This window comes from Rhinolophus sinicus, chromosome 16 (assembly GCF_057876585.1).
Source record: "Rhinolophus sinicus isolate RSI-liver-muscle chromosome 16, RSI-T2T, whole genome shotgun sequence".
NCBI classification, from domain to species: domain Eukaryota; kingdom Metazoa; phylum Chordata; class Mammalia; order Chiroptera; family Rhinolophidae; genus Rhinolophus; species Rhinolophus sinicus.
Window position 1 is genome coordinate 44,697,916 of NC_142516.1, and position 72,089 is coordinate 44,770,004.

The 72,089-nt window shown below is 34.7% G+C and overlaps 1 protein-coding gene across 1 annotated transcript; it reads right to left on the reverse strand.

Moving 5' to 3' along the window:
- Positions 1 to 30,716: 30,716 nt before the first annotated feature.
- On the reverse strand, positions 30,717 to 49,066 carry ANXA1 (annexin A1). The gene is made up of 13 exons (XM_019736714.3): positions 48,928 to 49,066; positions 42,431 to 42,510; positions 42,228 to 42,336; positions 41,621 to 41,715; positions 39,853 to 39,966; positions 39,337 to 39,427; positions 37,673 to 37,752; positions 37,418 to 37,474; positions 35,757 to 35,850; positions 34,791 to 34,886; positions 33,590 to 33,648; positions 31,975 to 32,097; positions 30,717 to 31,067 (listed from the first exon to the last, which is right to left on the reverse strand). Exons 2-13 carry the CDS (start codon positions 42,494 to 42,496, stop codon positions 31,011 to 31,013), a joined length of 1,041 nt encoding a protein of 346 aa, XP_019592273.1. The 5' UTR covers positions 42,497 to 42,510; positions 48,928 to 49,066; the 3' UTR covers positions 30,717 to 31,010.
- Between the last annotated feature and the right edge of the window lie 23,023 nt (positions 49,067 to 72,089).

The following is a 72,089-nucleotide window of genomic DNA, read 5'->3' on the forward strand; positions in this document are numbered from 1 at the left end:
TTAATTTGTTCTTTGAGGAACAGTCTGCTTTCATCAAGAGACACGCTTTCGTTGATCAAGCAATTCTGCAGTGACATTAAAGAAAAAGAATCAGGATAATGGTTAGCCAGGAAGTTTCTTTCTACCCATGAAAACGTAGCAGTTCTTATTTTCCAATTAAACACATTTATTAATTTTTAAATGAAGTTTCCAGAATATGCCTACATCCAGCATAACAGCAATCTCCAGAGCAAAGAAAAACTGAAACAAAAGCAATGGGGAAAAAAAAAAAAAAAAGATCAGTGAATTTGTAGAGTGTAGAGTAATATAAGTGTCAAGGAGTATATAACTCATTTAAAATATGATTTTGGTAAAACATTACTGTCTGCTTAAGAATCTATTACCATTTTCATAAATCCATTTTAAATATGTCTTGGGGTGAGAAAAATATATTTACAATAGATATTGCTTTTCTAGTTGGTATTAGAACTCCTCTTAGGGAATACATAGATGTAACCATTCATCAAGTAATGATATATTTATTATGTAATCAAACAATGATATATTTATGATTTATCCCCTACATGTTTGCCACCCACCGTGCAACTCTACCCCCTTCAGACATGATATACAAAGATGAAATGACAGACATTTTCCTTCCCCATGTGGAGCTTTCCTTCCCCATTGTAGTTTAAGCTCATCTTAACCAGCCACTGTGTGTGAAGGTGAGGCTCTGGGGGGCATGGATGAGGGGAAACAACAGATTTACAATGTGCTCAGGGTAGGAAAGGAGCAGTAATTTAGGGATGGGATAGGCACAAAATCAAGTAGGAGGTAAGGGTTTAGGAGAGAAGAGAGAAGCAAGGAATAAGGTAAAAAGCTTAAGCCTGAGGTAGTGAAAATAATTGGGAAACACTGAAAAACCAGATTGTTTAATATCTAATTTAAAAATATCTGTCGAGCAATAGTATGTGTAAAGACCTTTGTCATTACATGTGACTAACCAGAACTATCCACTACACACAGGGAGCAACCACCCGGCATAGAGTAGAAAAGTGGAATTCAGAAGCAGCTCGAAACTGGAGCAGAGATGTCAGAGAAACTTTAGCCACAGGGTAACTCAGGGAAATCTTAGGAAGCTCAGAATTTGAGATGAAAATCTGAGCTGATACTTAAAAGCACAGTGGGATCACAAAAGAAATCTCTCCTCTTCTCTTGCCTTCTTCTTCTTCTTCTTCTTCTTCTTCTTCTTCTTCTTCTTCTTCTTCTTCTTCTTCTTCTTCTTCTTCTTCTTCTTCTTCTCCTCCTCCTCCTCCTCCTTCTCCTCTTCCTCCTCCTCCTCTTCCTCCTCCTCTCTCCCTCTCTCCTTTTCTCTCTTCCCCACCCTCTCATGTGTATATACATGTGTGTATGTATTTGTCAAATAATTAACTTTAAATGAGAATTTAAATTTGGATCCCAAATTCAGCAGCCAGCCATTTCTATTCAATTTCTTGAGTTGTAAAATTGATCATACCTGGCACGACCTGAATCACAGAGCCTCAGTGTTCTCATCTGTACTATAAGGGGTTCTCTTTCTAGTCTACAGGACATTTCTGAAAACAAATTCAACAGTACACATTACAGCAATTTGCAAATTGATGCCTGCTAAACATGTAATGATAGTAATAACTTTGTATCTGTACAACTCTGAGCTGTTTATAAAGCTCTCTACCATACATCATCTTATTTTCTAGTCACAACCCCTCTGCAAAATATAACTTATTGATCCCACTGAAAGACAATAAAAACAGAGTTCTGAGAGGCTAATTGAGTACCTCAGAGTCATACAGCTAGGCAAGTAAATGGCAGAGAGGCCACTTCCTACTCCGAGAGCAGCACTTTTCCATTTCCTTTTAGCCATTTAATAAGACATCAGATGATCTGCAGTAACTGCAGCTTCACCTAACCCATCATGTCTTCTGATCACAGTGGAGCCAGCTCTGTACAAATAATTCAGTCAGAGATGTTGAACTATCCAATCTTTCTTTTTAGTTAAAAGCAAATATCCAGAGATATGGAGAAGGTAAACTAAAAAGAAGGAAACTAGAAAAGATGTTGTAGTTTAAAACAGAGCCCTTATCATGCTCGGTAATTGCGTTTCATAGTTTTTGTTTTTTTTTTTGTTGTTTTTAAGAACAGATCCATAATATGCTAATAAACAGTCACGTTCACAGCATGTGCTGGTGGGGAAGCCCAGCTTCCATTCAGTTCTGAACTGACTGCCAAATGATAAATACCTGTTTTCAAGCAATCATAGATTAAATAATATCCATAGCTTACTTTGAAACACACACACACCACCACCACAACCACCACCATAAAATAATATTTTAAATTACAATAAAATAGAAATGTTATCAGAGAGGAAAAAAGTTCTTTGGAGCAAATTGTGAAAGTGACCAAAATATTAAACATTTCTTAAAGGCTAAACAAAACAAAATGAGTTAGGACTCTGGTGGAAATCTCATTCTTATCCACGGTTACTGTGAATAACAATTCTTAGAAATGCCAGTACCTGGGAGGAATAACATCAATTTTTTTTAAAAATGTTGTACAAGTGCTGGCGAGGATGTGGAGAAAAGGGAACCCTCGTGCACTGTTGGCAGGATTGCAGATTGGTGCAGCCATTATGGAAAACAGTATGGAGGTATCTCAAAAAATTGAAAATGGGACTACCTTATGACCCAGCAATTCCACTCTTGGGTATATATCCAGAGAATTCCAAAATGCTAATTCGAAAAAAATCTATGCACCCCTCTGTTTATTGCAGCACTATTCACAATAGCCAAAACATGGAAACAACCGAAATGCCCATCAGTAGACGACTGGGTTAAGAAACTGTGGTACATTTATACAATGGAGTATTATGCAGCCATAAAGAAGAACGAAATCTTTCCATTTGCAACGATATGGATGGAGCTAGAGAGCATTGTGCTAAGTGAAATAAGTCAGACAGAGAAAGACAAATACCATATGATCTCACTTATATGTGGAATTGAAAGAATAGAATAAATGAGCGAACTAATCAGAAACAGTTTCAGAGACAGAGGAAAACAGGGTTGCTAGATTGGAGGCAGATTGGGGATAAGGGGGAAGGTGAGGGGATTAGAAAGCACAATTGGTAACCACAAGATTATGGTGATATGAACCACAAGCCATGGGAATATGAAAGTCAGTTTGGGAAATATAATCAAAACATTGTAAAGATTTTGTAGAGTATCCGATGGACACTTGTCTCATTAGGGAGACCACCTCAGGGATGGTGTAGGATGCCTGATCACTGCACTGTACACCTGAAGCTGCAGCTGAATAATAATGAATGTCAACTATAATTATATATATATATATATATATACATACATATATATATAGTCACAAGAAGTGAAGTACAGCATATGAAATAGAGACAGTGGAAATGTAACGGCTGTATGCGATGTCAGAGGGGTAGTAGATTGGGGGAGGGGGATTATCACTTTGTCAGGAGTATAAATGATAAATGTCTAACTATTAACAGTGTTTTATACACATGAAACTAATTAAAAAACAAAATAAATAAATAAATAAAGTAAAATAATAATAATAATAATGACAAACTAGAAAATAAAGAGACCCGGAGACAAAGCAGATGTTGGAATTCGCATAAAAAAAATGTTGTAATAATATTTAGCACAGAACAATCATCTTAACACTTTCCCTAAACTAATACAGCTCCTCTCTGCCTCAATAGGAATGGTTTGGAGTGTGGGTGTGTTTTACAAACGTGTGAATTGAGTACCTAGTTCCATGTCTGGCCCTCACCTCCCCACATAATATAGCTGCCAATATTTCAGATCTAAGCACATCAGACTTAAATAATTTAGTAATTGTCTCCCTACATCATCCTGCCAACTGATGGGAGAAAAGTCCGAGCCACTAAATAGCTGATTATTTTATCACTCCTCTCTCTCTGGTTCAGCCATGATTTTGTGCAATGTGGTCATCTCTTCCTTCCTCTGCTTTCTCTACTTAGGACTAAAATGGATTTGACTACCTGTCATTATTTGAGTCTATATTGTTAGTGCCCTACCTGAAGATCAAATCCATTGTACTCTCTTATCCCTCATTCCAATGAACGTCTATTATGCAAGGCTGAGACACACTTTCTCAGTCCCAGAGATATGCATTTCATATGAATTTCAAATGCATTTCCCCAGTTTAAGGCAGTCTTGTATTTATGTGTGCCTGGGTGTGCAGGTGAATGTGCCGATGTGTCTTAGTTGATGGCCTTCAGAAGCCCACCCAGAAATAAGGATTTGAGTAAAAAATAGTGTATTTGAAATGTTATCTCAGGAAACAGTGGATGGAGATAATAATAGGTTGTGCTAATTCTCTTGTACTTGCAGACTGCTGTGCAAGTGGGCACACCTGACTCCAGCTATCGAAACAGTCAGGAGGCAAAGAGAAGCAGAACTCCATGCGTTATATGGTAAGGCTCTAAGGAATATAATGGGACACCAGAAGCCCCTGCTACAGGATGAATGCCACCCAAATGAGGCAAGACTAAAACCTGCATCATAGGGTGCTATTAGGATGATATGGGTACATACATATACTCCACATAAGGTCTATATGTGATAACTATTTGAGAGGCATTATTATGTTACGTCTATGATGATGATTAAGATATATATTATCAGTTTGTTATACATTCATTTTTATTCACTTAGAAATCATTCATCTCTGTGCCTTTAAATATATTCTTTGCCTATTACAGAAGTTATTTTAATGACTTGTAATAGTATATAAAATGTAAACAATTGAAACTGTTGAAAATAGAGACACAGTTGTAATTATAGAATTGAGTAATAAATGAGACTAGTAACAAATACCACAAGGACCTGCACAGTTGTCATGACAAGCTAGGTATTTGTCTATAAGCTGTTTAAAAGACAGTGTGAAACTAGCAAGATTTCAAGCCAGAACTAGCTTCTTGTTTATTCTGAGCAAAGATGCCAAGGGAAGAATGGGAACCTCTTCTGAAGGTAAGGGCCTTGGTTGTTTCAAGGTCAATATAAGAAATAAGACAATATAAGAAAAATTTTGGCCACATTTTCCATAAAAATTATATTCTGTTCCGATGAAAACATATTGATATTGATATGTGTTTGCCATTTATAAAAAAAATGCAGTGTGTGCAGACAGTCATGTGAGATTTCTTCTGCTTCTGAAATCCCAAGTAAATTTAGTCTGCAGAAGGTAGGTCTGTTCTTATAAACGTATACAATCCATAGACATCACCCATGAAAAAGCTGCTTTCATCAGTTATTTTTAAAAAAGAGGTAGGTTAGTGGGTCTCAAAATTTCTTGATTCAAGGCACCCTTAATGTTTAATAATACTTTTATGGCAACTAGACCAAAATTAACACCTCACTGTTCCATTTATTAAGCAGTTAGTTCCAAGATATTGAAAAAAGTGCTTATGTTCTAACAGCATAGAAAACATGTAAAAAAATAATGCGCTCAAATTTAAAGAAAAAATATTTTATTTCTTTCCTAAATTATACTTATACTGAGAATGTGCTTCCTGTTGGACTCTGCATGCTAACCCTACTTCTAACTTCCAATACTTGCTACTCTTCAATTGACAATTATCTCTTGCCTTGGGGCTCATGTTTTCCCCTGCAATGGCAGATGAGAAGTACCAGGAGACCTCCCAACTGATCAGTAGTAAGAGTTAGTGTATAAATACTCCAGCACCTTTACCCATTAAGGGACATAACTCTGAGGTGTTTGTTCTAGTCTGTCTCCCAGAGTTCCCCATATGATTAAACTCCAGTTACCCACAGTGGGAGTTTAATAGTATACCCTTTTATGCACTTTCTTCCCTTTCTTTCTAACTTTCCTACTTTCCTTCTAATGTTTCCTAGAATGACCTCTTAATCAATATACTACTTTACTTGAACCCCTGTCTCAGGATATTCTCCTAAAGGAAATCAAACTAAGGCAAACGAATTAATGGTTCATTAGCTTTATACCATGTGGTAGAAATTCTTTCTTTATAAAGTTTTTCACTTATTTCCTTTGCTTTTTATTTAGATGCTAACCTGAAGTGTTATTTACATAACAGGCACTGAGATAATCATTACATTCTGACAGTGCCTAACCACACTAGTGTTCATTCAACTGAAATGTATCAATCCCCCATGGTTTACACACTGTACTCAGTGATGGAAATACCGATATAAATAAATATAAATAAGACATGCAATTGCTACATTCAAAAGTTCCTAATCTCCAGAGGAGAAAGACTTATAAACTGAGAACTTCTAATACACAGTAAATGCTTAAGAGCTGTCAATAAATAGTTCCTGAATACCTGTATAAATAGACATCCTCCTTGTCCCCATAATCTTCTTTACTTTTTTTGTTGTGGTCTTTTTTATCTATTTTACAACATTGTCAGACAAAGAGCAAAAGCAGAGGATTCAGGTCATAAGTCGCATGTTAGGACAATTCCCCTTTCTCATCGATGCGGTGAAAATAGGGTCTGGTTGGTCCATTTGATTACAATAACGTATTGTAAGACTAAGATTATAAACGTCACCTGGGAAAACATGGAAGAGAAATTATGAAAGAATTAACACAAAGCTATCACCACTGCTAAGGCAACAGCTTAAAATGATCACTCGTAGTGGGTTAATAGCATCATGCTTATTAGTAAAAGAGGTTGATTCATGAAAGGAGTCTGCCCTTCCCAAATTCTCTCTATTAGCAATAAAGGTCCCCGGGGAAACCCCTCTTCAGTGATCAGAGATCAGGAAAGCGCTACCTATGTCCAGATGAATTAAAGTGAATAGTCCCTTACCAGATTAGCCACAATCCCTCATGTGGAATTAAGTAAAATAATTAGTAGATAGAGAGATACATAGAGAGATACATTGAAAGATATAACAAATTCATAATTCCTTGCCCACTCTCAACAACAAAAATAAAATAAGAATTACATTATATATCATTAGTAGTTATTTCCAATTTTACTATATTTTTTACCAAAGTTCTATGGTAGGTCTTCTTAAGGGGGTAAAAGAAAAATAATTCTACTATTATATACAATGTCATGAGGCAATTTATAATGTGACCATATTACAGCTGGTGATCACGGTTTGAAGGCATCAATTATTGGGACCTACGTGAAAAGTAGCGGACAAAGTGGCTTCCACTATGACAGATTAAAACGAATGCCATATTTCCCTTGAACAATGTAGTGCTCCACTGCTCAGAATATATGCCTACATTTTGTGCCCCTGGGGTTAAACATTGAAGGAAAAGAGGTTTAAAATTCAACTAGGGGGTTCCTCAAATGAGTCATTGATAAGGACATGTTCTGTTTATATTGGTTATGGTTGCCATGTTGTTATGACAGCATTCTCTAAATGAGTAACATGGAAAACAGGAAACTCGTCCTTGCCTTCCCATCTCATTCAGCTTCAGACAGCACGAACATTGAGTTATGTACACCCATGCTCACATTTTCACATGCCCCATACACACACACACATATACATACACACACACACACACACACACACACACACACACACACACACAGGCAAGAACATTTTAAACCTGTGTACAAAGCTAGCTATGGTACCTATGTCTCTGACAATTTTCAAAGCCAGCCACTTATTAAATACAGGCAATTGGGAGTGAAGATGAAATGTGTATTACAATATATTCAACTCATATGCACCATTACCAGGGGCAAAAATGACAGGAATTATTCTAGAAATGTACACTTTAATTTTTTTATTATTAATATTAATGGTGACCTTTTAGAAAAGAGTAATAAAGTAACTTTTATAGACTCAATATACCAAACTCATGAACATTATATATTTTCTATTTTATAGTATCTTCTGGTAGTATTTCTAAAAGGAAAGAGTCTTGGGGTTTTATATGTTTGTATCATTTGGGGGATTTTAAATATGTTTGTTGAAGCAGGAGAAAATAAATAATAGGTTTAGCAAAACTCCCCTGTTTTATACTGACTAAAAGGGAAACAGCCTGAATTAATGATTATGTTGAAGTCAATGTTACCTTTTTCTCTCCTGAGTATGTTCAGTACCTCACACTAGGCTAATAAAATGTTGCCTAGAAGCAATCATTAGAGAAATTGCTTTACTAAATAAGAATGTAAATAAGAATGAGTCACAATTTGTAGTGTATCGATTGTTTTAAAGGAAAATTCCTAAGTACAATTTACATAAATTAATTAAAGACAACCCAAACAAATTTATTTCATGATAAAATCAACCAGTGGATTACTATAACTACAGAACTAATAGTCCAGAAGTTTGTAGGCATTTACATAGCAAGCCTAATACAAATATTTCATTGCAATAAGCATACATCCGTGATTCCGATACTACCCCCATTTTACCTATATTGGACAAAGAAAAGAAGCATTGGCAATTCGCCACACACAAATACTCCCACATACCCATCCTTTGTTGATATTTAGGAAAGAAGAAGTGAAAACCTCATACTTTTGCTTCTGCTATCTAGGGCTTATAAGGTTATCATAAAGGGTAAAAAATAGCACATCTGGAAAAAAATCAACATACTGATCACACATAAATGGCCCCTCTGGAAATACAACAAAGCAAAATGTAAACAATAAAAATAGCCTTTTTATCTCCCATGGATTAATTTTAAATACATTTTTGTTTCTAAGATGTAAAAATTATGATATTAGAGACCAAGCAAGTAAACAAAAATGGTTGCAATGATAGTTATGATCAAATGCCAATAAATCAATTTAAAGTAAGGTAGAAATGAGAAAAGAAATAAGACAGCACTTTTAAAAACATGGTTCAGCTAATCAAACTAGGAGACCAGACAGCAGGCAAATGCCAACAAATGAGGGTGGGATGTCTGACCTTTCCAGGATATTTGTGTTAAAAAGCAACATAATTTTTTTTAAAAAAACATGGGAGATAACAGTGTCTAGTCAAAGAAAACAGTGTATCTAAGGTATGTGATGAAGAATTTTCCTTGGCAGTCAAGCTCAGCAAACACAGTCACTGGCCCAATTGATGACCACAACTTCTATAAAACGATAATTTTCAAAATCATACAAAAATAAAGTGTTTTTTTTTTGTTTTAGTTTCAGTTAACCTCTATTCATCAGTTATCTATAAAGAAAACATATGAATTATTTTTGTTATTTAAAAACTTAAATTTCCTCCTGTTTGGTCCCTTTACCATTTTAATTTGAAATTCAGAGGCTTGTATACAGTTTCCAAGCCAACATCAAAGATGCAAGAGATGAAATGATTTGTTCAGTCTCATAAATATTTGGAAACCCGACTTCAACTAGAATGGGCTATCTCGATTGCATCTCTAAGAGAACTTACAAGAGTGAATGTTTCTTTGTTGGAGACATAGGACAATAGCTGACAGTCACACTAGCAGTTCACAATCCCTTTATCTTCTCATCAGTGTCACAGATTCATCAACAATTAAGTGTCCTACTATAAACTGCATTGCAATAATCAGCAAGCCAAAAAAAAAAAAAAAGAAGAAGAATCTTTTCTAAAATGGAGAAAGTCTGAAAAGTGTACTTTGAGCCTTCCAGTGTGGTTAGTCCTTGGTTTCCCTGCTAGGATGGTAAAGGAGGGAGTCAGACTGCATTAATGTCAATGCTGATAAAATTGCCAGGGACATGGGGACTTCAATTGTTGAGAGACGGACTGAGTCTACCAATTCTTTTTAAAGTAACTTTTAGCAAAGCTTTCTGAAAATATTACATGTGGCATGTATCAATTTATGACATGTGACCAATAACAACAGATATAAATTTAACTCGGGAAATTAGATATGAAAAGCATACTAACCCATTAATAATTTGTTATTCAACTCTCAAGACAATACACAAATAATGAGGCATGACACAGTCCTTGGACAATTTTGACCACCAGTTCTGTCACTATCAGTGGTGCAATGCAAGAATTTATAGTGGAAGAGATGGAAATATACCTTTTTGAGTTGTTGGGGAAGGATTTTCCAGGAAACTTGGTATTGAAAGGAGCCTTCTTACACACATGTCAAGACTGAGGAATGAAGATAATGGTAGAAAGGGAGAAATAGAGCTGTATTACTACTGAGAGATGATTTTCATTGCAAAAGCAAGTCAATAGCAGATGAATGACATTGTTAGAGTGATAATATTGTCATCTTCTCGAAGGAGTACCCATCAGTGAGCAACAACCCAGCAGTGAATAATAACAGAGGGAATGCTGGGAAGTAACAATTATTGTCCTTTCATCAAGAAACTTATATTCAGTTTGAGATATCAACAAACAAAAGAGTCCATAAGAATGCAGACCAGTATACATAGATATAGTTACCAAAAAAAAGTACCGAAAATAATTATCATTATTGTTTAGAGAAAAAGTTTAACACAAGTAAGTCAAGAAAAGCTATCAGAGGAGTTATAATAAAAGCTGGCCAATTGAATTTCAGAGTGAAAATGGAGAGAGGTGCATCCAAGTTGTGAGTAAAAGTAGGTGTAGGTGGAATGATCACACTTAGAGGGATTTTGAGTAAATACATTGGACTGAAGCATTGGGTTTTAGACTGTAAGCGTCTTTATTGCCATGCTGAAACTGGCATTATGTTCTAAAACAGTGCTGCCAAAAGAACTTCCTATAATGAGGGAAATGCTTTATATTTGTGCTGTGCTATCTTGTAGGCACATGTGACTACGGAACACTTGAAATGTGGCTAGTGGCTCTTAGAAACTGAATTTTAATTTTATTTAATTCTAATTAATTAAAATTTAAATTTAAGTGGCCACATGAGGCTAGTGGTGTCAGTGTTAGCACCACTCTAGAGAGAAGGGAATCAGCATAGGTTTTAAACAGGGAATGAGAAGATAAAACCTTATTGTAGGCAGACTAATTTGGCAGCAGTGTTTAGGAAAGTTAGAGGGTAAATAGTTCTCTTGAGATGGTACTGAATTTATAAATCTATCTGGGAGAGTTGACATCTTTAAAATATGAGTCATCCAATCATGAACATGATGTATTCCTCCATTTATTTAGGTTTGTCCATTTTTAAAAGCTTCTCAACAGGTTTTATAAACTCATAACAACATAGTTCATAATAATAAAAATACGGAAACAACCCATTGTTCATCAAAAAATATATTGTAAAAGAAAAATACAACAGAATATTCTGTTGGAAGGAAAATGAAAGAACTATAGCTACATGCAACTGCATGAATAATATTAGGTAAATGAAGTAAAACACAAAATGATGCAGATAGTATTACTCCATTCAAAAAAGATGTAACAGGAGAAACAAAATTATATCACTTATAAACATAGTAAAATCATTTAGAAAAGCAAAGAAATGATTTACTGTACAAGTCAAGATAATGATACCGTCTACAAGAAAGGGAGGTGGCAACACAGAGTGTTTCTAGGGTTATTATTAACCTGCTTATTTCTCCAACTCTGTGGTAGTACTATAAGCATTCACTTTATAATTATTCATTAAACTGTAAGTATATGTTTTATGTACTTCCCAATACATAGGTTACAATAACCAAAGAAATAGAAGATTCAACAAAATTTAAAGAGAAGTTAAAAACAAAATTGAAATTATCAAAACAAAGCAGAGATGATAGTTTACAAAAAACATAGCCACAAATTCTTTGTAGCTCTTTCCATTCAAGAGGTAGGTAGGGCTCCTTTCCTACTCATTGAATCTAGGCTGGTCTGGTGACTATGGCCATTAAGACATTAGAAAATGTGATGCAAGAAAAGGCTTGAAGAGTTCTTGCACACTGGGCTTTGCCTTCTCTTGCTGCTTTTGCAACCCAGCTGCCATTTGAGGAGGCCCTGGCTGGTCTATTAGATGCTTGAGACCCATGCCCTGACTGCAACTATACAATGGAGCTAAGGTGAGACAAGTATAGGAATTTGCCCAGTTGAACAGAGCTCAAAGTGCCAGACCACTGAGTCATGAGCTAAAAATCATTCTTTAAAGCACTAAATTTTGGTGGGGGTTGTTTTCAGCAAAACCTAGTTATCAAGGGACTGAATATGTAGACATCCCTAACTGCCAAAACAGAATACAATTGGGCAAGAGATCCTGAATCTCATTATTTTTACAGTAAACAGAAAAGAAAAAATACAGTGAAGGTTACAGTTTTCATTTTCTGATCAATATATACCAACAAAAGGTGAAGAATACAATGTAGCTTGTGATTAATCTCAGGCATAGAATTATCACACCAATTCTTTTTAAAAGACACTGGGGAAAGAATAGAAAATATAATTAACCACAATTTGGCAAGGCATAGAAAAGTTATTCGAGTCAACTACTTTTGAATCACTCTTGTGCAAAGATAGGAAGGGTTATAGTAAATAGTAACTCAAGGAGGGCATTTCAGGAAAGGGACAGAGAAAGTATGGCCCAGATAAATTGCAGTCTGATAGTGTATATAATTATGAGGATAAAAATATAGTACTTCTAAAAAATGAATATTTTTATGTCCATTTGAATATCACTTTTAAATATCAATGTCTTAAAGCAACCTTTTGAAGTTTCTGTGCTGTAGGCAATTCATGAGTAAATCTTCTAGAAAGTACCAGTACTTCAGATAGGATAAGCTACACAGTTAAATAAACTGAGAGCTGTTTTCTTATAGGACTTTTTTTCTTGATTACTTTTCCTATGGAAATACTCCCAATATTTCAAGGCCCACCCATTATCTCTTTGAAGATGTTCCTGAATATTACTCACTCTCCTTTATATAAATTTAAAAATATATTTTCCTTTACTCTATTTCAGTCGTTGTGGATTTGTTTTATTCCTCTTAATTCATCTTGAGTCCTTTGAGGGCAAAAGCTGTGCCTTACTGTTTGGATTCTCCACGACAGTTAGCATATGTTTCACCGACAAAAGGAGGTCAATAAATACCTGTTAATTTTAGAGTTTAAGATCCAGTCTCCGTTTTCACCCAGGCAGAATTTAAACCTATTCCAACATGAGCAGGTGTCTGCAGGTAGAAGTGAAATTAAGATTTGGTTGTTAATGTTGGGGGTTACGCTTTGAAAGTTATTCACGCAAAAGATCTTATTCTCATACAGAATCTATATACACTTTGAGTAAAAAGAGCTAAGTCGGTGGCCGAAGACTAAATCTGAGGAAAGACTTTCAGTTAAGGGGAAAGGAAAGGAAGTGAGCAAAAAATACTTGGAAGTAAAGAAGAAAAATCTAAAGGAATTTAAAAGGAAAAAGAATGTTTTAAAAACTGAGATTCAACCAAGTTTGTCAAATCTTGCAGAGCAACTGATGAGAACAAGGACCGAGGAACAGAGATGCATATTAGAATTCTCAGTGCTTTTAAATATTAACAAATATACTACCATTATTCTTTAAATTAAAAATATGGTGCAGTTATCAAATTCATTGAACTGAACACTTAAGATTTGTGCATTTTATTGTATGGACACTATACTTTAAAATATGCTGCTCAGCTAATATTTATTTCACTTGATTTTCACTATTTTTTATATTTTCCTATAAGCAAATAGAGTAACACATATTTGGGCAAAGTGCATCTTATTTAAAATAAATGACACCAAGAAAAGCTGACTTCAATATTCAATATGTCAATGGAGAAATAATTTCCAATTATTTAAGGGACCTAAAGGAAAGAGAAAAAGAACAAATATGAAGAAAAGGCAATTATTCCTGAACAATAGAAATATGATTGTGGTGTCCCTTGGGATTAATAATAGTAATATATCAAGCAATAAATATATTCTAGAAAATCACCCAGAAAACAATTCCACTGTATCACATGAAAGGGAATAAGAATTCACCTAGTTTGTATGGACAAATACCAATATGAACCTACTTTTTATAGTACATTCATAAGTTTATTGGTTGGTGCTATAGGGTACTTTTATTGTATATATTTAGAGATGACTAAATACATAGTAGCCATACAAATAAAGTTATTATATTACAATCCAAAACAAGCATTGCTCAAATGCTTTGTAATTGCAATCCACAAAATTTCTCTGCTATGTGAACTCATCAGTTTTCTTTAATATTATTACCTACAATGGTATCAAATGCTATAAATATTTTGTTTATATATTAAAAACCATAGTTTAAGAGAATTTGCTGTACATTGGTTATAATTTGTCCCTCTTGACAGTCTTTCATTATCATGTTTCACACTTGTATAATTTTATATTGATGATGAATCTACTCATGGGCTATATTTAAATTTCCAATATTGATAAGATTCTGAAATTCAGTGATTTGCTACAGCAAAAGTAATGATAATTGCAGAATACTTGATTATTGATTAATAAAAGGCACAATTCACTTCTCCCACCCCCAAAAACACAGAATTAAGACTTCAAAATAAGTACACATATTTTTTTAAAAAATGCTAAAAAAAATGCTAACTTGAATCAGTGACCAGAGTTCCCTATATTTTATATACTTTTAAAGAATATCATCCATATGAAACTAACACTGGGATATGTCACCTAAATGGTTTAGGAAATAGTTTAGCAAATAAAGGAGAATTAATATTTCCAAAGGTAATAGAATTTGAATACAATGATCTCAGGGGCACGTAGAGTCTTTAGAAGAGAAATTTTGGCAGCACTGTCTTAAGTTTTCCTGTATGTGTTACTTATTCACTCCCTGATTCCTTTGAGTGATTTCCAGTGAAAAAATTAAAAGAGAAGACGTGAGGATTGTCTGGGGAGTAACCAGGATGTGGGGGTGAGAGGGTCTGCAGCATCTTGGGAGTGAGGAGGGGATCCTGAGGAAATGGGAAGAGAGTGATTAGTACCAGTTATGGAAAGAAAATAAAAACATTCTGAGTATCAGAGGCCTGAGCAAAGGAAACCTTGGAGAGCTTTTCTGGACCTGAAAAGGGAATGTGGGAGCTGAGAAGCCAAAGGCCTGTGTGCAATTTCCTGACATGCAGGAAAACTGCAGTGAGTGCCCTCAAATAATTAATCCTGAGTGCTGCGAAATACGTATACCAGAAGTACTTGTCTTTTCTTTATTCTAGATTCTGAATCCGAGTTCATGGTCAACAAGGGAAAGTATCTTTCTCTTCAATCAGGAACACTTAGCACACATCTAAAATATTTAACTCCTTTCTATCTGTATAGATGTGTTACATACATCTTTGTATAGGTTAAAAAAAATTTTATCTTTATTTCAAATGATGTTTTCACAAGAATCCACATTGTTGTCTGTTAATTAACTTTTCTACCACCATTAAGAAAGCAAACTTATAAGGACTTTGTGGTGTAAAATTTGGGCACTAGAGAATGGTGTAGATGGGCCCCTTTTGAAAGCCTCTCCTTTTTGTTGTCTCTGTGAATGGATTTAACATCATTAAATAGCAAAGTGCAGGAGAGAAAGGTGATGTTTTAAAAAATGAGCTTGGTTGTTTGGAAGCAGCCCCTGAAGAAGTAGCTCTGAATTGGGGGCCTTGTGGATGTCTCCATAATGCAGATCAAACTTCATGATATATTTAAATCCTTTTCCACAAACACTTCCCTGATTTGTTGCCAAGCCATCACTGAATTTAGTAATCCAGACAGATTACCATAGGGGTTCTATTTTTAGGGTCCTTCTGTTACTGTGGCAGTTGCAGGCGGATCGGATTACAGCTCTATCCTACCCATGTAAAATGCATTGATGCTTCAGGAGAAACCTGCACTTCCCTGCTGTAATTACAATGTCAGACTCATCACTGGATATTTCTCTCTGAATTTATTTTGTAGCTCCACTGTGGCCAATCCATTATTAACTCATGAGATGGCTTGTTGTCTTTCAGTTTTGCTCTGTGCCTTTCAACTAGCTCACTATTGTCTGTATGTGTGTGTCGGGGGGGGGGAGGGGGGATGATGGAAAATGCATGCTGTGGGTCACAGAGGACATGTATAATTTCTCTGATTATGAGGGCAGGAAAATGTGTAACCCAGACATTACTCTCCTATAAATGACAATATCTCCATCTAGTGGTGAAAATGAGCTTAATCATCATATTCTCCACTAGCAGATGAGGAAAGGCATGTCTCAGAATGTGATTTGTATTTTATCTTCAGAAATTAATTTTTTTCCCGTGAAGAATAGATGTTTACTAAACCAAATTGGACCCCTTCCTGCAGTCTTTACAAATAAAATAATAATTCCATTTATTTCAGAGAAAGTTTGGCCTCCAGAAATGACTGTTCCTCAATATCCAGGTACACAGTTTGTCAATAATCTCTTCCATGATTTTTACAAGGCATTGGAAGGGAAACAGTTACAACGTGAAGTAAAATAACAAGTTGAGTTATTTTTATATAAATTCTTGTATTTGAGGTAAATTACCCAACAAAGAAGTAAATTACCCAACAAATTTCTTATTTCCCATCAACTATCTTTCATCAATCTCAGAGTAATTACACCCCAGTAAACTAATATATAATACAAATATAAGCAAGTCAATTACATTTTTTTTCCTTGAAGGAATGTAGGCTAAAGAAGAATGTTAAGATATTCCCATTTCATAAGTTATTGCAACCTCAATCAAAAAGTTCTTGGAATATAAAGCCAATTATTTCAGGCTGTCTTTTACAAATGTTCTTGATTATGTTATTTTTATTTGTTCATGGAAACTCAGGATTGTTTTTAACTAATCTTCCAACTCATATCAAGTAATACAGCTTGTAGTTACTAATTTATTTATGTAAGTATAACTACAGAGTCATCAGAGAATCTAGAAGATGACCACTGAGCTTACACCAGAGGCCCACCAGATGGCAGCACTCACGTGAGCCTTTGTACTTGGAGAACCCAAACCTTCACTTTATTGGTGTGCTACTGGAATTTGGTCTCTCCGGGAGTGAGTCCAGATCTTTGAAGTCAAAAGGCAAATTTATTCATATAAAATTGTGGCTATTCCTTTTCTGGGGAGATCAGAGAGAGACAGATATAGAAGTAAATAGAGATATGTGGGCATATACATGCATTTATTTCCCAGCTCTGGGAGCTGAGCAGTCCGAAAAGCAACCACACTCCAGTAAGTATGCATACCTTCTGACCAGATCTTGGTTCCTAAAATCAGCCTCCCTTAAAAGGAACCAGGACTCTGAAAAAATGAGTGATTCTAGAGCTTGTATTGGAAAGTATAAGATGAGCAAAACTGGTGTATATTTTTGAGCCAGAAAATCTGGAAGTTCTTAGAGAATGATAGAGACATGTCAAAATGACACAGGAGCCAGCCCAAAAATTTTCCCGCTGTCCAATTTCAGACGATATACATATCAAAATAAATTATGATATTAATGGATTATAAGATGTTAAGGTTATGAACATCAAAGATAAACTTAAGAATTATTCTAGAGTAAAGAAGACTAAAGAGACATAACAACTAAATGCAAAGTGTGGATAGGACTTTGGATCAGATATTTTTTAGGGGGTGGGAATGGGGGTGACAGGTGGCTATAAAAGATATTGTAGGAATGCAAAATATAAAGTAAGAATACAAATTAAATAGGAGCATTTTATCAGTGTTAAGTTCCTGATTTTTATAATTATACTACGGTTTTGTAAGAAAATATTTTTGTTTTCAGGAAACACATGCTGAGATTTTTAGTGGTAAAGGTGAAAAGTTACCTTCAAATGGATCAGAAAAAAGTGTGTGTGTGTGTGTGTGTGTGTGTGTGTGTGTGTCTGTGTGTGTGTGTGTAGAAAGAGAGACAGAGAGAGAGCAGAAAAGAGGAAAAATGTTAAAATTGGGGGATCTGAGTTAAAGGTATATGAAAATTCTTTGTACTATTCTTACAACTTTTCTGTACGTTTGAAATTTTTCAAAATAAAATAATTAGAAATTTAGTGTTCAGAAAATAATATTAACACAGTTCCGGGCACATGCAATCTTCATAAATGTCAAGCTTAATATTTATGATTTTCACAGAACATTGTTAATTAATCACTTGGTCTGATAAACTAAAGTAATATGTCTCTGCCATTCAACATTTAATAATTCACAAGGTGAAAAATAAAATATCTGTGTGTTATGTTTAGGTTGGAAGTGACTTGAAAATGATGCTGACAAACTTTTAGCTCAAAAAACTGAAATGAGCATAAGATTTTTCCTTCCTTTTTTCTTGTGACTTCCCTGAAATAATAGTAGATATACACAGGGAGAATAAATTACTTACAGTGGTAAAAGCAAAAAAGGATACCATCAATCAATCACATAAATGTTGCATTCCTTTAATATAGAAAGCTAGTAAAATCCTACTGATGGATAATTTGGAATACATCAAACAACTCAAACATGTGCAGAAGGCTGAAAAAGAATGGGAACAATTTCTTTCTATGGAACCCCAAAGTGACCAACCTCAGCATTGACAAATATGGAGTGTGAGGGAGGAAGGGGTTGTTGTCACAGTAATTAAGTAAAAGGCTGACTATAGAATGACTGAGCCTGTGTATTTACAATTGGTTGTGCTATATATGCCCAAATAATGGCACAAAAGGAGAAGGTAATCTTGTGGACACACCCTTCTCCAACTCCTTCTTGGGTTGCAAATGAGTGAGGATGTCACACGTAGAGGAGAAGGCCGAGAGTTTGCAGAGTTGCTGTCCATTTGGTCTCTGGGCCAAGCCAATAGCCATGCACCTCTAGACTTCTTACTATAAGCAAGAAATAAATCCTTAATTGTTTAAGCCATAGTTATCAGGTTTTCTTTTTTATCTGGAGCCAAAACCTTCCCAAAATGGATCCAACATTTAAATGTGCAAATGCAATCATAAGAAAATTTCTAAGTAATGATATAATTAAACACTTGTAGGAGTATGTGGGGATGGGGAGGTTGGCTAGAAACATATTTTCATCTTTTGCAGGAAAGATGATAATAGGTACTTCTACGGTTTATAAATTAAGAAGTCAATGTATAGGTTTTTAATAAGAATTACTGAGTTAAGCCATCAAAAGTAGTAAAAATATAAACTTTGAAATGGTTTATCTGCAGAGAATGGTGCTTTCTTAGAGAATACAAGAATAAGTTAGGAAAATGACTTAAATGACACCATTTTAAATAAAAATAATGCAAAATGATATACATTAAGAATATGAGATGAAATAAGTTTTATATAAAGTGATATATTATTTTCTTAATTTAATAGCATGTGAATAGTTATTTATACAAATACAAAAATACATAAAGAAGTGCTTACAATGATTTAAAGTATTTCTTAGGTCTGTTGCCAAAATACTTTTTTTTTTCCTCTGTACAACTGAGAAAGAATAAAATATTTCTAGTGTAAAGAAAATAATTTGCATAGTCTTTAGGAATAGATTTTAAAGATCCCTTGAAAGAAGTAATTTAATATCTGATATTATATGAAGTTAATGGGTGCTTTTTTTCTCTCCCTTACATTTCTATTTTCAATATTCTCTTTTTATTTCTTCTCACTCATCAGGTACATACCCTCAGTCTGACAGTAATTGTCTTCGACATTTGAAAATCTCCCTTTAGAGAGCAACCTGACGTTGGGCAATCTGCAGTAAATCCAAGTCCTTTGACACAGCACTGAGGACAGGAAGCAGAGTACTGAAAAGTGAATCATTTGTCCAAGGACAGGGAGGCTTTCTGCCAGACTTGGGCTTTCAAACGACTAAGTTCTAAAAGGAGTTATTAATTCATTTTTTTCTTGTTTTCTTTTTTATTATTTATTTTATTTTTAACAGTTTTTATTAGTTTCAGGTGCACAAAACAATGTAATAGTTAGACATTTATCATTTATATCCCTCACACAGTGACCACCCCCATCCCCCATCCACTACCCTTCTGAAACCGCACATGGCCATTACATTTCCACTGTCTCTATTCCTAATGCTGTTATTAATTCTTATTGATAGTTTATAATGTTAATAGCCAGCAAAGTGCTTGTGCTAGTAAACATTAGTTTTCTTTTTGTTTGTTTTTTTCTGCTCTCGCTACATTTCTATTTCCTACTAGTGTAGCCATTACTCTAGTAAGAGGGCGCCATACTTATGCCATTTCCCACACACCCATTCACATCTTCCACAGGACCAAGATTCACTTTCAGATTGAAAGTGAGGACATAGTGAGCTTTAGTTCCCTCGGGGTGGTCGGGGGGCACTTCTAAGTGTTCAACAGTTCATTAGATGTACCGGCTAGAACTCTGGGAAATCAGTACTTACATGTCAGATTTGAAGGTCATCAAAATACCAATGGAAGATAAAAACGTGTATGTGAATGATACCATGTGACCATTAGTGAGCCAAGATGCCACCTAGGGGAAACTAATGCTATGGACTGAGTTTGTCCCTCCCAAATTCATATGTTGAAACCAATTCCCCAATGTTATGGTATTAAGAAGTGGGGCCTTTGGGATATGTTTATGTCATGACAGCAGAGCCCTCATGAATGGGATTTAGTGATCTTATAAAAGAGGCCCCAGAGAGACCCTTTGCCCCTTCTGCTATGTGAGGTTATAGTGAAACATCGGCTGTCTATGAACTAGGAAGGGCACACTCACCAGACACTGAATCTAGACTTTTCCAGCCTCCACAATTGTGAGAAATAAATTTCTGTTGTGTATAAGCCACCTAGCCTATGGTATTTTGTTATAGTAGCCCAAACAGACTCAGACAAGCAATATCACTTAGAGATTAAGCAAAGGCAGAGGAATCCATGAAAAAGGAGGAATGGACAGAGAACCAGAGGGCTGAAGTCATGGGGGGGGGGACATAGAAGAATATGACAAATGATGCAAATGAGCCCAGGGAAACAAATACTAAAATTGGTTATTATGTTTATCATGAAAGTCACTGCTGATTGACCAGGGTCATTGCAGCAGAGTGGTGCAGAATAAACAGGAGTGGAGAAGCAGAACTATAGTCACTGATGGGAACTCTTTTAGGAGGTGTGGACAAGAAGGAGGACGAGAATGATTTCTAAAATTCTATGGTCCGTTAATCCCTATATAGTCACACATTGACTAAATTAGGGAAAATGGATAAGTTAGTTTCTAATGCCTCACTTCAAATAAAAATAATAAATATAATGATATATAAAAAGCATTACTGTGTTATACATATAGAGTAGACCTATAGCTTTCCCCATTGTTGATAATTTTTGTGCTGTCCTATTATTTTACACATGTTTTCCCATACTGTTCATGCCTACAGGTCATGTCTCCTGGGCTAGACTATAAACCACATGAAGAAATAGAACATGATTTCTAGTTCTTTCACATTTTCTTTTTGTATATACTTAGGAGGACGTTTTCAAAGTTTATCACTAGATGGCAGTAAAGATCAAAAGTTGAATGAAACCAGGGGGGAAAACCCACTGGTATTTTGAAATGATGAATTTGCACATTTAAAATCAATATAAAACTTATACTGCAATACGATAGCTAATATATATATATATATATAAGGATGCTGACATACTGTTCTTGAAAAGCAAATTCTTGTGAGGAAAACAATGGAAATTTTGAAGCTAAACAGTTAGAAAAACACAACCAAGCAATCACGTTCCTGCTTGTATGACAACTATTTCTTTCACATCTCCCTAAAGACTAGCTTACAGGCTTTTACACTATATGAAAATTATGCCGAAAATATTCAAGTCCAGTTCTGTGCCTTCTGTCAAAAAACATGCACTTCCCCACAAGTAGAGAAACTTTTTCATTTAGTATTTTAGCATGTTTCACTCTAACATTTTCTTCATTTTTCTGGAACAATTGTCTAATACAAAAAAAAATCCATATATATAACAATACTACAATGGTGAATAATAATTCTCACTATATTTAATGGCATGTTTTTTGTTTTGTTTTAATTTTAATTTCACAGTTCTTAATTTTTTGCCAGCATTTTATTTTAGGAAAGTTAGAATGTTCTTTGCTATCTTTAAATCAAGCATATTTATCATCTTGCTTCTTGTAAAGAGTTATGATAAAACATTTTCATTATGAAGCCTTTGCACTCTAAACAGCATCGTTTGTTCTCTTTGGACAAAAATCAAGGGAACGTCTAACACTTACATGGACATATTCACCTCCAAGAAAGAATCACAAAAGTAAGATAGTTTAGTGACTAGCCAGCCCTATGGTTCAGAGTTCCTCCTCTTGACTCTGTTTTGATGTCATTTTCCACTAAAAAGCCCCAGTGATGATTCATCCATTACTTAATTGAAGTGGGTCACTCATGCTTATCCTGACACCAGGTGCCAGGGGCATATACTGGATCAGACACTATTTCTGGTGTTTGTTTTGTCTTTTAAGATGGAAATTTTTTTGAATATTATTTTAAATAAAGATGAGAAACAACCAGAAAAGGGAAATATTTTAAATAGAAATATTTTAATTATGAAAAATAAGCAATAATGAGCCCCATGAAGAATAAATGCTTCCCTATTGGATGCATTTATATGTCTTTTCCAGGGAATCCATCAAAACAAGGAGAAACAATGAACTAACTGTATTCATTTAAAAAAAAAAAAACTTTAATAAGTGATTTTACTGCAATGTTCCTTTAAATAACTCAAATTTGTGATTTACATATACGTGGGTTTTTTTGTTTGATTTTTTGTTTCAGAAAAAGACACAAAACTTACCCAAAACAGATATCAGTATTTCCTTATAAATTAAAAATAACAATCTTAGAAAAACTATCATACATGACTACATCATAAATTTTACACATCACAGTTTAGCTGTAGAGAAAATGTGAAACTCTTTATTTTGTCTTTGGTTAATCTGGTCTTTCTCCCCAAATTCCCAACACTGGAGGGGAAAAAAATAACTTTGAATTTTGTCTTGCTTAAAATCTAATAATGACAGTTCCTCTGGGAACAAATAGCCAGTCTCTCATATCCCAAGTTAGCTTCCAGTGTCAAGTTCAGCAAACAGTAGGGCCAGAGGACATTGAGCCAGAGACCTCAATCCTTCCTTCCTTCTATAATGACACCCTTCCTCTCAGTACACTCCAGAAATTCTTAGAGTAGTCAAGGGGAAAAGTGGAAGAGGAACTGAGTAAAACTAAGAAACTATGCTTTTTTTCTCAAGACAGAAGAGTATCCAAAAGTAGATTATTAAATCAGACTAAAATTCACACCAGATGGCACTAAAAGTTCATTTTCCCCATCCTTAAACTGAGTCTGAGCATTTATGAAGAATAATAGATTATTTTTAGACAATATAAAGGAATACCAGCTTCATGCGTATACAACCCGTGCTTAGGGGCCGCCGTTCAGAAGAACTTCATGGTTTCATGGTCTGCTCTGGTTTAATGGTCTCCTTCGCCATCTTGAAATTCTTCATAATTTTTGAACAATGATCCCACTTTTTTATTTTTCCATGTGGCCATCCTCGACTGTATTTTCTCTGCTCCTTCAAATTGCGATGTGACTTCAAATATTTATCCCATTACAGATAAATCGATTAAGTTTTTTTTCTTTCTTCTCCTTTTGAAAATGAACCTAGAAGTTGGTTTTGCTATATGACTACATAGAGAAGTTTTGTGTGTGTTTCTCTGATATTTTTTTCCTACGGTAATAGATTTAGGAAGACTAAACTAGAGAAATGAATGAATATACAGAATTTTAAAAGAAAATACACAGATGCTAGCTAGGTAGGATAAAATACATAAAGTATGAAAATTGAGGCATTTGAAATCAAGATTTGGTTTGCATTCTGACACAAACGTTCCAGTGGTCACCATCTTCATGAAAATGGAATGACAATAATTGTTTCCAGTTAGAAGCGAGAGACTAGACATTTATTTCCATTACACTGGCCAAAAAAAGCAGTCCTCTTTCCAGATGGGTTGTTTCGGAGATGACTCAACTTGGGACTAAACTGAATTTCTATGGACTGCTGTGGTGAGGCCTGACAAAAGAAAAATTCTGAGATGTCCTAAGTTCAATTACAGTGGGCAGGTGAATGAGAGGAAGAGATAAGAGTATTTAACCAGTTGATGGCTATGGAGCAACTAACAATAGACTGTTCATGTTCCTGAATGTATATTGGAGCTTTGAATCAACTTCTGTAGTGACCACCACACATCATGCATCCGCATGTATAAACTTTCACAACTATTGCCTTAATCAATCAAAAGTAGTAAATATTTCTTACAGACTGTAAACCTATCATAAAACTGCCCCCACTTTACCTTCTACCCACCCCCCATCTGTAGCCAATTTAAATTCTTTCAAAACAACTTGCATCTTTCTTTCCCAAAACATAATGTATAAACACAACCATCAACTCCAGGACAGCAGACAAGTTTGTCTTTTCTACCTAGCCTTGCTGCTGGTGGTTTAGATTTCATGCCCCAAGACCTGGTCTCAATAAACACTTTCTTTTAGAAAAACTTTTGGACATGAAATTTTTTTGTTTAACAGGCCTAAAATGCGCGCGTGCACACACACACGAAATTCTTGATGTACTGATATAATTGTCATTTTCATTTCTTTTCCTTTATCTCATGTCTACTTTTTTGCATTCTACTATGCTCCTTTTCACAGGTATTTTTCCTGCTTTTTACATTGGATCCCTTTGTAGTTCCATATTCACAGAAAAAGATAGTCAATAAATAAGCTTTCCACCTCTTAAAAGACTGACACATTGAATGTAATAATCTGCAGTGAGACAAAAATCTAAAGAATATAATCCATAACTTAGGTTACTATACATGTGAGAAATCCCATTCCATTTATCTTTGCCATAGCTAGAAATAATCTGGTATTTCTGATATTATAGGACATTTTATAATGCATTATCATATCAAAGGAAGGTTTATTTGGTAGAAATGCATTGCAAGCTCCTCATAGTAACAGCACCTTCTGTGAATTAATATTTATCGAATTCTTTATATGTGCTAGATGCTGATGTGGAGGCTGAAAAAATGTAATTTTTCTTCTACCTTCTAAATTCTTTTAGCTGGGCTAATAATCAAATTAACAGAGACAGATTAACAGAAGGAAATCAGATGGTTAATACATGAACATGAGGATTTCACATAAGCATAAAAATTACAAAGACTGTAAGGCAAGATTGGATATATAAGACGTCTTTGGACAAGAGAGGAGGGGAGGAAGGAGTGTTTGATTTCAGAAGTGAGAGCGGGCAATTTATAGGTAGTTAATGAAGAGCAGAACACACGTGGCAGGAAAATTCTTGCTGTGCAACTCAGAAACAGTGGCACACAGGGGGTATCTGGCTAACGGGTGCCTGCCTGATGTCCTCTTATTTACCACACTTAATTCAAATTAGGGTAAAGGCAGCACTCTAAGATTTCCTTCCTGAAGCAGGTTTCTCTTGAGTAGGAAATGGGGGAGAGTCAAAGATTCTTTCTGAGTCTTTTGTCTTAATTAACAGCTTAAAAATCAAATCCAAAACACCAGCTTTAGGGTGGCAAAATTTTGTTTCCCTTCACTAAGTATCTCACTTAGCTTTTATCACAATGTGGAGGAGAGGAAAATTTCCCTTTTTTTTCCACTTAGTTCTTCTGACTGGAGTAATAATCACATTGACATTAGACAGATTAACAGGAGAACATAACAAAATTTCCATATATACATGTGGGGTTTCATAAGAATATGGGTCAAATTCAAAGGACAAATCCGGCTGTTGAGGCTTATGTGCCTTCTTGAGCGAAGGAGAAGGGGGTAGTAGTCTGAACTTCAAAGAGAACGTAGGCAGCTCACCGGGAGATGAGAAAGCAAACATTTGGTAAACACATTCTGGGCCACCCAGAAACAGTGGAACACTGAGGAGGATCTAACAGACTTGCTAGGTTCCTCCCTGTCGGCCACACTTAGTTCATACTAAATTGTTGTTATCTGTGATACTAGTTCCCTTCCTGTCCTACCCTATTTAGATTTCTATCTAAATTCTTTTAGGCAGTTTCAGGGAAGGTCACAAGTTTGTCCTGAGTCTTTTAAAAAATAAATAAATAAGTAATCCGCTTAAAATAATATCCCAAAAGAAGGCAAATGTCGGGGTGGTAAACTCTGCTGCCCCTCACAGCCATGAGTATCCTCGTTTTCCAATGAGCAAACTGACGCCCAGAGAAGGTAAGAGGGCCACACCCTATAGTCAGTGAGTGGTGGGGCTAAGATTTGAATCAACTAGCCTGACGAATTGTGAATTATGGTTGTGAAGGCACTTTCCTCCTCTGAATCATTCTTCAGAGGAGCTGAAAAGTAAACAGTGGTAATAATTAGAAGAAGGTGCATTGTTTACCCATGGACGCTAAAGAAAGGATATGGAAGGTGGGTCACTTTGGCTAAGAAGAGGATCATTTCCACATGGCTGCATTTTGAGTTTCCAGATACTGAAAGGCCTTTCTTTCTCTTACTGTATATCTGGCTCAGCCTGAAGCGCATACACAAACACCAGTCCAAGATTTTTTTTTTTCATACCATTCAATTATTTAGTCACTGTAGTTTGGAGCTAAGAATTAGCTTAATCTAAGCTTAATCACCACAAGATCTGTGTCATCTATAGCAAAAGACAGGGATAAAAAATAAAAATTCATCCAATCATTTTGACTGATTGACCTACCATTGCCAATTATCTTAGTGTTTGGAAACACTGATTTTTTTTTTTTTGTTCACTTTCTCTTAAGTAGTTTAATATTAGCAGTCCCTCCAATTTCTTATGTACTTATTGTCAGTCATTTAACTCCATTATGTCTAATCTTTCTAGCAACTCTGTAAGACAGATATTAGTAGTAGTACCGTGTTTCCCCGAAAATAAGACCTAACCGGAAAATAAGCCCTAGCATGATTTTTCAGGATGACATCCCCTGAACATAAGCCCTAATTCGTCTTTTGGAGCAAAAAATAATATAAGACCCAGTCTTATTTTTGGGGAAACACGGTAGTAGTATTCTACTGATGGAAAACTATAGCTTAGAAAAGGTAATTAGTATCTTCACAGTCACTTAATAAATGTTGAAGGCTTGGTTAAAACTCAGGTGGTTTTGGCTCCCAAGTCTCTACCCGCTGTACCACTTTGCCCCCATATTATAATGAATGCTTACCAAATATCCATAAATGTCTCCTTCCTCTTCTTTGCTAACCATGTTCCATGACTTTCACAAAGAAAAAAAAGTCATGATAAATCTCAACCCTCATTTACTGAGTGTGATCTTTTGAACTATGAAGTAGGTATGCCAATAAATTGAACATGCATTTTCAGCACCCCCATAAAAATATTTCCCAAGGTGGTTATTTATTCCTTGTATTAAAATAATTAGGAGACTCACAACTTTTTTTTTAAAACAATGACAATTTATGAACTTGTATAGGTATTCCGTGAAAGATATTGCAAACAATGTCACATGTAATGGAATGACATGCTATTATCGTACACATGGCACATTACCTTCTGCAAAAATGTCTGTTACAATATCTCTGTTCTTCCCCAAATCATCTAGGACCTTGCCACTTTCCCTTTAAGAGGTGAAATGTCATAACCCTCCCCTTAAATCTAAGCACTCTGTGACTTGCTTGTAACCAAACTAATGTGACAGAAGAAATGATGAACCAATATCTATACATTATTATTGACTAAAATTCAGTCTATATAGGGTTCACTCTCTGTATTGTACAGTTCTGTAGGTTTGACAAATGCCTAATGTATGTATCCACCAGAACAATATTTACAGAATAGTTTCATTACTCTAAAAATGTGCTGTGCTTCACCTTTTTATCCCTTCCTCCTTCCCCCACTCCTGGCAGTTACTCATCTTTTTACTGTCTCCATAGTTTTGCCTTTTTCAAAATGTTGTATAGTTAGAATCATATAGTATGCAGCTTTTTCACGTTGGCTTCTTCCATTCAGCAATATGCATTTAAGATCTTCCATGTCTTTTCCTCCATGTACTGATGGTTTCTTTCTTTCCATTGTTGAATAATATTCCATTGTGTGGATGTACCACAGTTTATTCATTCATCTTTTGCGAGACATCTTAGTTGCTTCCAAATTGTGGATATGAATAAAACTGCTATAATCATTTGTGTGCAAGTTTTTCTGTGGACATAACTTTTCAACTAAATACCTAGCAGTGTGATTACTAAATTGTACAATGGCACTTTAACTTTGTAAGAAACTGCCAAACTGTCTTCCAAAATGGATGTGCCATTTTATATTTCTATAAGCAATAAATGAGGGTTCCTGTAGCTCCACATGAAATGGATTTTAGCCATTCTAATAAGGCGGTAATAGTATCTTGTTATTGTTTTAATTAACAATGTCCTAATAGCATATGATGTTAAGTATATTTTCATATGCTTATTTGCCATCAGAATATCTTTGGTGAGGTGCCTGTTTTGATGTTTCGCTTATTTTTTAAATTAGGTTTTCTTATTGTTGAATCGTATGTGTTCATATATATATATATATATATATATATATTAGATACCAGTCCTTTATCAAATATTGTTTGCAAAGATTTTTCTCCCAGTTTGTGACTAGTCTTCTCATTCTCTGAAAAGTATCTTTTATAGAGCAGTTTTCGCTGTTGTTCTTTAATGAAGTCTAACAATTTTTTCAAGGATTGTGGAGAGCTCTCTATTTTTATCTTCAAAATTTTTTCTATCGCTATTTATTACTCTCCTATTCAATTGTGTATCCACTTACGTACCTAACATCTGGACGTTAATCAGGAGCCTCTCAAGTAGTTTTTGGTAAGTCATTTAGCACCTTTGGAAAGTATTATCTGAGAGGGTCCTAGTAATAAATGGCCGGTACACCAAGCTGCGAGTTTTGATGACAGTTTTAATTAAGGGATTACTTATAGAGGGGTGAGCAGGTTAAAGGAACCAATGTGGAATGCTGCAGCACCCAGCCTAGGAGCAACAGCAGCAGGAATCCCAGGGCCCAAGGAGCAAGGATAGAAAAGTATTGCGAGCTGGAGCCATTGAGAAGAAATTATAATTGTAGAACACAAATGCTAATAAGTCTATATAGAATCTAGGAGGATGTAGAAGGAATACCTCCTCCTGATTGCCCATCTTCTATCAGGTTCTCATGGGCTGAATTCAGCCAGAAGTTAGAAGGCCAAAGAGCCTGCATGATGAACTCTTCTACAGCACCTTCCAAAGAAGAGCAGTAAACAACAAAGAATGGGGATGGAAAGGAGGGCAAAGAGAAAATAACTCACTTGGGCAGTTTCTTTTAAATTAATTTGGAAAAGGAAGAGGTGTAAATGCAATATTGACTGACAGAAATATTTGTACCACCTTGACTCTATTTTTAGAATAGTAATGATAAAAGTCCATCCTGCCTCAATGTACCTTCCCCAGGTTCCCTGATTTCCCACTCAAGTGCTTCTCTTTCTCAAACAAGCACACAAACACAAAATTATATATTTTATATAATAGTGAAATAACTGAAAAATTCAAGGACTGTACTAAGCAGCATATCTGCCAGCATCAGTTTGGCTGATATATTATGGACTAAGTCAGCACAATTTTTCGATAGAATGCATGGGACAGGTGTACATGGAAGAAATTAAAGGACAGCAATCAAAGCAAACAAAATTATAATCAAGTGAATGCAGCTGAGGATAGTCAGAAATTCAAATACTCAACTCAGTTCTTTTGGGGATGAATAAATAAATACCACTTATGTTGTAAGAATACTGTCAGAGGAAAATAATTGATTTTTTGACAAAAGTACAGAAGTAATTCAATGGGAAAAGGATAGCCTGCTCAACAAATGGTGTGGGAGTAATTGGGCTTCCATAAGCTAAAACCGAACAAAAGTAACCTTGACCTAAGTCTCACATTGTGCACAAAAAATTGCTTCAAACTGCATTACAAACTAAAAAGTAAAATGGAAAACTAAAACCTTTAGGGAAAAAACAGGAGAAAACTTTCAGAATTTAAGGTTAAGTAAAGAATTTGTAGAAGTGACACCAAAAGTAAAATCAATAAGGAAAAATTGGACCTCATTAAAATTTAATATATTGGCTCTGAGGTTATATTAAGAGGATAAAAAGACAAGCTACAGACTGAGAAAAAATATTGGCAAACAACATATTTGATAAAGCACTAGGATCTAGAATATATAAAGAAGTCTCAAAACTCAACAATAAAAAATAAGTAATGCCAAAATATAAAATAGCAACTGTACCAAATGCTGGCAAAAGTTGTGGAGAACCTAGATTATGTGTATACTTATTGTGAAAAAGTAAAATAGTACAGCCAATCTGAAAAGATTTGAGTTTCTTAGAAAACTAAATATGCAACTACCATTTTTTAAAAAGTGAGGAACGTTTATTGCTGTTGCCATTTCATCTTTATGCTGATGCATGAAATATAGCAGAATGTCCAATTGTTATAATGCTGATGCATGGAATATAGCAGAATGTCCAATTGTTATAATGCTGATGCAATAAATCAATTAGTATACAGAGACATTCTCTCAATAATCTGTACCAAGATGATAAAATATAAGGAGTCCACTTTTTTAACTCTGTGAATATTTTAATTTACTATGTAATATCTATTTCATTAAATGATTATAATTTAGGATTGAGCCTCCTGTCCTATGATATCAAATCATTACATTACACACAGAAGAAAATCAAAACAGAAGGACCAGTGACATACCCATTGTCCTGTAAAATCATTTTATTTTCTGTTACATAGACATCTTTCTCAGGTAATGTTACTAGAACCTGTTTATGGGGTTTTACAGTCAGGGTAAATATATTTTTCAAAAACTTATTTCTATTATACAGAGTTGTGATACAAAAAATGATTTTTATAGGCTACAGTTTTCAGAAGGCAGTTAGCTAGACTAATAGTGCTGAAGAAACTTTCCTATTTAAGTCTATAATACGGAATGAAAAGATATGATTAAAAAAATCGTCTGATCAAAAAAGCTTGAGGTCATCAGAGGAATGTTTACTGTCCTCCACAGAGAGCCACAAGGATTTTCTCATAATCTCCTTTGGTTTCATCCTGTTAATAAAAAAAATAGAATATGCTTAATGCTACCTGAAACCATAATCAATATAAGGTATTTTTAAATTATAGTATAACTACTGTATTAGTAGACTTAAAAGTTGTAGAACACATATCACAATACATCGATTATCTATGATCTTTGATAAGAATATTATATATTTTATTAAATAATATAATTCTTATAGCAGATAACTGGATTCTTATTAATTATTATACTAAAGCAATAGTTTTCAAGATTCAAATTGTAAACTTCTCTGAATGATCATGTTGTGTATTAGAGCTATTGTTTTCCAAGAATAAAATGTCACCCGGAATTAAGTAAATATAACACAATTATCATTTCGGATCAGCTTGAGGAATATCAGACTCACTCACCAAAGAGAAAGTTATAAGCTTGTAATTGCCTCACTTTTCTTGGTAATTTTGGTTATTCATTATAAGTAATGAATTTAAACAGTCACCTGTCTTTCAATAACTTCAGAACCCTTGATTTGTTTTTATTTTTATTTAACATTATAATAAGACCACACGAACATGCATTTTATACATTTTACATATGACAAATTAAAGAAAAACTTAGAATAAGTTTCTAACACTCTGATCAATATTTTTTGCAAAGTAAATTATTATATCTCCTCACTAAAATGTTTTGGTGGCTAAATTTATATATAGAAAACTAAATATTTCTGTGATTGCTGAAAAATTTGCATTATGTTTTCAGCACAGAATTCACTAGTAGATTTTACCAGTGAAAGTTAAATGTACTTATAAGTTATGTATCCTAATATAACAAATTAAACTTACATATGAAATTTACGAATACAGTAAATCAGCCTTTCTCTTTGCAGTTGCAAAAAGAATTATCATTTGTAGAGGTAGCACAATGAAATTCACAACATACCAGGATAGCTTGGCAGAGAGAGATACCATACAGCTTCTGATAGCATGCTTTGATATCATTCATGTCGACTTCAGAACGAGAAACCATAATTCTGATCAATGTCTTATGACGTGTTCCAGCACCCTGTCCAAAACAAATGATGGCGAAGTGTTTCTCATATTCATGGCATATTCTTAATGAATCAGAATATGGGTTTAAACATTAAGCTCTTTTGTTCACCTATGTATTTTCTATGGAGAAACTATCTCTGCATTCACACACACACACACACACACACACACACACACACACACACAAACACAGAACCTGTTTATGGGGTTTTATAGTCGGGGTAAATATAAAATATATTTTATATTTACCCCGTGCACTTTACACACAAGTGGTAATACAATGACAAGAAGCCAACTGCTACAGCAGTATGTTAAGAGAATTTACAACCTCCTAATTGGTCTTCCATCATCTTTCCTTTTTCTAAACTAGTTAATAATTACAAAGTGAACTATCTAAATTGCAAATCTGATCATCTAATTCACCTGTTTGAAATCCTTCAATCATCTTCTGTTTCTTTTAGGATAAAAACCCACCATTTTATCTAGGCTTACAATGCCCTGCCTAATTCTACACCCTTTTCTTCTACTATGCACCATCGTTCTAATGGTATTTATTATCTTGAAAGGGTAATGTTACGTCCTCCTCCTGGACCAACCTTACTTTATCCCTCCATCTCTTCCACCCATGTTCTCATCTGGCTAATTCCTATTCACTTTCAGGTCTTAGTTTAGCTGACAGCAAGGCTATATTGATTACCAAAATCTGGGGTACAGCTCCCTCTTCTACTTTTTACAATACTAGGTATTCATCATTACCCACTGAATAACCCCACTAGATAAGAGATGACATGGGGTCAGGGATCGTACTGCCTACTACATAATGGCACATTGCCTATCATATCACAGGGATTCTTTCCTATTAATTGAATGGTTAGATCTCCCTTTAAAGACTTCCCTATGTCAGAGTTATAATACTAAAGGAAAACAAGACAACTTCATAACTGCACAATACAAGTATATAGGTGGTAGCCTATATAATATGATGAATGCTAAAGAATAAAGTTAAAGTGATTGAAGTGTGTCTCAATACATCTTAATCACACCTTCTATTTCAGTAATCTTAGAATAACATTTTAAAACCTTAGAATGACATAATAATCCATGGCATGGAAGACAGAATAATAAAAAACGCAAATGAAACTTAAAATGGGGAAGATTATAAAATTTACAACGTGGAAGATTGTAAAACTTAGCAGAAGCAGGTAACTAAAATCACACATTAAAGAGAAACTGTATAACCCTTCCTGTGTTCAGATTTTATGCAAATCATGAATAACCCAAATTACCTACAAGCTCACCTTACCATCTTACCTATAAAAAATAAAACAAATCTAACAATTTTATTCTAATAAGGAAGTGTATTTCCTCTTGCATTGGATGGAACAGTGACTCTTTTTAATGGGAAGATATTAAAATAAGTGTCATTTTCAAACAATATGAGGTTTTATGTTCTCTCCACCAACAATAATTTTTCCCCTCATCAAATCATATAAGTAGAATCTTACCTTCATGGCCTGATGAAGCTTCTCAGCAAAGAACATTGGCTTGTTTGTGGCACACTTCACTGTAAGAGTGGCACATTTTAGTTGATACATATTTATCACAAAAGAAGAAAGATTCATATATGTCCTAGAAACACGAGATACGGAGTTTTGCAAGCCAGATTCCATTATCCACCCATTTGTCACCTCTCTTCCCTATATGGGATATTTGGTTCATAAAAGTTATTCTCTAGATAGTGGTTTTGTATATTCTTTCCCCTGACACCATCACCTATCTCCTATTATCCTAAATCCAAATAGCAGCTTCTACAGTTCATGCTATCCTGAGTATAGTCTTCTTGGAAATAGGGAAACCAGTAGGTGTTAAAGACCATAATGGCATACAATGCCTATGTTTTTCATGTTGTAATAAGAATTTCTTTTTTAAGTGGAATAGGACAGGCTTTAAAAGGCAGCTGCCAAATTAAATACTAACAGATGTGTCAATTAGTAAAATTCTCTAGCTTACTTCTCAAACTGTGATCCATGGAACAAAAGAATTGGCATCGATTGGCAGCTTGTTAGAAATGCAGATTCCTAGGCCCCACCCCAGACCTACTGAAATCAGAATCTGCATTTTAACAAGTTTTCCAAGGGCTTCCTGTGCACATTAATGTTTGAGATGCACTGCTTTAGAACACAGGTTCCCACCCTGACTGGTCATCTGAATAACACAGGAGACCTTTAGAATCTTTTTATTCTAAAGATGTTTTCGGAAGACACAAGAGAACTACTGAATCAAACCCTCTGGACTTGCCCAAGATTATTCAAATGGCAAGTGACAGACCAAGACTTGAATCTGTATTTATCTAATTCCAAACCCCATACTCTTAATGACCATTCTGACTTTTCACTGTTCTATGTCAGGCTGGTGCATTGCTTGGCATAAGTAGGTGCTCAGTAAGTCTTTTTCACCTATCTTTTATAAAAAGGGAAAAACATATGTTATTATTAAGAAGGCCATTGTATACCATTAGCTACATGTTCATTGCCGTTATCTTACATGTTGCCTGTATCTGAAACATAGACAAACTATATCTGAGTTGTTTTTTTCGGGTTTTTGTTGTTGTCGTTCTGTTACATTTTGTTTTTTTAAATTACGAGACAGCACTGACATTGCAAGTTCCATTTAGAAAATTCTTCCCCCTCCAGGACTACAACATACCAATTGTTGTGAAGCATTTCTCGATGTCACCTTTCATCTCCAGGTCCAGAACTTTGTTCATGTCATGCTTACTGTACTTGGCATATTTCTGAAACACTGAATATTACATTTAAACTAAGAGAGGTAACAAGCATCCTATTCTTTAGCAAAATGTAGCAAAACAAGGGCAACTGACTCAAAGCACGCCTTGGGATGACCGAACTTCTCAACACATAATTTAAAGCTAATTACTCAACTAAGCATATTTCGATACTTCATCTTCTCCTAGGAACGTAACACACATGGCTACTTTGGTGCTCCTGTATACTTAGGGGAAATTTTGCCAAGGGTTGACGTTTATCAGAAATGGCATGTGATTGACAATCACAGCACTTAAGACATCAGAGCTAAGTGCCATAGCAAATGGATCTTCTCTTATATAAACATCTGCATAGCAAATTTCTCTTCATAGTACCATTAGAAATCAGTGTGCTATTATAAGATAATGAATCTTAAGTAGCCATCATGGCTTTCCCTTTGCTTTGGCTTTAGGAGGCTCAGCGCTAAATCTTGTGCTCAAAGGCAAGAACTCTTTTTGGTTTTTTTGTTGCTGGAACATCTATATACTCTTTTCTTCACTTAGCCCAAGTTTTTTTGTTTTTCTTTATTGTAATCTCATTTCTTCTGCTGGAATATATATTTTGTCACATCTATTCCAAATATTTAGGGAGAACAGAAATAGTGAAAGTAATTAAATAATTTTCTACATGGCAAAGGCACAAAATGTGTTTTAAATACTATAAAACGATGACTCTACAAAGTTAAACAAATGCTCGAGTATCAGTAAGGGGTCAGGGGCACTATATTCATTTGGTTTAGGAGGGATGCTGATTAAGGGTTTTTCTCTTTCCTTTCTCTCATTTGTCCTCAAAAAAGAATTGCATCTTTCTAAACAGGTTCCAGGAAACATTTTGTTTTTCTTCTTACCTCTGCGAAGATGGGAATAGCTTCTGGTGGTAAGAATGGTAGTGAACACATTCACATCTGTCCCTTTTCTCCTTTCTCCTGCTTCATATAATGCCTGTCAAGAAACAAAAATGAACACTTGACTGTCTGTTGACTTGATAGCTGCACATGAATGTTAAATCGCTTCCAAGATTTTCTAGGTAGCTGCTTTGTATTCCAATACAATCAGAGTAGGCAACACTGAGATGGCAAGTTCCTTAAAGATAGGAGCCATATTTTCTTTGTGGAGTATCTTCCACAGTATCTCTCAAGGTGTCTTGCAAACACTAGAGACTGAATATATGTTTGCAGAAATGTTTGTTGAATTAAATTTAAGATTATACTCTACATTAAGGCAACTACAAAGGAATCTCTAATTTCTTTTTTACTCTTAGTTGTTCTAAGTAAATGTCAGGAAATAGTACTAATAAATCCATAATTCAGCTATAACCTAGACTTGAATTTTGATGTTAGAATTTCTGGATTCAAATTTTGACTCTGTAATCTTAGATAAATAATTCAACCTTATTAAACTATAGATTTTCCCCTTTTGTAAATGAAAAAGATCATCCCTGCCTTATTGTCACAAATTGCTGTTAACTTTTAAATTTAATTATGATAATTTTCCTGAGTCACACTAATCCATTTAGCTGCCATAAATATACATCTAAGAGCCCTGATAGTCTTAAAATGGAAAGCAAATTCAGAAATGTCACAACCAAATAAGAAAAATTTTTTATTATGGGCAATTATTCATATACTATCTTTTGTTTTCTCATATGTTTGCATAATTTCTATTAAAATGGTCACACTGCTAATGGACATAAGTTATTTTGGATTTTTCAAGCAAACTGATCTGATATGTATGCATTTATTCAACAAAAAGTTAATGAATGCCTATTATGTGAAAGATAATGTACTACTACAGTGAAGGGAGTAGGAGTGGAGAAATAAGTTTCTATCTTTACTGATTCACTGTGATGAATTCATAGAGAGCATGCTAGCCCATGAAGAAGGCATATGCAAATAATAGTATTTTTTTTAAACAGAAATTCCAGGCCCTAAACTGGCACAATTTTTCTAATGTTGCCAATGGATTTGTGTATAAATAACCAACAACCTCACTGAAACTATATGTAATAATATAGTTGAAAGTATATCAATGTTATTATAATTGTTTTATAATTATAATATTATTACTATAATATTTTTACAATATAAACTTACAGCTATAAACCAGTCCAATAATCACTGTTAAAAGAATGTAACATGTGCTCGCTCTTTCCATTTTATTTAATAAAAATTACTCTTCCCTTTCTTAAACCTAGTGAAATAAAAAAAGTCGGTTTACTCAACATAACATTTCTTGGGAATGACAAATCAAAATCTCATTGCTCTCTTTCAGTCCTCTCCAGCTTTATGAATAATGAGATCTACTGAAAAGATAAAGACCACATTTTTCTTTCTTGGACTGCTCAAGTACAGAGCAGTGTCATTCAGGAAATGAACATTAGGTGCCCTGGGCCTCTCAGAGGATCTTAGACTTGCTTTCACGTGGAGGTCATCAAGTGGTAACCTCAGCTAAGGCAGGGCCTGTGGCAGGTAGGAGGTAACTCCAGGAGTACTTAGAAACGCTTGCTTACCCTGGCGTCTGAGTCAGCCAAGTCTTCACTTAGGCTAAAATCCTCAGATCGGTCACCCTGAAAAAAGAATCACATTATCTTGTAAGTTGTTTTCTAGCATGTAATCACATGATTTACTTAATTCCCTTAAAATTAGATAAATTTCTTTCTTTTTCTTCGAGAAAGAAAGTCAATTGCTCATTTCTAGAGAGAGATGTAATCCAAAATTTTGCTCTTCATAAAAGAAGAGTATTTCCTGAATCCTCTGACTTATACCTTAATAAGAGAAAGCAAAGCCTTCTGGTAATCTCCAGATGTGTCTGAGGTGATGTCTTTAGCCAGGTCTCTCTTCAATTCTGAAAAAATAAGAAAAGCATATTTTGCAGTAAATTAAATAATGGTGATAATAATATGTGACATGTGGCATCTCTATAGCGGCTTATAATTTGCAATTACAAATGTTCGATGACTTATAGAACACATTTCAAAATATTATCTTTTTTTTTAATAAAGAGAGATAGGAAAGCAGATAAAACTTTGGATCATCAAATTTATTTTACTATAAAAAAATTTATTTCCTATAAGGCAATGAAAGCAATTTACATAATACTGTGAATGAGAACCTACAGTTATAGAGCTTTTGCTAATATGAATAAATTCTATAGGTATTAAATCATTAATTCTATAATAAATATGCCAGAATTTAAGCAATGTGATGAACAGAACAGTTGTTTAAAAGAATAAACCAGAGGTACATGCTTGAACACAGATTATTTATTTACTTTAAAAATTTTAAGTATATGTAATATAGTTTAATTATGTATATAACTATGTATACATAGGTATAGACTTAAAATTTTTATTTGCATAAACACCCTAACTAAACTACACAAAATAATACTGTATTAGGAAAAAAAACAACTGAATTTATAATTAACTAAGAGATGGGGCAATTTTATAAGCTATCATTGGACTATATCTTTGGTATAATGGAGAAATATGGATCTTTATCTTTGTAAACTTTTACTGAACAAAAAAAAAACTAAAAATAGTGTCCCTCTTGATTATTATCACTGGTAAACAGATCTAAGATAAATATTGATAATGAGATAAGAATTGCAGAAAATGAGGTTTAAAGCTTCCTTATTCTGATTTTTTTATTAAATTGCTCTAAAAATAATATGTAAGGGCTGTTGTATTCTCTGTGCTTGGGATGAAAATCAAGCAAAAGGGTCCTCTCTGGTGTCACACATTGGTCTGGGAAACTAGAAAAGGAAAATAGGAAAAAGACACAGCCCTGCCCAGAACCCAGTTGCAGCTACCTGCTGTACAGTGTTGAGCATATCATTTAAATAAGATGTTTCACTGAATGGATAAAATGAGCCATGGCTGGGCTTTCATCCCCATGAATCCAGCTGGAGATTAAGAGTAATCATGTATGTTCACAATGAAGTTAAAGTTTCCATTGCAGGATTATAAGCACTGAGCTCTTTGCTATTTCAAGGACAAATGGGGAATATTTTCTTGGGAGAATTTAATATTTTTTTGTTATCTTTTCAACATAAAAGACAACAGGATATTTTAATGAAATGAATCTCTGAATAATAGGAAATGTTTTTAGAAAATTTTTTGAATTCAGTGCTTCGAATTGAATTTTCCATTACAATAATATGGGGCCATTTGTCTTAGAGGAACATTTTTTATTAAATCACAAACTTGATGACGGCTGGGACACGGTCTCCCTTATCAGCACCCTTGCAACTTGGATACTGTCCTGTACCAGTGTGTGCATACAGTAGACATGTGCCAAACAATGAAGAAATATTTGAGTATGTAGTTTCCCAAGCCCCCATAATTAACATCCACATTAAATTTTAAGAAAAGTGTATCAGATTTCCTTTCTAACTAGGGTACTTGGACTGTTGAACATTAAAACTTACCTTCTCTATAGACTCTGTTGATTTCTCTGATTTCTCTGTTAGTTCTTGATGCCAAAATTTCATTCAGAGTGTCTTCATCAGTTCCAAGGCCCTGAATTAAAAGAGAAGAAAAGAAGAAATGTAGGCAAGTCTTCATTGGAGAGCATCAAGTTTTTGTGTACCAAAATCTGTTTAAATCTGGCATTTAGTAAATTTCCCCCACTATTTAATAATTACAGTAAGCTCCATTATGTTGCTCTAAACACAAAATGGGTTTAAAGCCAATATTTTGGGCAAAGTTATAAAAAGTGAGATATATGATTCATACAGTGACATCACCAGGATAGTGGAAATAACACAGCTGTTAATGCCAACATTCATTCATTCATCCATTCATTCATTCATTCACTCATTCATTTCATTCCCACTAATTGACAGGCCCTATATTAGATGTTGAGGACACATGAAAAGGCCTACGTGGACTTAACCTACACATTCTTTTCAGGGAAGGAGTTTTGCTTAAATCAGGTGATTTACCTTCATGGCAGCACGGAGTTCATCAGCATCAAATTGGGCTGGAGTTTTTAATAGAGCCAAAGCAACTTCCTCAAGGTGACCTGTAAGGGCTTTCCTCAGAATTTCATCCAGGGGCTATAACAAAGAGATTAGAATCAAGGCTTCTAATAAGTAACATGCTAGGTTATACAGCAATGTAGAGTTACCTGACTTTTAGGTAATCTTATTGCTGATTCCTAAACCCAAATAGCTTTAGAGCTCCTTCCCTTTGCATACAAAAGATATTTACCATGTTATCTTTTAGTGTAATTAGAATGAAATTTTACTGAATTCACTGATAACTTCTTAAAGAACAGTGTTCGGAATCTTTTACATGAGGAAGAACCCACAAAGCTCAAAACATAGGGTTATGTATTAACAGCAATAGTAGTAAGAATACTTAAAAAAATACATAATGTATTAATAGTTTTTCCAAACTCTGAAGTTTGCACTTCTCACATAAGCACTATAACCAGACATTGACATTATACAGTTTTCTAATTGCATTTCTTAAAAAATACTACTCATACTGGGTATAAAAAATACAAAGTTTTGGTGGCCGGTTAGCTCAGTTGGTTAGAGCGTTGTGCTAATAACATCAAGGTTGCCAGTTCGATCCCCGCATGGGCCACTGTAAGCTGCGCCCTCCTTAAAAAAAATAATAGTAAAATAAAATAAAATAAAATTATATATATATATAAAGCTTACTTTTAAAGTGGTGTGGACAAATAAGGGCCACATTCGAAACCTGACAAGCTCAGAGGAGGCCAGCACGGCAGGCTCTACAAACTCAAGAGACCAAACTAAACACATAGGATGGTCTGAACATAAAAATTCCTAACTAAAAGTGGGTCATGGCGGTAGTCACGTCCTAGGCCTGCAGCTTCCTTGACAAAGGTTAATCTTTACCTTAAGTGAGCCTGTCCAGATGTCTTTGTGCATCCAAAATAACATACTTTTGAAATGTCAGAGTAATCTCCTTTTGCAGACCCCTGAGGGCACACCCACCACACAGAGCAGGAGACCAAAGAACCCCTCATTGCTTTCTTCTTCCCCAGACACCATCTCTATGTGCTGTAAATGTTAATTAACTATCCTGTACTCACCAATGTAAAAGATGGATGTGTCTCTCCATTTACTTTTTTATCCAATCCCAGAGATTTCCTCCCTTTGCTTTCTCCCCCCACTCCCCCTTAGTCTACCAAAATATTTCAGTAACCCTTTTTACGTCTCCTCCTTTGATTCTAATATAGAAAATGAGCTGCAAAATTGCCATTCTCAGGAGTATTTTCTCAATCTGTTGAGATTTCACTTCCTGGCAATTGTCAGTTTGGCTCAAAGAAACTTATAAAAATTATTTACAGGTTTGGAGGTTTCTTACGTCAACAGTGGATTTATATGTATAAACTTTGCATTTTGACATTAAACAGCTCAGTTTAAATTTTAGCTGAAGACACATTTCAATCAGAACATATTCCTTATTGCCAACAGTAATCTTGATGTTTGTTATGTTCAAATTAAAGACTTGTCTCCAATATGGAACACCACACTTGCATAAAATCTACACCAAGATGTCCAATGCTAGAATTGACTTGATTGCAATCAAGTGGTTAAACACTGCAATCCAAGTCTTAGTTGTAATGGGAAAACAGTGTTAGAGACTGAAAGAAATAGGTAACCATGTTTCAAAATCCGTGTTTAATACAAATGTAACCGAAATTAAATATCTAAATTTACCACTGCAACCCACCTTTCCTTTTTCCTGGAGATAGGCTGCTTTGATCTGTTGACGCTGTGCATTGTTTCTCTTGGTGAGAATGTCAATGATGGTTGCTTCATCCACACCTGGAAATAAAGGGCCACTTGGCTTTTAAAATCAATTTTCTTCCTCATTAATAATTGACATTAAATGATTCATTCTCAAGATGCTCCAAATGAAGGTTTTCACACACTAGGAAGTGTGAACTCGATAAATGTGATACTAAATATCAAAGAGAAACATGTCGAGATGACAGTCTACTTATTTGAATGAGAAAGGAAAAGGAAATTGTCCCTGGCCTTCAATGTTGCAGTGTTTGATCTTAATTCAAACCCTAAATCTGAGTAGAGGTGTGTGGTTTCAGCACTGAGTTTCTGCTAGAAGTGAGCTGGTAAAGATATCTATTGTAGCAGAGATTCTACTGATTTAACCAAAATGTTTTACATGATAAGAAAGTAAATATATCTTTGTTTGTTAAAGAAATCTTTTTATCTTCAAAATGAAACAGACTGTTTTCACGGCACATGCCTGTTTTCCAATAGCCATTCAAACAGCCATTGTGAAATGTCCAAGAGGGGAATGTTTGGGAATTAATTACCTTTAACCATTATTGCTTTATGCAAGGCAGCAACATCCGAGGACGGATTGAAGCTAGGATAGGGGCTCACTGCTGACCCGGGACCACCTTTGGATCCTTTCACAGTGTTCTGTGGATGAGAGAAGAAATTATTTATGTCCATTCACTCACATTAGTTTCTCTTTTAATATTTAACTAAGTTATTTTACTGTCATTTGACTTACAATGTATTCCTGCTCTTCATTGTCAATAAACCAGGCCTGCTTGAGGAATTCTGATACCATTGCCATTTTTAAAGAAGTTTCTGGAAAGAAAACAGATGGATGCTTTTACAAACCGCAAACCAACCACACATATGCACTACTCCATTTCTCTTACATACACAAGACATAGAGTAGCCTTGACCTTACTTTCCAGGATTACTTTTAGGAGCACAATAAAATAGAAGATGTAAGTTATTTTTGTTTGTTTGTTTGTTTGTTTGTTTGTTTTCTAAGGAGAGTCTTACCCTTGAACAGAAAACCATAGAATCCAATCAGAAACTTGGCTATTTCTTGGCATATTCAGTCCTATTTTTTAGGTATCAGATGACTACGACAAACAAGCATATAGACTGAAAAGAGGAGCTGGTGATTTACTTCATTATTCAAGTTTACAGACCACTCAACTATAGGCTAAGCACTTAGGGTGCAAAAACATCAAAACATCATACCTTGCCTAAATGAACTTAGAGTTAGTGTATGCGCTCTGTGGGAAAACAAAAAAGCCAATGAAACTGTTTATAGGAGGTGCTGGCTGATTTGAGCCTCTTTTGAAATGAGTTGAGACTAACCTGGTAAAAAAATTAAAGAGAACAAAACAGAGAGAAGTTTGTCATATTGAGGAAGCTGAAAAAAGTTTACTGAAACAAGAAATATTGACAGAAACACCAACAAAGAAGTTTAAATGTATCCCTAAAGCTTTGGGGAAACATTAATGGATTTTTTAAAAGAAAGTGGTACGATTCCATTTATGTTTCAGAAATATTACTCATCCTGTATCATACAGAATGCCTAAGAGATAGGCAAGATGGAAGATTAGAGACCATTTAGTAGGTCATTAGAGAATCTATGTGGGATTCATGAGGGCCTGAACAAAAAAGTAATGGCTACAGAAAAAGCATGACATTTACGTGTATAAAGTAAAATCATCTATGACAATCTGCAGAAACGGATTTAGACTTAAAAATCTATCCATAAAATGATACTCAGATGCTATTTCTCCCCAAATAATTTGGTATCTTTTTCCATTCCTTGGTATAAAATTATTTCAGCACTTGGAGTGCTTCGATTTCTTCCTATTTGAGCTGTCCTAAATATTAGTCCTACATATTTTTCCCCCACCCAACACAAAGATCCCAGAAAAGGATTATTTTATACAAGGTTCTTTGCTCTAACAGGAAGCATTAGGGTGAAATTGCAACATGGCTGCCTTTTTTTGGTAAACTTTATTTTAAAGGAAATTTCTTGAATTGCTATTATGGTTCAACATTGTTTCTATTTAATCAATCATTTTTTAAAACCTGAAGTGTATTAAAGACTAATGCGTTCTCTGTTTTATTTTTATCCACAAAAGAAGCCACCAATGAGCCTTTTTGTCTGGGGATGTGTTTTTAGGAACTCATGCTCAAGGACTGCACAGATATCTCTCCATACCTTCTTGTTTATCTTTCTCAAGACTATTCTCATGAATGCACCTGAAAGAGATCGCAAGGATAATCTAGGCAGTTTTAAATTCTTGATATGAAGCTCAATGACTCATGAGGAGTAAAGCCCATAATCTGATTCCTTAATAGCATGTTCAGACAAAGTACTTCAATCCCTACCTGCTGAATAATAACTATAATTGCTGAAAAATAACTATAATTCCAAGTAATGAGATTAAATACATAAGGGAAATAATATCCAAAGCAGAAAGTACCTCCACTTAATTATCACAGGGATTGTTCAAATTACTATCCTATCAAAGAAAAACAAATATATTGTGTATTTATTTAATCTCCTCCCCACCCCCACCAGCAATTGGTAAATTTGAAGTTTTTTCCTAAGTAGTTTGGCACAAGGTTTTAGTTCCCATTACGATATCATCTGGTCCAATTGCTGTTGGCATTGGAGTTTCATTTTTGTATTGCGTAACTGGCACATCCAAACCATGTAGCAAGTTCTGGCAAGGTTTCAGGAATTTGAAATTCCCATTTTTATCACCTTATCCATGCTTTTCATAAAGTAGAATCCTCAAAATGAGTGATCTGTTCAGTCACTTAGCAAAATACTTTTCCCAAGTTGTAGAAATACATGTTCCCATATTTCCACTCTTTTCGATTATAAAACAAAAACTTAAAAAGAAATTAAAGAGATTAAAGATATTGTCAAAAATAATTTTTAAAATGTCACAACTACAAAATAAATTTTATTAAAACTTTTCTATACTTATTTTTTTCACTTCCCAAAAAATGCTTTAGTAAAGCAACACTTCCTTAAAAAATAAACTGAGAAAGCCTAGGAAAATAATATCCCTTTATTAATTACATAACACATCAAAAAAATAAAAAGGTTGAATAATTTATTTGACACAACAGAGTCCACAGAGGAGACAACTTTGTAACACATCCTGAGTTCCTTGATTTTAGTGTGAAGCAATTTGGATGGCCTGAAAGCATGGTCTAGACATGAAAAGCAGCCTGAAGAGAACATATTGCAGGAACCTCAATTCAGCCAAATTAGAGGCACTGGCTCTTAGCAAAACCTTAAAGACACAAGGATTTTGGCAGGATGTCAGAAATTGCTCTAAAGGAATTTTAGGACTTGTGTACCACTAGTTAAGAGCTCAAAGTCAACTGTATGTGTTAACAGAAACTCTTAACAGTTACAACACACCTTGTAAATTCCACAGCAAAAATATTTTGGCCAAGAATTATTGCCAAACCATTCTATCTATTCAATATCTACCCTCTGCATGAAAACCAGCATTTTCTACTTGACAAAATCCCATTTAATCATTTGAAGGTAACACTTGTTTAATGGTAAATAATGCATGCAAAAATGTTTTATAGACTGCCACACGTTATACAAACGTCAGATATTATTACTAGTCAGAGAATGATCTGGTCTGGAAAACAGATTTGTACAATTGAAAAAAATAACCCTACGAGTGCACAAAAGATATTCTTTTTTCTTTCTTTTTAGTTGCAATGTTTAGAGCTTCTACTAGGTATTTAAAAGATTATTTTATTAATTTACCTTGGCTCAATATGTATTTAATCTGAGTACCAGTGAGCCGTGAAGCCAAGTTGATTTCAGTCCTTAACATCATCTAATTTGAAGATGAAGTCGGCCACGTCTACATAGGCTGACCTAATTGGAAATTAACAATATTCCAGAGTTCTTCCGGCTAACAGTCTATTTGTGAACATGCACTGCCTATCAATCTCTTATCTGTAGATAAATGTGTAGCTTTCTAGAGATTAGCATTTTTTGTATATTTATGTGTCATAAGGGAGCTCTCTTCGTTTCATTCAGTAAGGAACTAAAGAAGGTAAGTATGCATAAAAAGGATGCCTAAATGTTGGACAGAAAGAGATCCAGGCTTACTAAATGGAAGGAAAAGGTACTCCAGAAATGGTTCCTTTTTCAGAAATGGCAACTGCCCCACTCAGCAATTTTAGAACACTAGGCTTATTGTATCCAAGTTAATTTCCTGATGTTTTAAAAACTGTACTGTGGATGTGTCCTTGTTTTTTTTAAATTTATACAAGCAGAAGTATTTAGAGGCATAAGGCCATCATATCTGCAGTGTTGTCTCAAATGTTACATAAAAAAATAACTATATAGAGAGGGCCGAAGGGAGAAGGGAAGAATTAATAACAAAGGAAACGTGGTGAAATGTTAACAGTTGGGGAATCTGTTTATGAAGTATGTGGTATTTCTGTGCAATATTTTTGCAACTTTTCCAAAGGGTTGAAATTACGAAACAAAAGCTGATTTATTTTTTTAATTGCTATTTCTATGTGTCAGCCTCAAGAAAGGCGATCTCTAGAATTGGTGACAGAGGAAGCCATGTTTTGTGGTCTATCATTCCTTCCCTGAGATGTGATAGATGAGCAGAGTTCTACAAGGATAGCAGCAGCAATTAGTCTTTGCATAGGATAACATCATTATTCCCTTTTACTACCCAAGAACACAGTGTATCTTTCTGGCAGTTTTCTAGATAATAGTGGCAAGCTTCAAGACATACATCAATTCATACCATTTGATTCCAAAGGTATTGACTATTCTTTTAAACTAGTGAGCAAAAGGACAGTGACAAGATCAATGTTATTTCTAATAGTTCACACTTGATAATCAAATTCATTAACGGTTAATCCATGGAGACTGGCAGGTATTACTTCAGCCCTAGGGAGTTTATATTTCAGTCCTTTGACTTGCGCAGTTTTTTCCTCGAATATATATTTCATAAGTCCTGTTCACACCTACCCGTGTGAGAGAAGGAAATTAGACTATACAACGGCGAGGCTCGCAAAGAACCACTGTATGAAAGTAGTCTCATGTTTTGCTTCTAGGCCTTTGGATAGGGCGTTGCCTTTGCCTAGAATGCTGTTTTCTCCTCCATGCCCACTTCCCTTTGACTATTGCTTCTAAGTGAGGACTCAGCATAGACCTATTACAACCTCCAGAAAGCCTTCATTAGTTCAACTCTGGGTGGGGTGACCTGTGCTCTCCCAAAACATCCTGCCTTTACCCCTAAAGTAGCACCTACCATTCTGTATTATCACTATTTATTTATCTATATTTACAGCAACATTCTATGAGGGCAATGCTAATCTATTCGTTACGTACCTCTAATCTCTGGCAAAATGCCTAGTATTTAGTATCTTAATAATATTATTGAGTGAATAAGTAGTGTATGAGTGCTGATTATTTAGGAAACATATCTATTTGTTAATGTAACAAATGTTTTCTACCCATAACTATAAGGACATAAAAATAAGAAATGAGTTTTAAGCCTTATTTTGATTTCTTTGACTGTATGATGACTTCAAGAAAACATTGAACTTTTCTAGGGGGTGTTCATTTGTAACAATAAGAGTTGGAATAAATAGTATACAAAGTGCATGATTGCTCTGCAGTGTCACATTTTACCTCAAGTGGTTGGAGGTGGAGAAAATTAGCATAATGAAGGAGGGTATTATATAACTTGTATCTACTCTTATCTTTCTGATAAAAATCTATCCCATTTTAAAGAAAGAGGAGCTCTTTTACTCCAAAAACTGCTTTTGGCTTATCACTGACAAGTAATAGCTCCATTGCTTTAGCTCTGATTTCTAAAATAAATTAATGGGTCTAGATAGGATTAAGAACCACCAGCTCAGCAAGATAACATATACAGAAAAAAAACAAAAAACCTTTGCAGATCTTTTGATTGAAAAAGTATTTAGTAAGCATGAGACTCTGGCTTGTTCCTTAATAATGGTATAATTAGCTATTTTCATAGCATCAGTCAAACGTTGGCTCTCTGCCAGATGTGGCTGAGCCTGGGGCTAGGGTGGTAACATCACTTCTGGAGAAGAGGCCATTTCAGAATTATGAAACCAGCATTTCACCACATTTGACTCCTTTTGCAAATGTGCCTTCTCTTGTAGCTACCAAAATACATTCCTGCAGGCAGAAGGGAATATTACTTTTTCAAAGCCCATACAAATTTTAGACATAAACAAGGCAAGAAAAAGCACACCTTTCTTAATTAGCATTAAAGAGTAGATTTCAGGACATTTACTTTAACATTCAAAATGGGCTAAGAGAAAAAATCTTGAAGGAACATTTGTAATAAATGACAGCCAGATGTATGGTTATGATTTAAAATCTTTTACTTTTACAAACATAATTCAACGCCAGTAAAAACTATAGATTTGCTTTGTGGTTTTCTAGCCATTAGCTCATTCAACGATCAAGATGCTACTAAATAGAATGATTTTTAGATGACCCAACTGGCATTCCTAAGGAATAACTTATCTGACACCACCCGGAAAATATGCCCTTTCGCCTTAGGTTTCGGGATCAGTACTGGAAAAGCCTGTCCGTGACACAGAGATGCAGGGATAAGAAGGTGGCCACACCCTTTTTAAATCATTAATAAGCGGATCCTCTTATTTATTTACACTGCATGAGTAAAATAACATTAATTTCAAAGTGTTAATTACAAAGGGCATGATACCACTATGAGGTCTGAATCTATTTAGTTTTCCTTACAAAAGAAGAAAATAAAGTACGTAAATCCTACTATTTCAAACCAATTCCCTGAAGCCCACCCTGGCCTGGCTCCCCACAAGCATCCACCCTCCATTGTATTTCCATGTGGGGCACACAGAGCTCTTGGAAACTCCTAACTTGTAGGAGGAAAACACATTCCTTCTTTCTTTTCCATGGTAACTCACCAACAGTACAATAATCCAGTATGAAGCAAACTTTCCATATTTTTAAAGTTATATTTCTTAGCTAAGTAAAGCAAAACATTACAATTTGTGATACTCAAAATAGAAATACCCAATGTAATTTTACAGAAAGATTTACCAAAATATATTAAATGCAATTAGCCATAAATCCTATAGAAGTAGTAACATGTAACATCGTGATGGGAAGAGTTTTCAAAACAACCGAACCTAACTAAAAGGAAAACCAAGACTTACCTTTTTATCCACCTTCTTCCAAAGAACTAAAGAGAGACTGTTCTCTGATCCTTTCACACTAGAAGTGACTGAAGCCTTGGGCTTCTGATTTTATAGTTTGAAAGGAGACCACACCCAGCAACCAGAAGTTAGTAATCGGCTGCCTTTTGTTTGAAATACAGGGCTCAGCAGTGTCCAAAACAAAGTGAAACATGTCTTGCAAAACTACTCACTAAACCAACTCATAGCTGACAGCACAACTCATAGCTGACAGAAAAAGAACCGGAAGGGCAGATTTCTTTTCCCTCTTTTTGGTTTGAACTGTTTTATTCCAGAGGGTGTAAAATGAAAGAGATTTTCAAATATACAGCACTATCTGCTCTAATCCTAATACCAATGATTAGCTCTTTTCTTTTTCTTTCTTTTTTTCTTTTCTTTTTCTTTTTTAGTTAAACAGGTTTGAAGTGGAAAATGTTTAAACTTCGAAACACAACAAAACAAAAATTAGGAAAAAAAATCCTTCGGTTTGAATCCCAGCTCCATCACTTATTAGTGTGTGACCTTGGGGACATATTAAATTTCCCTGAACCTTTTTCTACTTTTGTTAAATGGAAATAACATTATCTAGGCTGCCTACCCACTACAATTCTTGTGACAATTGAGAAGTACTGTACATTTGTAAATTCCAATGTTATACAGTGCTGAATAATTTTGTAATGATATTTCACCAGCATTTTTCCTGCCTTCAAAATAAAAGACTTTTTGTGCTTTCATGTAGCTTGTTTACATAAATAAGAAATATAAACGAAAGGTCTAGGTTGTCCCAAATGTTTAAAAAATAATAATTGCTAGAAATATGATCTTTATGACATTCAAAGTCAGTATTGGCATTAAAGGAAGGCCTATTTACAGTCATTTGTATAGAAACAATTTTATAAAAATTTTGATATAAGTAGATCCTTGACATAGTAGAGTACTTGAACAATAAACCAGAACTATAAATTGAAAGGATTAATGGAGTATCAACTATTACGGAGCAGGTACCATAAGGAATTTCCCACCTGATGCAAAGAAAAGCAATTTGTTCTGGTAGCCTCTATGGTGACTCATTTTTATTGTTTGTGAAATCTTACAAAATATTATATGATGTTTCCATTAAACTATGCACAGGTATAAATTCTCTCACAGCATTATGGTTCAGTCTATGCTATATTTTAGTGGTTTGTTCTTTTTCCTCTTTTTCTTATAGATATCTCTGGTATTTATGTATATGTCAGGTTTACAGAAACCAGTGAAAATTATTTTAAAGATTGTCAGTTTTTATAACACATTGTAAATTCTCAATGCTAATTTCAATGAATTCAACAGATCCTTAAGTAGAATGATCATATAACCTAAACATTTGAGAAAATGCCAATCTATATTTTTGGCAAGTACTGTAAGTATGTGTTGAATTAATTAATTAGCTAATAACTAATTAATTGATATTATTGCAAATTAATCTTGACAGATGTAGACCCGCTTTCTAACACCACATTTATTTTGTCAGATGAGAAGGGAAAAGATAATTACACAAAATTTGTTTTTCTTTTTGTATTTGTATTCCTAACTTTGGTAATGGAAATGGAACATTTCTGCACAGTGGCAATCTTGTGAAATAAAGAAAAAAGTCCATGTACCTTTTATAAAACATAACTACCTAAAAGAAACATACTCTTATTTTGTCTTGTTTTTGTGCTTATTAATGCACAAATCCAGAGGAACTGCTTTATAAATTTGAATTTGTAATGCATTAGCAAACTTATAATAGTAACGATAAACGTGGTGTTTGTGGATGAATTAAGGAAAAAACTTAGAACATTTTTTCCAAAATTAACTTCTGGTTGTAACTCTAAAGGCAAGTGAAACTCCCAAATATAAAAAGAAAGTCACTAATCATGTATGAATATTGCTGTAAATAACCTTCTGGAAACTTTTTTCCCCCACACAATAATGTCCAGTGGATTTGTGGAAATAAAAGAAGTCATAGCATGTCTTCATTAACAGCTAAGTGATAATCTAGGGTTAAATGCTTTATGTACTTCAAATGCCTCTATTACAACTCTGGAGAAATGACTCACCACTCTTACTGTTTCTAGCAGATGATGACTCATAAGCTCCATTTACTTTACAGAGAAAGCACAGAAAATAAAGGAAGAGAAGGAAAGAAAAAAAGATAGTTAAAAGCAACCACTATTACATTTTCACAGCAAATGTATTTATACTCCTTTAATGTAGACCTAATAGTGAAGAGAAAACAGAACAATATGACAACCTATGGAGTTTCTCACACATTTTGTATTTTAACAGAGCAAAAGTATTGGCACAAGGCTCTAGCAAAACATCTGATTTTTGTAAAGTGTTCCCCCCACCCCTTAATGTTAGACTCTATTTAAGCATTACTTTTCACATGGAGGAAGAAGTGATATATTCAGACTCATCAAAACCAGCATTTCACTGAAATCCCAAAATCTCTCCACAACGTCTTTATACCTGCTATCCACAGACAATAAAATAACTGTTTTTGTTTATGTTTCTAATACACTCTCAAGTTAAAGCATTTTGAGAAATAGTATTCAAAATGGTTTTACCTTTACCCCTAGATATGTCAAGTAATTTTCTCACACACACATGCACACACACATACACACCGAATTAATGGAATTATTATTATTACTCAGTTATTCCCAACATTACATGAAATAGAGAAATATTTTTTTCAAATTCATGAAGTTAATTAAATGGTCAAATGGATAACAAAGGTGAAAGAAATGCATCTTTGTTGGACTTCGCTCAAGGAAAAATAGACAAAATTATCTGTGTGTAATAAGTTGAAGGAAGGAACTTCACCTGCTTAGCACATCATCATAGGGAGGTGATTGAGAATGACAGAGTAGCATTTTGATAAATTATCTTGCTTCTTGGATTCAGCAAGAAAGAATGAAAAGTATCACCCTCTCCACCAAAGGAGTAAAACATGATTGGAATTCCCTGAGATTGGAGATTCCTTATCCCCGTGGATTTTGGAAGGAAAATAGAAGTTTCCCATTAGGTTGGGCCCCAGTAAGACAACTTTTTGGTTTTGAAGGTCCAGACACATCTGGAGCAATGGGTTTCAACCTTTAGGTCAAAAGCATTAGTGAATTATGGAGTCAATTTTCTATGTTCTGACTAATGTTTAAAAAAATAAAATAGAAAGAAATAGAATAAAATGAACAACATGGAAATTATCAGAGTATTTCACATATTATGAGGTAAGTATTATTTTGTGAAACCTTGGCTTATAGTGTTGTATGTGTGCATGTGTGTGTGTAAGTGTTTGTATCCCATCTGAATGTCATGCTTTAAAAAGTTTGGAAAAGACTGGAGATGACTACTAAAGGATTTCCCCAAGAAAAGTGGAAAATATTGTGTATCTTCCTAATTATAAAGTCTAGAGAATGCAATTGTATCATAAGGATTCATGTATACAAATGCTTGTGTCATTGTTTGTATAATAAAAAATTGAAAACAACCCAATTATCCATCAATAGAGGAATGGATAAAAAGTGATACAATATGAATGAACTAGGTATATAAACATGAATACATGCTAAAAACATAATATTGACCACCACCACCACCCCAAAAAAAAAAGCAGTGGCAAAGGACAAGTATAATACTGATGTAGGTGATGTTGGATCTGCCGGCAGTTTCTGAGTGCGGGCCGGGATTGTGTGTTGTGAAGCCGAAGAATGGAAACACGGACCAGGGAGAGGCAAAAGTTTTAAAAAGAGGATAATTTATTAAAGGCAGGAGAAGAGGTTGCAGCTCCCGAGCAGGAAGGGGTTCCAAATGGGAGGTGCCCCATGACTGAGGCAAAAGCTCTTACTTTTATACCTTCCCTTGCCTGCTTGGGGAAGGGGAGATGTTTGAAGAAGGGAACTTGTTTGAAGAAGGCAACTGGCGCCTTCTAATGAAATTCGTCTACCAGGTTTGTTTTGCTTGCCCATCCTAAAGGAATTAGCAAAGCAACCCACTCTTTATCTATCAGATCAGCTCCGTTTGTCAAGCCAAAATGAATTTTATGATTAACCTCAAGGCCTGTTACATTATGTCCTGGAGCAAAGGAGTGATTTCAAAACCTGAAGTTTTAGGATATGACTATCTTTGTTTATTCCACCAGGTACCTCCCTGTCTACCTAGGGACATGCTAACTCTCCTGTATCAATACCACTTAAATAAAATGTTTAAATATCACAACAGTATATATATTAGAAATGTTTACATATGAAATAGTATTATAACAGCATGATTGAGAAGGATACTTACTAACTGGATAAAGGTTAACCCTGAGGAGAAAGAAAAGTGAATGGCATAGACTATGGGTTTTTCACTATACCTACATCTTTTTCTTTTTAAAAAGGCATTCTGAAAAAAGTAATATTTGTTAAACTTGAGAGTTAGAAATAAAGGTGTTTATTATGCCCTTCTTTGTTACTTTCTATGTTTTCAAAATTTTCAATATTATATGTGATAAAGGATTAAGACCTTTTTCATTCAATGTCATATTTATGAGATTCATCCATATTATCATGTGCATTATTATTTTGTATATTACTGTCTTTTCATTATGCTCATTGCTCTGTGGTATTCCATTGTGTAACTATATCACAATTTTTAAATCAGTTTTTCTCTAAATGGAATGTCTCTAATTTCTGGCTATTGAAACTATGCTACTGTAAACATTCTCATACATATCTTCTGGTACTTTGGCTAGTTTCATGGGATATGCATACATTCAAGTTGAGCCAATATCGCCACACAGTTTTCCAGAGTTGTACCAAGTTACACTCCAAAACAGCAGTAGATGAGAAATCCAGTTATTCCTTATTCTTCTCAATATTTGGTGTTGTCTTTTTCAGTTTAGCAATTCTGGTGTTGTGAAGTAGAATTTCCATAGAGTTTTAATTTGCCTTTCTCTAGTGACTAATGAAATTAAGCACCTTTTTTGCATATATATTGGCCGTTGGATTTTTTTTCTTTCTTGGACTGCCAGTTCAAGTTTTTGGCCCCTTTTTCTAATGGGTCATCTGCCTGTTTGTTTTTTTTTAATTTTGTTTTGTTTTGTTTTTTGAGTTATTTTCTTTGTTTAATATTCACAAACAGGCAAAACATCATGTTTTTTAAATCTTAAGGAAATTTGCTTGCACACACATACATGCATGCAGGTACTCACAGCATGCACAAAATAATTGGCCAGATCTGAAGAGGTGATTTCAATTCTAGGTCCTGGGAGGAAAACAAGAGGTTTGGTTTCTCTGGAGCATGTGGTGTCCTTGAATCTGTACACGTCTCCATGTTAGGATTGTCACAGAAGGAGCTGTTTTTCGGGGGCTGACTTCACAGGACATGAAAGAAGTAAGCACCCATTGCCGTGGTCTAGGAGCCTCTATGCAGGTCCTTGCAGTTGAGCTGGTCATCACCAGGGAGATCATTGTAATTAAGAACAAGATGCTGCCCTTTCCTATGTCACTGGACTTTCTAAAAGCTTATGTGATCTAACTATAAGAGAAAAATTGCTGAAAACTCACTCATATTGAAATTATTCCTATTCTCAGTGTATGAGTTTCGAGGTAAATATTAATTTGATTTATAACTTAAGGGAATGTTATATTTCTTCCATCCTAGTGTTATAATTGCAAGAGCTAGCAGACAAAAAACAGCTAACATACTTGGGCTAAGATCTTATCTCTCTACCTCTCTACATTTTCTTGTGTAAGAAATCTTAAATAAGATAGAAACTCAGATTAAATGACAGCTATCTATTCCTGTGTGACAGAAAAGTCAGTGAATGATTTGGTGACTCAATTCTTACACTCGCACCAAGAGGCATGCTAGGATTAATAATTTTATATTTCACAAGTCTTTTTTAATCTTTGAATATGATATCACCATTCCTCTACATTAGCCTAAAAAAAAAGAAGAAGAAAAGAAAGAAGACTGTCACATTGGATATTACAACTAAATTTATCCCAATAAATTTCCAAGAAGTCTTGGGGAAGGCAAATTAAGATGTGTATTGAGGTCAAGAGGTCAAACTCTGCTTTCTTGGTCCAGGGAGCGCAAAGGAGCTATTTAAATCCAAAGTTGTGAAATTTCTAGTTTCCTAATGCCAGTTTAACTACCATACATTTTGTATACAAATTCTTCCAGAACCCTTACTAATCTGTGCTATCATCGTGATTTTTCCTTCTGTGTCAACCCACTTATAGAAAATTTTTTGATGAGAAAAGAAAATATTTATAAATGTATTACATGACAATATTTATTTGAGTAACAGATATTTATTCAAAAGCCCAATCGACAGGAACACTCATTTACTGCCGATAGGAATACAAATGAAAAGATAGCCTGGCAGTTTCTTACAAAATTAAGGACAGGGTCATAACACAATCCAGCGATTGCATTCCTAGATATTTACTCAGATGAGTTGGCAAACTTATGTCCACACAAAAGTTTGCACACAATTGATTACAGATGTTTTATTTACAATTGCCCAAATTGGAAGCAACCAAGAAGTCCTTCAAGAAGTGAATTGATAAATAAACAATTGCATATCCATACAATAGAATTTTATTCAACAATATAATGAAATGTGTTTTCAAACCAGAAAAAAGACACGAAGGAATCTTAAATGAGTATTGCTAAGTGAAATAAAGCAGTACGGAAAGGCTATACACTGTATGATTTCAACCATATGACATTCGGGAAAAGGCAAACTCTAGAGAGAGAAAAAGATCAATAGTTGCCAGCGGGTTGGGGGGGGAGGTGGAAAAAATGGATGGAGCACAGGATTTTTAGGACAGAATACTATAATGTTATACATATGACTATGCATTTAGCAAAATGAAGAGTGAGCCCTAATGTAAGCTATGACATTAATTAATAAGTTATCTATATTGGCTCACCAATTATAACAAATGTATCACACCAATGTAAGATATTAATAATAGGTGAAACTGAGGCCAGGGGAAGAGGAAATATATAAGAACTCTCTGTACTTACTACTCAATTTTTCCATAAAACTCGAACTACTCTAAAAATATCTATTAATTTAAAAAAAAAAGTCCAGTTGACTCTGATTCCTAAGATTGATGGACTAATTCAAAAAGCATTACATAATCAAGACCAAAAAAAGTCATATGAGTATTTTAAAATATAACAAGTCTTCACATTAGCAATTAAATTTTTTTTTTTTTATATTGGGGAGCAATGTGTTTTTCCAGTACCCATCAGCTCCATGTCAAGTTGTTGTTTTCAATCTAATTGTGAAGGGCACAGCTCAACTCCAGGTCATTGTTTTCAATCTAGTTGTGAAGGGCGCAGCTCACTGGCCCACGTGGGAATCGAACCAGCGACCTTGGTGTTATGAGCACTGCGCTCTAACCACTGAACCAACTGGCTGCTCCCACATTAGCATTTTTAACCCCCAAAGTTTTATGGCATGAAAAAGAGATTCATAGCCTTAAAATTAGTAATTATGTTATTTCCAACTTCAACTTGAACAGATTAAATAAGTAATTTTAAACAATTTTTAAAATGGGAACAATTAGGAAAACCGGATCTCCATTTTACACCACATGAAAAAATATGTCCAGATTTATCTAAGATTTAAATGGAAGTTAATATATAAAACAAGAAAAACTTTTCAAGATGTCCTGGAAGTAAGATAACCTTTGGGTTGGGAGACTGCTATCCATGGATGGAAACCTAATATAATTAAAGAAAAGATGTTTTTAATATATACTAATAAAAATCCACATGTGAAAAAATATAAACAAAGGCAGTAGGTTCTAACAAAAAAGTTCAAAATTTATTTTTATGCATTAACAAAGGGCTGATATCTACATTATACCAGATGTTCTATAAGTTGTTGAGGGAAAAAAGGAAGTAATCTAAACAGCATCAACAAAAATAGGCGAAAAAATATGAAGATTCAGTAAAGCAAATTCAAATGGCCAAACAAAAGGAAAAGTTCAAATTTATAGGCGTGAGGAGTGTTTAAAGAAACAATGAATACATACCCTTCGGACTGGTGAATAACCTTCTGTGAGTAACAATACAATAACCCTTTGACTTTCTGTAACATCTTAACTGGTGAGACTATTAGAAAATGATATTCTCATACATTGCTGGTGCTTGTTTGTTTGGAAAGCAAGTTGGCAACGACTATGAAACTAAATTAGATACAGACGAGGATAATTCAGAGGAGCAAAAAGTAAACCAAGAGAAAGTAATCCTGAAGAAGCAACAGCAGGAGAAATTGGGAAGGAAGATGTGAATAATACAGTGTATCATGCCAAGGCTACAGAGTGTTATTTAGAAGGAGGATTAAAAAGGGGCCTTGAATTTAGACTTTTAAAGGAAGATGATGTCCTTAAGGATAAGAGTTTCAGAAGGAATGTGGAGAAAAAGTGATTTGAAAAGAATATGGGAACTGAGAACGTGGAAGTTGAGTGTAGGCAACTCTTAGATGAACACATACTCTTTCATAAAATGGTGGGGAAATGGAGAGCAATACTGTGTTAATCGTGAGGTAGGATTGAAAAATCTGAATATATTTTCAGGTGGAAAATATATTAAGTTATTAATGAAAGATAGTTGAAGACAGGAAAAAAAACAAAAACACAGGATAGCTACGGAAACAAGCTTCTGGAAGATTTGGGAAGACAGAATAATCAGTACAGAGAAAGAGTTAGAGATGAGAAATACCCCATCCACTGAGGATCTCCTCCTCTCCTTCTTTCCTAGTTGAAGATTTCATGTGAGGAACGAGAAAAACACCTAATCCTCAGGAGGGACACATGTAGTAATTCCAAGGAGCAGAGACAGAAAGGCTGTGACAAGAAACCTCGCCTATCTTCAAAAGCAAGACAATGCAAAGACATTGGGAGAAGACGGCCATGTACAAGCCAAGGAAAGCAGCCTGGAACAAATCCTTCCCTCATGGCCCTTAGAAGAAACCAACACTGCTGAAAACTTGATTTCAGATTTCTAGCCTCTGGAACTGTGAGAAATTTCTGTCGGTTAAGCTACCCAGTCTGTAGTACCTCATCATGGCAGCCCTAGCAAACTAACACAAATTTATTATTTACCTAAGGACACTTGGTTAAATACTCCTGTACAGACTTAAAGCCCAATTAACACTCCCTATATAATTAATGTTTTTCACTTGCAGAAATTTAAATGAATTAGCAAACTATGGGTGTTGGCTATTGTTTTTTGTAATTCCCAATAAATCTATGGGCCCAGTTTCCAGAGATAAAATATGCATATATTATAATGGAGAGAAGATGTAAGGTATTAGTATGATAGATTTGTGTGAAAAACCTCTCTTTGTTTAAAAGGTATTCCTGTTTGCCTCCTAATTCTCTCCATTGACCCTCTCTCTATGATGTAACAGTTGGAACTAGACTTCTCAGGGTCTTTGGGGAGGCAATCCCCTTCCCCATGGAGCAGTTGCCCTGTCATGCCCACAGAACTGTAGCTGAAGATCACCAACAAATCCCTCAGTGTGCTGGTCCAGAACTGTTTGCAGCTGAAAAAGAAATGTATCTCACCAATGGAGAGCAAAGACAAACTTGGTTTGCACTATTTTGGATAAAGAATAGGTAGACAGTAGAAGAACCTTTTGACTGATCTTTATCTCTTGACGTCCTAAAGTATTCATTATTATGAAGGATTTAAAAAACATTTTGTCTGGAGTATTTGGTTATCTCTGATCCTGACAAGGTCCTAAAGCAACCTATTTCACTTTCCTATTGCAAGACAGATGAAACTATAGTTTAAGGGCAACAGATACTGTCTGAGTATTGCAACAACACACTGCATTTTTTCGACATGCATAAAGACCACATGGGATTTAAGACTACTTTTAAAAATAGAATGATTTTTGAAATGTCTTGCAATGCTATCATTGTGACTGCTGTGTAGCTAGCTAGTATATAAAAATCATTCTGTTAATTTTTTAGGTATTTGATATGTTTTGTACATCCATACAAATATGGAAGATCATGAAACTCATAAAGTAAGCCTCAAAATATAAGATAAAAAAGGGGGGGGGGAGCGGCACACTTTTTATAACTAAGATTATCTTTAAGCTCAAAGCCAAACATGCAAATTCTAACATTTTCTCTAAATCTGCTACATAACCAGGAGCCTTTTGGGGAGACTAAAAATAAGCAAAATGTGCAAAAGAAACAATCTAAATTCCACATGTGATAGCTAGGTTCAGAAGAATCCCAAGAAATTTAAATTTAGCTAATGGATTTACTGTAGGCAATCCAGAAACTTAAAGATCCTTAGACTTCATCAGCAGCTCTTCTTCATACTTGAAACTATATCCTGTTGCCTGGTTAAAGTTAAGCATTTTTAAAAAGCTGTGGCAGGTGCTTGCAATATGCACATTTCAGTTTAATATCCATCTGGGTGAACAAGAAGTCAGCTGCCTGGATCTGAGGTGTATTTGCTGTGGACACAGGTAAATTTGCTTAAAGCAGTCAAAGTGTAAAGAAAATAAAGGCTTAGTTGGGTGAAGAGGGAGCCCACAAACACTCACTGGATTAGAAACGATGGGTTAGGCAAATATTCTTTATAGCATTTGATATTTGCAATATGGAAATGAAATGCAGATCAAAAGAACTGTCTGGCGGACTCCTTAAAATGTGGAATCTCCTAAACTTCCTGTAAACTGAAACATCTAAGTTACATTTCTATGTAGCTTGAGTGTACTAAGTTTAATATCCCTGTGAGATATTTTTAAAAACTCTATAGATGGAGTTTTGTGAAAACAAGTACTGCATTGAAGAGAACTATTGTATAGTGAATGTTACTACCGAGAGACTTTCTGAGAAAATTCATGAAGAATCCATTTTGTGAACAGACTTGTTTTGCGGAAGGAGTTACCCAAGTTCAGGATGTCTAACTGTGGTTTGATGAATCATGACTTTAAAATTCAGCCCAGAGTGGAGAAAAGGAAGAAGGAGCTTTCAGGGGACTGCTCAGTCCTATGAGACCTAAGTAATGGGGAGATAATACTATTCCTTTCCTGGAAATACCTGTAATTCTTTCATGGGCAGCTTAATTTTACCATGGCAGATACTTACAACTGAAATGTGAACTCAAAAACAAACAAACAAACAACAAAAAACCCAGAAAGCTTTTTTTAAAAAAATTACTCATTTCACTATAAGAAGTGGTAGAAAAGCCACAGTTTTCCTCAGGGGATGGCACTCAGAACTGCTTAAAGTACTTGTATCTTGAAGATGCTGCGGTTCTTAATAAATTACAGTAAAGTTATTTCAGCTACCAACACATATTATTCTTTATTTCTGCTTGTCTCATGGAGGCTCAGAGAAGATTTTAAGACTGATTTCTAGGTCAAGGCATTCTCTGACTTTGAGTTTTTCTTGGTTGATATCCAATTCATATTTTACACCCCAGCTCAAAAGCCAATCCTCTACAGCATAACTTCAAGTCTCTATAGAAAGGAGTGTTGCTTCTCTGGGAAGGAAGCAGCACATTGGTTAGATCTTGAATACAGAATCATTTCACTCAAGTTTTAATGTACCTATTTTTATATTGTCTCTCTCCCCTACTAGACCAAGTTTTTCAGGATGCGTTCTTATACCCCGACTGTGACTGTCCACAGGGCTTCACATATTTTAGGGGCAGACACACACACACACACACACACACACACACACACACACACAAAACTAAATGTTCATTCAATTATATAGCAAAATGATTCAGCTCTACTCAGTCTCTATGTGTTAGCATTCCTAAAAATGCTAGCAATCACACATAGCCGGTGCAGTTCCACGCACTGGAGAACTCAGTGAAAAAGACAAAAAATCCACCACCTTCACAGAATTTATATTTTAATGATGCAAGTAGTTGTGATATGTCAGAGAATCTACACTGAAAAGAAAGCTACTCTTTTTCTCCCTATGAAATTTCCAAATAGTCTACTCATAAATAGTGTAGACTTTGAAATTGTACTTTTGCCTTATGAGGTGATTGCAGACAATAAATCATAAATGGAAGATGCTCTGGTAGCTTAGGTCATTTTCTTATAAGCTAGCCAATATCTTCCGTTAAAAAAAGAAAACATAAACAATCAAAGCTAGAGTAGGTTGACAACATAAAGCTATGATAGTTAAACCTTTGATGGCATCTAAGTTCAATTCTCTGCCCCTTGTGGACATGCTGTGAAGAAATCACATCTACTTCTCCAGAGTGTGGGTCCAAAAAGGGCTGTGAGACTAGAGGGCCTTGAAAAAGCCATTATCACAGTGTCCAAGTCAAGTTCAGGAGGAATGGAACAATAAAAACTGGAGCACACAAGAGGAGGATCAGAAGGCAAATCAACTAAAGCCAGCTGTAGTAGTTCTCAATGGTAGAGTGGCAAAAGGCCAGACTGTTCAAATTCTAGGTAAACGGTTTGTACAGAGTGGATGGCAATAAGAAGTTACTAGTACTTACTCAGCTCTTGCAGTGGGCCAGATAATGGCAAATAGGGAGGAGAGTACACGAACAAATTCAAGACAGAGAGAGAAGGTTTTGGTAAGATTAACACTGCACGATCCTCAGCAACTCACTAGGGGAAAACAACATTGGGAGCAAAGGAAGCTTTTCAACTAGCTTGTCATCATTTTCCAAATTAATTAACCCCTCCTTAATATAAATAATTTTTGTGGTATTGTTGATTGGTGTTTTTAAATATAAATCCCTTGGATCAGTCAGGATTCCCAGTGTAAAAGTTGAATTTCAACAAGGTTATTCAGAAAAGGGGACATGTATAAGAAAGATACTCGGGTGTCTTGTATAACTCAAGTGTAGATCTGGCCCTCAGGCACTTAGAACTAGACATTGGCTGTCATTAGAGGTGTCTTTCTCTATCTCTGCATTAATCAGTTTAGTTTTTCTGCAAGTAATAGCAAACATGACAGCCAACATGCTTACCCTCCACACTTCTTACCACTCCGCTACTAAAGAAGAATTTTTTTTTTGTTCTTTCATTTGGGGCGGGGGAGATGATGCTGCAAAAGTGTTCTAATTGGTCTAGTTTGGATCACTGGCCTATATACCTAAAATAATCCACTGCGGAAAGAGTGTTGATGTACAGTGATTGGAAGACCGTACCTGAACCAGTTGGTTGGTTTTACTCAGTAGAAGACAGGGTTGTTCTCAGCATCAGGAAGAATGCTTCTTAGACAAAATAACAAATGTCCACAACATTTTTGAAGGAACAGAATGCACTGTCTTCCTCAGTACCTCTACTTTTATTGTCTAGAAAGGTTTAAAATTCTTAAGATTCTAAAAATTGATTGCCTTTATTTTCTTCTTGCTATAGCTGAAAGAAGGTCTTCTATAGTCTTACAATGATTTATGGGTAATACAGAATTTTAAAAGTATGTAAAACTTTGTACATTGCTCCTATCACATAACAACAGGCTTGGAGTAAATTCTTCCTTTGATAATGACTAAATTGGGGGGTAAAATCCAACTTTCAACTTTCCTGAAGTTCCCTGTTACCTTTTGGGGCTAATGTCACCTGTATATGGCGTGTGAGTGGACCTTGGGACCCTCTCTACTTCTGGGGCCACTTAGGGGCTCTGCCTACTCAACCAGGCGTCTCCAGGGGGCCGAAGGGGCCCACACACTCCAGCTGTGCCCTCCCTTCCACGCACCCATCCCCACGGGTTGCACAGCTCACACCTTTTTAAATCTATATTCCTCTCCTGCCACCTGTCTCTAGAGCTAGGTCTATGAGTAACCTTATGCCTTCAATGCACCTGTCCTTTCTAACACGTCACCTACGATTGTAATTACATCTTGAAACTCATTCAATAAAGAAGGAAAAACCAGGCATGCTAAAAAAAAAGAAAAAAATGATTATCCTAGCATCAAAGTTGATTGGTTTAAAGCTTTATGCATTTGATGTTTTTGCAAAAGTGGTATAAATTTTATAATCACTTGTCATAAGCAAGTGGTTCACGACAAAATTTGAAAATTTATATAAATAAAACCTATTTTCTTTTAAAATTGTTATAGAACTTCATTTTATTTATTCTTTACTTTAGTGAAATATTGTAAAGAGAGGCTATATTGATATAGTCCATATCAATACAAAACCATCAACATGATCTTTTTGTTATTCTTTCATTTTTGTTACTCTGATCACAATTTTTTTAAATTATAGTGAAAATCACTATTTGCAAAGTCCCATTATATAATTCTCTCATTTTATCATGACTGACTGCCATGTACTTTCTGAGCTCAGCTCAATCCAACATAACATATAAGGGCCTTAAGGCTAGAGATTGATTGACTTTGAATAAGGTATGTGTTGTGGTATAGGTATAGACAGAAATAAAATGCAGATTGGAACTGAATTTTCATGACCTTCCATAAGATGTACATTCAACTTAAGAATCCTCAAAGGTAGCACATTTGAAGTAATGTGAGCTTATTAAAAGCTGCTCTTTGTTAGAAATTTCATAACTGGTTTGAAATGCCCCCAGCCTCTGACAGTTTACTGCTTAGCTAGGAGGTCCATTAGTCATCAGAAGGTATGAGAAATATCCAATTAAGGTTTACAATCTACCCTAAATTCTAGAATATCCATCCTGAAGATAGAGACATAGAGTACTTAAGAATGTCCATCATTTTACACTTAAGAAAAACACCACTGTTCATGTGGAATCTGAAATCAGATGAATTCTTAGAATCCACACTTAAGTCAATGGTGTATTTACCAAAGGTACTAATTCAAATCATTTTATAGTTATAACTCTAAATAACGTACAGAGGTGCCAAAAAAAGTATGCACATTTTAAGAAAGGAAAAATCTATTAAAATTGTGATATATACTCAATGTATATCAATAACAAAAGATGGATATAAGTCATGTTTGACTTCTGCGATTGCAAGAGGTGCTCAAAGTGGTTACCATCAGCGTCCAGACACTTCTGATTATGGCGAACTACTGCTTGAGCAACGTTGACTAAAGTGTCCACTTGAATACATTTTTTTGACACCTCTGGTGTATATCATTGATGGGTCCAGAAGAGGGTTTGATCCAGGTCCTGGAGAGTAGAAAGCAATGCCCAAAAGCCTTGGAAGCTTGGTGTTCAATGTTATATTTAGATTTCCTTAAAAAAAAAAAAAAAAAAAAAAAAAAAGCTAAATCAAAACATTTATTTTGTTTTAAGAAATAAAGAAGATATTGTTCCACTAAAAATGAAAGTAATCTTTTTATGAAGATTGGCAACTTGATTTTCTTTCTTTTTATATATCACTGAGAATATTAACCAACATCCCTCATTTTAAAATCTTTTTTTTTCTCCTAAAGGTTGATCTTTTCATGTTGTTTTTTGATCCCTGAAATAGTTATCCTCTTTCACACACATTCATGATGGCCATTTCACTCTTGTAAAGAAAAGTGATAGTTTTTAGGTAGAACTCTATGGAAGAAAATAGATGTGTGTATGGGTGTAATGTGGTCTTAGAAACTCCTTTTAAAGCATCCACTGTGCTTTTAATACCTTTATAAATTAAACCTTAAAAAAATCCTATTATAAATTATTACCACTTCCATTTTTCTGTTGATAAAAATGAAATGAGGCTCACAGAATTTCAGACTTTTTTTTTTCTCTAAAGGAAAAGTGAATTAAGTGACAATATTTGAACTCAGGTCAGTTTATTTAGGACTACCTACTACCTACGGTGGGCCTGGGCTTAATATATAGTATAGATGTTTAGGGTAATTGTTATTCACACATTCTTATTCATAATCAGAAGAAAAAATTAGAAAACTATTATTATTACTTATGAGGAAGATGGCACTGAACTACTTTTAAATGAATTGAGTATGAATATATAGTTAACTTGTGTTGGTATTTATGTAATTATGTATTTGATATCTATATACCTCAACAAACTGTAAATGCCTTGATTTATTTTTTATTAGTTTCATTTCCTAGTAGAGTGCCTGGCACATAGGAAGCACTTAATAAATACTTGTTAAATGAATAATGAATGACGAGCTATCTCTAAGTTAGAATGAGCTCATTTGTTCAAAGAATTCTTTAATAAGTAATCAAACAGGACAATCAGGTTTATTCTCCACTATGTGGAAGCTATTAATATTCTCTTAAAATAGTCCAAAGGCAATCTACTAGGAGTGTTTGGATAGGATAAAGGTGAACCGATACTGACCTGTTATATAATACAGCACAGGTCCTGTGATTGAGCAATAGATATTGAAAATTTCTATCTGTGAAATCAATTCTAGTTTCAGTTTCTGCATTCTTTTTTCTCCTTTACCTCATCTTAAAATGAAATCCTTCACTGTTAACTAATGATATGATGACAATAATGAAGAATGGCTTTCTTGTTTAATAATCAACCCGTTGTAGACACGTTATTAACTAACAAAATTTGCAGTAACCAGAATTGGATTTAGAATGATATTATCATAAGGAAAAATAAGTATTATTTGACTAAAATTTTAAAATACAGGGCTAGGAGGTGGCATGGAATGGGTGGAGAGGAGCATATTAAGGATGAAGGAAAGAAAATCAAAGATAAAAGAAGGACGGTTAACATTTGCCTGACTTAGATAATACTTTGCATGGGACTAGTGCAGAGCTATTTGAAATCAAATGAGTAAGGAGGGAATTCATTCCATCATGGTAAACCTGATTTAACACTCTTTGTTTCTTTAATGCTCTGGCCACTGCTGATATAATATACAACTCCAACCAATCAACAGTTTTTATCTACTGATGACTCTGAAACTCTGAAACAGAATGCTTTGCAGGGCATTGTGCCAAGATGAGCAGTTGGCAAGGTAATGATGGGATTGTGCTTATTTATGGTTGACTAGCTAACTTCTGTGGTTAAAGACTGAAACTCAACAGATCCCAGGAACATATTGAGATCCCTGAGGTGAGCCTGAACTTCCCTCTAAAAGGCAAATAGAAACCAAAGAGGGTAGAGAGAGATGTCAACAACCCCATGCCCGTCCCTGGTAACTTTCAGTGTATAAGTAGCTCTCATTCTCTAAGATTCTTACATTGAATGATCCATCTTGTTGCAGTAGAAATGTTTCATCTCCTAGAACAAAGTTTAATCATTTAAGTTATTAAACTGAATTTGTTCTGTGCTGTTGTAATATGGACAATTTGTGTGTGTGTGTGTGTGTGTGTGTGTGTGTGTGTGTGTGTGTGTTCAACATTCACTCAATGTCTAGGTTCCTAGATAGTGGTAACACATTTTCTCAATAATTTTGACCAAATAATAATTGGCAGAATTTCATTTGGAAGTTTGTACACATTAGAGTAGAGGATTCTGCTACTGGATCTGAATCAAAGGGAACCACAGTTATCACCTTATGTTCATTTTAATCTAATTTCTGCATAGAATCTTTACTAGCACTTTGCTGAAAAATGTTGGATAATTTTTTTCAATAATAATAAAGCAATATTGATTCAGAAAGGTAAGTCTGCTCATGGTCACTGTTCAATTTAAGGTCATTTCATTTGGAAATTACAACACTAGAACTGTACTTACTAAAACTAGAAAGAGGTATTTTTTTAAAAGTCATCTCAAAAAGTGCTTCAAACTACTTACACTCATATATATAAATGTATGCTTATTTTTCACTATAAATGATAGTTGTCTTTATGCCAAGAATTACGTGACTGTGCCAATGAAGTACATCATTGATCATTTGGAACTTTGTCTTCTGACTGCCTGATTCTTGAGCTGGGAAAAAACTACCTTAAAGGCAGAGACATGGAAAAGTATCTAGCATTTTCTTCTCAAACATGTAACTATAAAGTCCCTTAAGTCAAAGAGATAGAAGTGAGATCCAGTCTGCTACATCAGTCAATGGTGAAACTTTCTATTTGTTTAACATTTTAGTGCTTATGAAACTTTTTCACATATTTATCCCATCCTCACAATTATAATGTGGGAAAGGAATGGCAGCTGATATTATTACTGTACATATTTCAAAATGGAAACCCAATGAAGTTGAGATTTAGCTAAACTCAGTGATTAATAAATAGGGAGAGTCAGGACTTGAATTTAGGTCTTTTTTACCTTCTTTGATTTCAGACCATGGTGCCCAACTTAGCTTAAATATTTGGAGGTATAAAGTTATGTAAAATTCTAACTTACGGATTGACAAAATATTATAGAAAGTAAAATTATAGATTGACAATAAAATACAAAAGTGATATCAGAATATGACAACTTTGGTGACTATGAACTTATGTATGTACAGCTACCTTTTAATACTGAAAAGTCATCCAGTAAACTCCTGGATCTATAGTCTCACTCTCAGAATATATAGAACCAACAGACATCCACACTGTTTCTTCTCTTTGGGAAGGTGTGGGAACCTCAAAAGAACACTATGTTTCTAATTACTATGTCATTATTCAATTTCCTGTACATTTCTTGAAAAACCAGCTCTTCTGGAATTAGCACTCATGGTGTGTTCATACTTTTCAAAGTTTTCTTTCTTTTTGAACATTTGTTCTTCGTAATTTTTCATACCTGACAGTTGAAACAAAGCTCGGTGATGAAATAGTGAGACAGTTTGACTTATTCATTGTCTTTATAGTGAAAGGAATGTAATGCAAAGTCATTGTGCACACCTAGTTTTTGTCCATTTAAAATCTTTTCTCCGGGTTGATTGTTTTTGAACTCTACTGTTTTTCATAATTTTCTTTGATTTTGTCACTGAAATTCTTTCATCCCTGGATTAGCTTTTTCCTTCCTATTTTCAGTTCCTATTTTCCAGTTCCTATTTTCAAATCTTCATTATTTCTTTCTTTCTAGTCACTTGATATCATTGACTATAAATAAATGCTTAGGTTCAATTTTCTTACAGATCTTCAGAAAAATAAATAAATAAACACTCTCCAGGGTTTGGTTTCAAATAAGTCGTAATCCCTATAAAATTGCCAAGAACAAATTCTAATGATTAAAGAAAATAGAGGGGCCGGCCCGGTGGCTCAGACGGTTAGAGCTCCATGCTCCTAACTCCAAAGGCTGCCGGTTCGAATCCCACATGGGCCAGTGGGCTCTCAACCTCAAGGTTGCCAGTTCAATTCCTTGAGTCCCACAAGGGATGGTGGGCTCCGCCCCCTGCAACTAGCAACAGCAACTGGACCTGGACCTGAGCTATGCCCTCCACAACTAAGATTGAAAGGACAACAACTTGACTTGGAAAAAAGTCCTGGAAGTACACACTGTTCCCCAATAAAGTCCTGTTCCCCTTCCCCAATAAAAATCTTAAAAAAAAAAAGAAAAGAAAAGAATATAATACAAAATTCCATTATTCCATCTTCAAAACAAACCAACCAGAAAAATACTAACGCATGAACTAAATCAGATAGATAGATATGCTTTACTCTGATTTCACATGTGTTGGAGGGTGATCCAATTAAATGAACTTCTAAATACTCTGCCACTCTGTATCCAAGACATATTTAAATAATTGATGATACTATTGATTGGAATTCATGTTTTATTCATCTTTCTAGAAATTTCCAAAATTTTGTAATATAAAATAGTTTGCTTGCATCAATGACATGAATGATATAATTTGGGGGAAGTAATAAAAATTACATTTTAAAGACCTTGCTAATTGTTGAAGAGCAAACAATTATTATTTGATCTTTATATTTCTCAAGCTACTAATCTTATATTTAAAAAAAAAACACATCAAGATGATGACTCCGAAAGAAAGAAAATCTAACAATTTCTACAGATTCTGGGCTTAAAATATAAGAATAGTTTTAAAGAAACAAACAACATTTAGGAAACCTCATATTTCCTCTTAAAGAAATAGGAAAGAAAAAAAACATCAAACAATTGACCATGAGTTCATCATTCTTAAGTAAGAGAAGATTTGGTAACTTCTAATAGTCATCGATACATTTTTTTTCTTCAAAGATGTGGGCACTGGTTTATATATTTCAGCACCATTGCAAGTAAAGGAGCAATGCAATTAAGAAACGTTCCAGGAATTTTCCTGGGCTGTTTCACAGGATGTATGGTTGATGCTAGGATGACATAAGTCCTCACTGAGCATATGGCAGGACATGTGCGGAAACACAGGGAGTATCAGTCTGTAGTACATTTTATAGTACCTGGATGGTAGATGATTTTCTCAGGTGTCACGAGCACAGAAAGCTGCTTTGGTGAGCAAGAGGCAGAACATATTCTGACTACAAATGATGGGGCTTGCTACAACTGGCTCATTAGGGTGGGGCCATAATAGTCAACCAAGGAAAAAACTACGTCACACACAAAATGCAAACATCAAGCCAGTTGTTGGCCAGATTCCTGAACATGCACCTCAGTTTCCTGTTTTGAAATATATGTAACAATTTGTATTCTATATAGTTTTGTTAGTGGGTTATACGAGACAGTCTGTGTAGAAAGTGCATCATAATATTAGTACACAGACATTTCTTAACAAAGATTCATTTTTGTTTCCTCACAACAAATGAACTAGACTAGACTGACAAATTCAAATGTAATGTTCCCGATTAGACCATATTAAAGAAAATAAATTTCTAAGATAAAAGTGAGATTTAAATGGTTATTTTACCATTTTGCATTTTGTTTTTTTCACAATGAAAATGAAGCTATTTTGGGTAATACAGTCCTTTTTTTGTAGTTTTTTTTTTTTTTTTTTTTTTTTTTTTTATGTTCTCTGAACTTCTTTCTGCATGTCTAAACACACGTGATCCAATTTCCCTAAGAATTTGACTCTTAAAAAAATAAGCGGTCTTAACAAGCTGTAAGAAAACAAGTGAATTATTCATTATTGCATTCCTTCTAATTGTGCTCATGAGCTGCCATTCAGAACAAGCAAAATGTTTATCATTTTATTATCAGAAGACTATATGTCATAAAAGAGGAACAAGGGGAGTGTTATAAATGATCCAATGAAAACCACTGAAGAAAAAGAAGAAGCATGTTAGAAAAAATTAGCAGTGATGCTGTAAGATCAGAAATATTACTAATACTAGAAACCAAGGAGAGAAGGACAGCAACAAAGTCTTCTGCAGCTGTAGTGTTTCATACCAGAAACTCTAGAAGATAGAAAGCCCTGTGGCTGAGCTCAGCCTGTCACAGCATGTTTTTTCTTTTGAGTCTGTGTACTGTCAAGGCACTTCCTCAGCTGGTTGCTATAGAAATAATTATACTACAGAACTTTGAGACTCCAAAGCAGATGAATGTTAAAGTAGAAATGCTGTGATCTTTGTGTTTGTTCTAATATCCTCAGAAGTAAAAAGGAGATAAAATTAAAAACAAAAGGCATAGTTATTTGAATGGAAAATTTAGAAATAGTTTTCATAGTTTAACCAAGTATTCCATTTTCAGTACAACAAAACAGTTAAGTGACGGCTATTGCTGAAACCCTCAGAATTATCAGCGAATGCTAAAGGAAACAGGAAGTAAGGGCCCCTGGCTAGTAGAAGACTGCTTTTAATCAACTGAGAATAAGTATATCTTTGAAGGGGGTGATATTATCTTGTAAATTACCTCTTTTTAAATTTGTGGTATATGCTGGGATGTCACTATCTTGAAAAAAAAAGAAATGCTAGAAAAGGTCAAAGCCATTTTTGGCTAATACCATATTCACTCTGATTATTTTCTCTTTTCAAACTTTTTCTTGAGATTTATCATAAAGAAGATTTTAAAAGCTATCTACATACATGTACATGTATGTGTATTTTTGTGTGTCTGTATATAAATAGATATCTTTCTATTTTTTTCTATTCTGTTCCATGTATCTTTTGATCTTTCTCTTAATTAATACCAGAGTATCATAGTTTCTAAAGTTGTGTAATACATTTTTATATGGGGTAGGGCCATCCCAACATCTTTTTCAAGACTCTCTGTGCCAAGACACTTTGATAATTTTTAGCAATTATCCCATTTTGGCGTGATAATTTGTGGAAGGATCCTATGATAGCAATTGTGACTGTTTAGTCATTATGAAGTAATAGATGACAGAGTTACCAAAGGACCTAAATCATAAGATGGTGCATCTGTTCTGCAGCGGCTATTAATTTTCCTTTGACTCATTTGGTGTTAAATTCCAGCTTTAAAAACAAACAAAACAAAACCAAAAAAATCTCAGTTTATCTGCATGTATCTACAAGTTAAGCATTCCATATTAAGTACTCCTGAGTTTATCTCAAGGATTTCAAGTAATTCTGCCAATTGAAACTCTAAGATAAACATATGGATGCAATTATATCTGCATTTTTATAAACAGTGATACACAGGTTCATCCCTTGTTCAAAGAATGAAAGGAATTAAATGCTAAGTAGAAAATTCTCATTAAGAATTTGTTAAATGTAGAGCATTGTAATAAGTTCTGGGGTGTAAGATTAATCCTGTTTACAAAGGTCTAAGAATTAAATCAGAAAAATGGGCTTTTCTTTATATATAAAAATTTCAGCAACCAATCAAGGCTGAATATAGTAAATGTTAAGTGAACAAGATAGCTGTGTAGAGGAAGGGGTCACTCTCAAGAGATGGAGGTCCCTGGGAGAGGCTTTCTTGAAGTCTTAAAACCGAGTAAATTAAAACAGAGTAGCATTGAGAGGGAGAAGGTGCAAAAGTGTCTTCTGGAAATGAAAAGTATCACTAGCCAATATGAAAAGACTAGAATGTGTATAGTGGGCTTGCTGATTGTAACTTCAAATTATAAATGGATTATATGCAAGACATGTAAAATTATATTACAGAAATCTCTACAGTATATGCTTGTGGCATTGCAGGGTCCTTCTGTGGCTGTGAGGACTAGCTTAGGTTTTTAAACTAAGAAAGTAATATTCCATGGGCACTAATGATATCTGGCTTCTGCTCATCCGATTTCAATAATTTTTGTTGTTTGTATCAGGCCATGCTCTTCTCAGGTGTTCATATGTTTTTCCTGTAGAAGCGCCTTAGTGTATTAGCCATCTACATAGATCCCTACTTGAATACTGCCACTAGACCTCTGCTATGCTGGAATCCTATTATTCCCACTGACAACAGGGAGACCAGTTCTCTGA

Bases quoted from the DNA above. Each gene is read 5' to 3' on its own strand.
- ANXA1 (XM_019736714.3), bottom strand. From the start codon at position 42,496: ATGGCAATGGTATCAGAATTCCTCAAGCAGGCCTGGTTTATTGACAAT. The intron at 41,716-42,227 runs GTAATTAATTCC...CTTTATTTCCAG, and splicing joins TAAAGCAATAATGGTTAAAG to GTGTGGATGAAGCAACCATC. The intron at 37,475-37,672 runs GTATAAGTCAGA...TTCTTTTTTCAG, and splicing joins CTTTGCTTTCTCTTATTAAG to GGTGACCGATCTGAGGATTT.